Below are 60,948 nucleotides of genomic sequence, written 5' to 3'. Positions count from 1 at the left end.
ATGCCCCACTTAAGTCCCTATTATTATTATCCAAACCCACCACCATGCAAATCGCATATTAGATTCACTAAACACGGGTGATTAAGATATTAATAGCTTCATGCAACAAAAAACAAATCGAATCTATTTCCTTAAAAAACTGTAAAATAAGTCCCATGCAATGCAACGACGCAAAGGTCAAGGTCACATATACTTGAAATAGAAAGTTTAAACCACGCCCCCAATTAGCGCGTGTTAACATTCCTAATTACCCCAAAAAAAAAAAAAAGTTACTGGTGCTTATTATTATTATTATTTTTTTGAGAAAAGGTGCTTATTAAAATTGATTTAATATGAGTTTCACTTAATAAAAAAATTAGATAAATAAAAGGAAAAAAAAACATAAAATTGGTCTCATAACTTATTTTAATATATTTTTTCTCTTTATAAAACTGACCCCACAACTTATAATGTTAAAAAAAAACATAAAGTTGCAAAAAAAGAAAAAAGAAAAAAATGTAACACTTGTTGCTCATTGAATCACAATCTTTAACGGATTTTTCATTACGAAAAAGATTGGCCAAAAATCTGAGAGAGGGAGAAACCAACATGTGGTTACAAAAAAGTACACAACCCTTCACCATGTGAGAGACTGGAAAGATTCTGGACTTATTTGGTAGAAGAATTTGAATAATATTATTTATAAATTTTTAAAATTGGTAGAAGAATTTGAGTAATATTATTTATAATTTTTTGAAATACATATGAATAAAAAAATGTTTGAAAATATGTGTAATGTTTTTTAAAAATTAAAAATGAATTATCAAACCGGACTCAGTCTCTTCCACTAACAAAGGTCGCAAAGTCTTGGATTTGTAGCAGCTTTTTTATAAGGAACTAACCAACCATGTTCTGCCACATCAGCATATGATGCAATGCCATTGTGGGTCCTAGCTGAGCTGGCAGGATCTTGTAGTGAGAGCCACAAAGGAAGGAAGGAAGGAGGGGAAGGGAATTTTGTTAGTAGGTTTGGACATGGACATGGACATGGACATGGACATGGGGGCATTTCTCTTTTCTTTTTCTTTCTAAAAAGGAGTTAAGAGTCCTATCCACTTGGGTCCCACATTGCCCACAACTTCTTTTGTTGGTTCTCCACCTTTTTTGTTGATCAGATCCTCTTTGGTGGAACCATCATCTCTTTGCAGAATCTATCTTTTCCCACGTTTATCTTTCTCCACTCTCCTCTCTCTCTCTCTCTCTCTCTCTAACTGTTAGTTCTTTCTAGTTTTTACCTCGCGCATTCTTATGTTGGGTCAACAATTTTCATGTGTTTCTTGCTGTTTTTATGTGATTTTCAGTTTTAGTTTTGGTTTTTTTTGAGGTGGGTTGGTTGTGCTTTTGTAGCAAACTTTCTGTGTTAGCGTTTGTTTATTTATGGTTTTCAGTAAAAATTGGTGATTTTGTGAAGTGGGTTGGTTTTAAGTACTTGTTAGTTTGTGCTTTATAATGTATTCTTGCTGTTTGTTTATATTATTCAATCAGAAGATTTGGTCAATTGAGGTGGGTTGATATTGGGGACCAGTGAAGAAGTGAATTTTTCAAAAAGTGACTGGTTTTGCTGCTTGGGTACCTGAATTTTTCCCAAAAGTTGTCTTTTTGAAGTAGGTTGTTCTTGGGTAATTGTGGAGTTGTATTTGTTCGATGAAACAGTTAAAATTTTGCTTTGTGGCTAGGCAGGTCTTTTGGTTTATGATTGTGGGTTTTGTATAAAAGAATGGAAATGGGATTTTTTTTGTGAAGTTGGTGAACATATTAGGATTTGTCAGTGGGGATAGTGGTGAAGGAAGAGAAGGATGAGAGGAGGAAAAGATGAACAAAAGGTGTTTAGTCCTATGTTTCCTAGGCTTCATGTAAATGATACGGAGAAAAGAGGGCCAAAAGCACCTCCAAGGAACAAAATGGCTCTCTATGAACAGCTCAGTGTTCCATCTCAAAGGTTCACCCCTGGTTCAGCGTCCATGTTGCCAATTCGGTCCAAAAACAGCAGTAGCTTGGTTCCTTTGACATCCTCGAGCCATGTGAGTAAAAAATTTATGGCTTTATGTTCATTAGTCATTGATTTATAGTTCTCATAGACAATAGTTTTGGTGTTAATAACTGTTTAAATTTACTGTTTCTGTTTGGTATGTAAGCAGTGACATATTGACATGCCTTGTCTGTGCACTATCCTGTCATAGGTAGATACTGTTGAATAAAATTTATACTGTTTGATTGAACAATGACTTTGTCCCCCACCCCATCATCCCCAATTTCTGCTTCTGGTTCTGCAAGGTGGCTTTGGTTGCCTTGTATTAAAATGGGTTTTACTAAACATATGGAAAGGTTTTCGGAATGAATATGAATGCTTTTACTTCTGTGGTATTTTATCTTGTCTGATCATGTGAAGTCATCCGTTGTTGTAGGCTGGTGGCCACCAAAAGAGTATCTTTACTCAGCTCTGCAACTCCTCTTCTTCTCATCGAGCAGAGAATCTCCACTCTTATTCTTCCATTGGGGTTAAGTTGAACAATAAGGTGGCAAGTCATGAACAGAATTCCAAGAAGCCTACAACTTGTCAAAGTTTGAATGCAACAAGGCTATTGTCATCATCTGCTAAATGCAAATCATTTCAATCATGCAAATTTTCCAAATTTAAGAGCTACTCTTCAAAGAAGCTCGGAGATGAGGATGATAGAGTTCCTACCCCTGGCCAAGGAATAATTCCACATCGTAGCAACAGTCAGTGCAGCAGAGATAGGGAAAAATCCCCTTGCTTGAGCTTAAAATCTTCAGTTAAACTTCAAAATGCTTCTGATGGGCAGTCAATTAGAAATGCAACCATTGACCTAAAGTCAACAGAATTTGTGACGCAGCAAGCTGAAGAGGACTCAAGAGTGTCTCAGAGTAATCAGGACCCTGGGGAAAGCTCAGATTCAATCACATCAACTAGATATAAGAATTTGGTGGATATGTCTTTAACACTGTCAAATAAAGTTAAAAATTCTGAATCATTAAAGAGAATACATGCAACTTCTGATCAAGAAAAAAGAAGCAGTTTGGTGGATAAGTTGAACAGATTACAAGATTCTAATACACAGTTGCAACAAGTGTTTGTGGCTGCGCAAGACAGAACAGCCCTCAGAGATGACATCATAAAATGCAGAATAGGCATAGGCAAGGAAAACACTTCAAAGTTGAGCAGTGAATCATGCTCGAGGCCATCAATTGGAGACCATTATCAAAGTCTTAATGGGCTTACAAATGGCACTGAGTGTCGTGAAGAAAAGAAATGTGGATCTATGTCGGCTTTGGATATCTCCCCTGATGATGTTGTTGGAGTGATAGGTGAGAAACTATTCTGGAAAGCGAGAAGAGCTATTATCAAGTAAGTATTTCTTGCCTGGTGATTGCCGTGCACATTTACTTCTGCTTAGCTATTTAAAAAAAAAAAAAAAAAAAAAAAAAAAAAAAAAAAAAAAATAAATAAATAAATAAGAACCCGTTGTAATTTTTTTATAGCGTTTTTAGCATCCATATCTAGATAAGATCTGCCCATAAATATAACTTTATGTGCATTGATTGGTGTAGCTGCACTAAATCATTTTATTATCAAATGAGTTCTTAATTTAAGATCTGTATCCATTCATTTGTGGTCTGGTTTGAAGAATCTGATTTATGGTTGCACATGCTTGTGCAAGTTGTAGAAAGTTTTGATAATTGATTTGTCATTGTCATTCTAATGTATTCTTGGTTATGGTAACAGTTTAAAGTTCTCTCTCTCTCTCTCTCTCTCTCTCTCACAGCACTAACCATTGACCCTTTTTTGTGTGTATGTTTTGGTTGTGGGAAGTAAATCATTGACGAATAGAACTAGTAATGGCAATTGTTCTCATTTTTTCTACTAGGAACCCTACAATTAAGAATTTTGGACGTCTCTCAACATGCAACCATTAGACTCTGTTCATACTGCTCTGATGTCTTTGCTCATGCATTTACTTAAAAGTTAAATTATATAGTATCATTTTTTATAGGTGAATTTGTCAGGCCACCAATATTTTTTTGTCTTTATACACGTAAACACAATTGCTCAATACATCTAAAGTTCACAATGGAAAGATTTTAAGGATATATACTTTTAGTACAATCATTTGATTGATAGACATTTTAAAGGAAATTATGATACGATGACAAGATCAATGAAATAGAAAGGTACAATGATAACACAAAGGGAGAAACAAATGATAAAGACGTAAAATTAGTACTATTAGGAAAACCATCTATTCTTTAATGAAATTTCCCATCTACACTTTAATCGTCTTTCTATTGCTGGGTTCTTTAGAACTGTTGCTATTGAGACAAATTTTTGTTTCTTGTGTGTGTTTGTGTGAGTGTGTTTTCTTGTGTACTCCAGCCCTTGTACCAGGTTACTAATAGAAAACGTATCAGTTGACTAAAGGGCTCAGTTTTCAGGGGATGACTGACTCTGTAGCTAACTTGGAAGGTGTGTCTTCCATGGTTACATTGCATTTCTTCCTCTGTCTTAAAATGGTTACACCGGATATAACATTTTGCAAGTTTGCAAGACTGGATCTATCCCCAGCTTACTTCATTTATATTCTATCACATACATTATTCTTAAAAGGGTCATTACTTACTGTAAAGACTAAAAACCTTTTGGACTGTAATTATAAAACGATTATTAGTGCAAACTGACCAACATTAAATCCTTAAGCCACCGACAAATGGAGAAAAGACCCATTTTTTTTAAATAAGAAAAAAGGAAAATTGATCAATTGGGATCAGGAAAATGTGTTACAGATTTTTTTAAAGAAAAATGTGTTCAAATCCATTTGGAATCATTACACATTTTAGTATTGTAAAGCTTAATATATATAATTTTCTTTTTTTTTTTTGCTTAGCTTTGAATTGATGAGTGTTGAAATTATCAACATTACTTAACCAAAATAGTTGTCTATCAATATCAATATTCACTATTATTTAAGGCTTGGTAGAAATTAATTTTCTGATTGAGCTTGGAAGGGAAGTTTCTATATGTTTTAATGTTTTGCTTGATCGAAAATGTTGTTCTTCAAAATCTTTAATCAGCTTTTTGACAGTTTTTGTTTTTTTTTGGCATGTCCAAATCTATCTTAAATACATTATATTGCTTGATCGAAAATGTTGTTCTTTCAAAATAATCAGCATTTTGACAGTTTCTTTTTGTTTTTTTGGGGGCATGTCCAAACCTATCCTAAATACATTATGTTACAAGCTTAAGACATGGATTGTCGAATGGAATTTGCCAATATAAAAAATGTAACACATATATAGATGTGTGTGTCCAAATCTGGGAATCAACCTCCCCAAAATTTGGGATAAGGCCACCTACTAGCTGCCTTTCTCAGATCCTGTGGAAGCCCTGTGTTCTAGACTTCTAGGTACCATGTCAAATTTTCAGATCATTACAGTCTTTCTTAAACCATAGACGGTATTCAAGAGTTTGGGGAATGGGGATTGAAGGAGGTCAGAAACTTTTTTAGATTGGTCTTTTCAGAGTTTTCAATGTAATATTCAAATCTGATGCCACATTTTTGGGATTTTTGGTTTACAGATTCTTACATCTTTACCAAGTAAGTGCATTTCTATTTTTGGGAATTTGTCAATCAAAAACACCTTATCTGTTTATAAGTGAAGTTCTTTTGCCTTTCTTGTTCTGGATGAACAATGTTTTCTTTATGGGTTTTTCTAGACTAATCTCTTCCTTTTGGTTTTATCGTCATTTACCCATGTCTCTTAACCCACACCGTATGTGTTGAATTTGTTTGGTCTAACTTCTTACATGGACAATTTTTTAATAAATTATATGTTTACTTTCCAAATTTTTTATGATTGGGTTTTTTAGCTTTTGATCCAACTTTTTTATGTTATTATTTTCAAGTCAACAAAGATTGTTCGCGGTGCAAGTGTTTGAGTTGCATAGACTGATAAAGGTAAGCTGGTCGTTGCTTGGTTAAACTGCCAATCTGCTTCTTCCATTAGATTTGTCATGTGTTTCCTGGTTTTTGCAATCCAGTTTATGGAGAAAGCAGTTACATTACTCTTCATATTGGAACAGGTACAAAGATTGATTGCTGGCTCGCCGCATATTTTACTTGAAGATAACTTTTATTTGGGCAAGCCTTCAGTAAAAATATCTCCACTGAAGAAATTGCGGTCTGAATATGTTTCAGAACCAACATTTCCCCCGATTGTTAAAGCAAAAGATAATATTCCAAGATCAATTCCTATCACTGAATATCAAGATGAAAATGTGGTTAGAAAGTTCCCACTCCCTTCTGTCAATTATGACACCAGCAAAGGATTGAATACCGAGGAATCAAATTTTGGGCTTTATTCTGCAAATACTTCTTTAGCTCCTGGGAATACCTATACGAAACCAGCCCCGTGGTATTTCCAACCACCACCAGGAAATCATTGGTTAGTTCCTGAAATGTCTCCATCTGAAGGACTTGTGTACAAGCCCTCTGCAGGGTCATGTCCAACTGCAGGTTTCATGGCACCAGTATACAGCAACTGTGGGGCTATGAACCTGAGTCCAGGAAGCGGAGACTTTTTAAACACTGCTTATGGTGTTCCTGCTACTCCCCAGTGGATTGGAATTTTTCCGAACACAACTCCTTTAGGCCAGACATACTTTCCTCCATATGGCCCGTCAGTGATGCATCAATCTTTATCTGATTCAGCTATTGAGCAAACAAGCCCATTTACAGGAGTTCAGTTAGATGGGCAGGAAAATCAATTATCAGTTGGAGACATCAATCTTACATTACCTCAGCAAAGCTCATGTAACATATCCAGCCCGGTAAATCAAGTAATACAATGTCATGTTGGGAAATTCCCTGCATCAAAAGAGAGTGAATTACAGGGAAGTACAGCAAGCAGTCCCTTTGAGAGGACCAAAGGAGATGCACTTCCTCTTTTTCCCACATCACCAACAATTAAGGCATTGGATCAAAATGTGCCAAGTGGTGAGCATCGGACACAAGTGATTAAGGTTGTACCTCACAATCCAAGATCAGCAACTGAATCAGCAGTACGGATATTTCAGTCAATACAGGAAGAAAGGAAACAATTATGAGACATACTGAGCAGGGAATGAAGATATGCATATTCGCTATAAACGTGTTTGATTATTTTGTATCTATAATCATCCTGTATCTATCATATGTTAATAAATTTGTAAATATATTTTTGAAAGATTGAAAAAGCTTTCAGTTTTTGCTTTGTACTTCCATGAATGTATTGAACAGAATTTTTGTTGGGAGTCATTCTTTGCCATATAGATGAAATTTGATAAAAAGGCACTGAACCTATTGGCAATGGTTGATAGTAACAGATATGCTTAAACAAGAAGAAAGGGCAATTTATATCAAATTATCAATGTAGACCCATTCACTGTTGGTTATTCGAGACCATTGCCATGAGGGCAAGCTCTGGTCATTGAAATCCCAGTTTCCTCCCTCTTTCATTCATTCTTTCCTAAATATTCCAACTCTCCAAATAATTTGGGGTTTCTTTCTTTTTTCAGTTTTCTTTAGTCTTTTGCTAGTTTGGACATGTATTTGAGTACCGGGTACCCCCAAAAAAGATACGGGTTGCTTAAGTATCTCTCCCTGCAGAAAGATTTAAATCATAGCACATAGGGTTTTTCACAAATTGTTGAAATGTTGAGGGAGCGGGAGTTACAAAGATTCTATTCTCGTCAAACAAGCTCTTCCAAGATATGACACATATTGGTTAAAATGTTAAGTTGTTAATTAACTACACTTACAGGCAACAATTTATTTGTACTATTACAACATTTAGAAAATAATATTGGCAACCATGGTAGTTTGTTATTGGTAGATAATCTTTGAGAGATGCAAAGACCACATTCGAAATAAGGGAAGATGTCAGTTTTGTAATTCCAAAATTGGTGCATTTTGAAAGAGATGAAGATAAATACTTAATATATTTTACTAGGAGTTTCACAAATTCATTAATTTTTTCTTTTTAGAAAAGTGATATGAAAGTCAAATAATCAAGTGAAATATCCCCTTAAGATTGAAAAATGGTTAAATCCAATATTGGAGTTTGTCTTTCACAAATAGGATCTGCCTTCATGTGAGAGGAGGGTTGATTTTGTCTGATAGATGTGATAACCTATCCAATATTAATTTGGATTTGAAATTCAATTCTAGGCTAGAACTAGGGAGAATAGGAATTTTTTTTTTTTTTTTTTTTTGTTCATAAAGTGACTCAAATTGTACAGTGGCGTGAAGAAAATGAGGATATTTCTTTAACCATAACTAGTACATGCTTTATCTTTCCGATTAAAGGAGACATAATTGAAGCATTCTAACAAGCCCATGATGTCCTCACTCCTTAGCTAACAAACCTATCTCGGAGAGAGGAGATTTGTGTTTGATCAATGCCTACTATAATGAACACTGAACTACTGGTTGAGCTTTTATCATAATCTAACCTCATTGCACACGGTGACCTAAAAGTTTCCATAGGATGAAGAGGAATAGATTCAGTTCTGATTATGAGAACCGAGTTAACACATTTTTGCACAAGTGACAAAAAGTAGTTGGACAGGGTTCAAGCCTTTGCAATGGTAGCTATAGGAATTAAACTAATTCTAGAACACGTGAGAAGAAAAATAGAGAAGAATACACAAAGAACAATTACACAACACAAGATTTACGTGGTTCAATTCTAGGACTATATATGCCTATAAAGTTCTAGCAATTTCACCTTGTTAGGGAAAATAATACAAATGTTGCTTACAATCATCAAACCCTAATTTAGAAGCATGGACTATCAGTTTTAGTTTCCACTTCATGGACTAAGCCTCACAAAAATCTCATTAATACAGTAATACTTCCAAGTAAGGGAAAATAATACAAATGTTGCTTACAATCATCAAACCCTAATTTAGAAGCACGGACTATCAGTTTTAGTTTCCACTTCATGGACTAAGCCTCACAAAAATCTCATTAATACAGTAATACTTCCAAGTTGGTTGGTTACAAAATTGAATGGATCAATAAAGAAAAGTCTCCATATTTCCCAATAGTTGGAAGATCCCTTATTGGCCTATGAGAATTCGCTTTCCTTTAGCAGGAGATATGCAAATCGAAAAATATATTCCCTATTCAAATTGCCAACTAAAATTGCACATCACTTGGGCTTCTTACACTCATAGGAATAGACTTAATCACCTTATTGGCTTCAAAATAAAGGAATACATAATCTTAATCTATTAAGTTTTCTTTCCACTGCTCTGAGATTAGGTCAATAAGTGAACTAATATTAATACGTTGAGACATTATTTTGTAAGATTAATTGATGGGTAACCATTTATCGTCTCAAACGCTTACATCCTCACTATTTCCAATTCTCCATTAGAGACCAAGGGATAAAATCAACATTATTTTGTAAGATTAATTGATGGGTAACCATTTATCGTCTCAAACGCTTACATCCTCACCATTTCCAATTCTCCATTAGAGACCAAGGGATAAAATCATAAAAACTCTCCTGCTTAAGTTATGCTCCCTTTTATGAGCAATTTTGAAAACTTGTGCATCCATGAAAGAAGAATTTGGGAAGTATTTAGACTTCCAATGTAGTGACCCCACCCCACCTGTGTAAATATTGTCCGCTTTGGGATCTCATACCCCTTACGGTTTTGTTCTCCCCCAAAGCACATAGCAATGGGGGGAAAAGACATTTACACATTGAAGGGAGGTCATTCCTTATAAACACATTCTCATATGCTTCCCTAGGTGATGTGGGATTCCATGGAATGCAAGACCCCTCTTTTTGGGTCACTACAATCCACCCCCCTTAGGGGCACATGCGTCCTTGCATGTGGGGCCCACACTTCCAGTTAGGGCATGACTCTGATACCATTTGTAACGACCCCATCCTACTTGTGTAGATATTGTCTGCTTTGGGGTCTCATATCCCTCACGGTTTTGTTCTCCCCCAAAGCACACTGCAGTGGGGGAAAAAGCCTCTACACATTGAAGGGAGGTCATTCCTTATAAACACATTCTTATGTGCTTCCCTAGGCGATGTGGGATTCCTTGGAATGCAAGACCCCTCTTTTTGGGTCACTACAATCCACCCCCCTTACGGGCACACGCGTCCTCTCATATGGGGCCTATACTTCCGGCTAGGGCATGGTTCTGATACCATCTGTAACGACCCCGCCCCACCTGTGTAGATATTGTCCGCTTTGGGGTCTCATACCCTTTACGGTTTTGCTCTCCCCCATTACTGTGTGCTTTGGGGGAGAACAAAATCGTGAGGGGTATGAGACCCCAAAGCGGACAATATTTACACAGGTGGGGTGGAGCCGTTACAGATGGTATTAGAGCTATGCCCTAACTAGAAGTGTGGGCCCCACACGCGAGGACGCGTGTGATCGTAAGGGGGTGGATTGTAGTGACCCAAAAAGGGGGGGGGGGGGTCTTGCATTTCATGGAATCCCACATCGCCTAGAGAAATACATGAGAATGTGTTTATAAGGAATGACCTCCCTTCAATGTGTAGAGGCCTTGACCTCCCTTCAATGTGTAGAGGCCTTTTCCCCTACTGTTGTGTGCTTTAGGGGAGAGCAAAACCATGAAGGGTATGAGACCCCAAAGCGGACAATATCTACACATGTGGGGCGGGGTCGTTACATCCAACACCATGTATAATAGAGAGTGAGGATTGTGGATCAATCTCAATCCTCGTTTCTTCCATAAGGCTAAATTGAACAATTTAATTTATTTAATCCCCATGTCCCCATCACATTTTGGTCTACATTGTTTGACCCATTTCATCCTATGTGTCATTTCATTTCCTTGTGTTGTGTTAACCCTTCCAAATATCTATTATGTGCATTTATTTATAACTTAGAGCTATTTCATAATTTTTTTTTTTTAAATTTTTTTTGAGAAAGAGCTATTTCATAAATTGAATACTCAATGTCACTACTTTACCATATTATCTTAGGGTACGGTCTCATGGATCATGTTTAGGAAAGAAGTAAATTTCAAATGAATTGACATGAGTGCTTAGAGAATATCATTTAAATCACACCCTTATTTTGTGACTTATAACCGAAACATATATGTTGGCTCCTTGTCTTGTAACATAATCAAGAACATATTACATGGTGTGGGATCGATCAAGTATTTCTTTGAGTTATGGTGTCGTGGGGGATTAACTTGATCTGGTGTGATTAAGTAGTCCTAGCCATAAGCTAGATATTGTGAGTGATGTACTATATTCGTTAAGATAGTGACATAACATCATATACCTTCTAATCAAGTTGCACACTTTATTTTATATATCAGGAGAGGAATGAACTAGAGATTGGAAGGGGTGGTGGACCCATGTGAAAGTCATATTGCTCATATTTTAAGTTGACAACGCAATAGGAGATTAGGTTTATGTGTTAATTGTATATTGGCCCAAAAGGCTCAATTAAATTATATACACCTAACAATGGACGGAGCTATATATTGACTAGGAGGGCAATGGCCCCCCTAATTTTTTTTAATAAAAATATTAGTATATTAATAGATACTAATTTTAGTAATTTTGTTCAATAAAATTACACTCCCCCCACCTCCTTAACAATGCCATCAATTCTTTTAAGAGAAATGTTATAACCACAAACTTTTTTACAACATTTTTACAAACTATAAATGTAGCAAATTTTTAGTGGTTCGCATACTTGCATCGTTTTTTACTTATTAATAACCACTTATCATATTAGCAATTTGTAAAAATTTTATAGTTTTAGCATTTTCAACTTTTAAAAAGGCCATAGAAAATTAATAGATTAAATCTAAAACAAAATAAATAAGCCCAAAAAAATTAGCCTAATACCAAAAATTACCAATAATAAAGTTAAAAAAAAATTAAGCCCAATTAACCTATTTTATCCAAAACAAACAACTTGGTTCTTTAAAAAGTTTTATACAAAAATTCTTAGTGGTAAAATAGTAAAGTCAAAAGCCGAAACCGTTGCATTTGCAAGCAGCAGGGGTTCTCCCCTAACTCCAAGTCCTAGCTCTGTTCCTACACCTAACCCTAACTCCGAATTCCTATATATATATATATATATATATATATATATATATATATATATATACCATGTATAGAGTTCATTGTAAAACACAGAAATGACTTATCCCAAAAAACAAAAAGTATAACACACAATTTAGAAGATAATAAAAATGTAGCCACCAATGGTTTTTTTACAGGTACATTAGTCGTTAGGTAGAGTCACGTCGTTCTTGTTTTCTCTCTTTTCTCTATAACGCTTTCAACTACTATTTCCAAGTCCAATATGCATCTTAGAAAAGGTAGGCATTACGTTGAAACATAATGCATACCATTGACTATCCAATACCAACATTTTATATTGAGGCATTCAACTAATTACCATATGTATTTAGAGAAAAATCTGTTGGGTCAAACTCAAAACTAGCAATTTATTTTCATTTCTTCTTTAGTCTCTTACCATTTTGGACATGTATTTGAGTACCCAGGACCCCCAAAAAAGATATGGGTTTCATAGTTGTTTTTTCCAGCAGAAAGATATAAATCATAGCACAGGCTTTTTTACAAGTTGCTGAAACGCTGAGGGTTTGGGACTTACAAAGGTTCCATTTTTGTTAGAGTACCTAATATTCCGAATAAAATAAGCTCTTCCATAGCCTTCACTCGAAAAATGGCCACTCCCCATTTGTGTGGATGTGTGAATACCGCCTGGTTCTGAGTTATAAATCTTTCCACCAAAATTAATGTGTGCAGCATACTCTCCAAACTCTTTGAAGATGTTGGCAGGCCAATACCCTACTTGCTCGTCTTGATATATGAGCCACCAATTTGTGTCTGGTAACTGAAACATAAATAAAATTGTGTGCACGAAATGTCATTAGTGTCTCTCAAAAAATCATGGTAGCATTTCAGAGGGTTTATATATTTGCATCACCTTCCTAATGGACATGTATGTTTCGTACTGCTTTCCATTGTATTGGGAAACAGGCTCTATGGTGTACCGAAAGCAACTTTGAGATACTTGCACGAACCCACAAGCAGCATTAACGCAACCTGTTTTGTAACCATCTAGCTTACAGATACAACAACAAATACGAACTACATATAAGTTAAAAGAGCCTCATTAAATACATCTGACTAGCAATGGAAGGGTGAAAGTTGTTTGGTTATCGCATCATTCATTGTAAATTTAGGACAAAATATATTTAGTGAAAAAAACGGTAAATTATATATTTAGTCCTTATCCTTTAAATTATTTATCAATTTGGTCATTGACATTTTAAATATGTCAATTTAATTCCTAACAGTAATATTAAAATATTATTTTTTATGTCATTCAAGTTGCGGCATGAGATGCCACTTGGCCTTAATTAAAAAAAAAAAAATACAAATATCTAGTCAAATTTTATTCGTTGGAGCAAAAGGCTAAAGACCAATTAAAACGTTTAGAAGGCTAATGAACAAATTTATAACAAACTAGCTATTGGGACCAAATATATAATTTACCTAAAAACAAAATGAAATTATCACATGAAAGAGAATATATAAATAACGTGCTTCGCGTATCAGCTGGAGCAACCTGGAGGCATAAGTGCATAACATAAACTATGTGTCTACGATCATCCAAAGGATTTGATATGTAAATTACATTTTATTTTATTTTCATTGTGACATCAAGAAATATATATATATATATATATATATATTTGTAATTTATTCTTTGCAAGCTTAAACTTACCATCCATCCTGCTTCCATTGTGCTAGAGTTTACTATTGGACCTGATGATGATATCCAAACTTGAGAAGTACTAAATTCTCCAGTAGATGTGACATTTGGGTGCCATACGTTAGGATAAGCTTCTAATCCATAGTAGTGGCCAGTGGCCAACTCGCGAAGTAATTTGGGCGTACTTTTTCATATATGAAAATTAAAAACATATATTTAAACTAACATAAATTTAAATAAATTGTAGACTAGAAGAGAAAAAAAAAGAAAAGAAAAAAAGAATTCTCTGTGTTAGAAGGATACCTCATTCTCTTTGATCATAGTTAGTTTTTTTAAATTCCGTATTATGGGGACTGTTCTTTCAGGACAATCTCCATTCTTATGCTATGTTTGGAAGTTCTCAGCTTGAAAGAAATTCGCTTTCAGTATACTTAGGGGTTGCATCTATTTTAATCACAAACGAAATTGCTAGCTCATTAGAACAATAAATTATTTATTTATTAATTATTATTATTTAAAAAAAAAATGAAAATTTCAGGGCAATGAACTTTTGACCCAGTATATTTACTATTTTATTTTTACTGAACTCCACAAAAGAACCATTAATCATTGTACAAAATTAATTAAATCAGAAAAAAAAATAATGTAAAGAAAGAAAATAAAAACCTCTATGGTATGATTCTTGAGAGCTGGATGATCCAAAGAAGGTTGTTGATAAATATCGACACAGTCAATAATATCACCATCTTCACTCTGCAATGATTTGGCTAAACCAATGTAAAATTTAAAAATTCAAACTATAAGACCTCATCCTTTAGGCCATAAGGAACCAATTATATACATTACAAAGAGATGGAAAAACGAAAAAATAAAAATAAAAGAACATTTGGAATAAAAGCATAGCCATAGAAAGCAAGTATGCAGGACTAGTTATAACCTCAATGGTTTTGACTGTTCCTTTGCGCGGAACCAGTTCTCTATTTTTCATGGAAGACATCCTTCTTCCATCAACAATTTTTTTGCTCAGCATACAAAGTAAAGCTATGAAGAAAAATGTGCTGCATCCTAGTTTAGTTTGAATGTCATTAGCCATCGAAAAAAATATTTTTTGAGGGAAGCTAAATTGAGTGATTGTATATGGGAGGAATTCCAAGAACAATATTTATAGGTGTGTGAATATTGTAAGCTTACCTTTTCTGGACAGAAACAAAAAACTAAAATTAAGTTTGAATAATAATGATTACTTAAAAAAATATTTACTACAAAATATTTGGAAATTGCATAAAGTTACTACAAAGAAAAAGAGTTATTACAATGAAAATAATTTGGACATGTAATATATGACTCCATATTTTTTCGTGAGTACTGATAGACATATCTGATAAATTATCAAGTGTCTAAGTTTTCGAAAAAATTCATATTTTTACATTATATCAGAAAAGATCCTAAACTCGATCTATGTCTTCCACAATATCTCTCATTTAAAATTTTAAAAATCTAACTTGTCGGATGAATATCATGGTATAGACTGTGAACTCTGATACACTTGTGATACGATGTAAGACCAGCACTTGTATGATTTTTTCTTAAAATAATGATTTGTTAATGTGATTAGAAAGCTTCTCGGCTCAACATAAAATGACAAAAGAAAAATAAGTATAGTAAATGTAAGGACACGATTTGTAACGACCCATAATAATGTTGGGTTCGCACGTAAAAAGGCCCAAACAATATCATTTATAGAGCGTGGGTTTGAAAGGCTAGTCCTTGGTCACCGGACGGTGGCTTTTCGTGGTGTTCATACAAAATTAAATCGTGTTCGCTCTAGGAGTCTTTCTCCTGGAGGCGGGCTGGGAGGTTCTGGTTTTTGGCCATTTTTCCCAGCCCCTTTTTTGGTGCATTAACCTTCACATTATATAGCCCTTCTTGGTTGATCTTAACCCTCCACTTGTTGATCAGGCAGGTGCCTACTTCTGTACCCGTCCCATCAGCTGTCCCTCCTTACTTTCTATTAGTTGCGATGATCGAAGTCACCCTGTCCAGGCGTCTTTTCTCATTAGCATGGTTAGGACGCTGGCGGGTGCATTTAATGCGGAGGGGACGTATTTACCCTGAACCAGTTTTGCACCGTACCCCCACGTGGGTCCCATTCTACTCGCATCTCCTTCAGGGAGCTTTTTGGGGGCAGCCATCATCGAGACGTTGCTCTTCCCCTTGAAGTCCTGGAGTGCCGAGGACAGGGTCATCCTCGGCTGTTCCACCCGACACTTCGGCCCTTCCCCATTCGTCCTCGGCAAATACCCTCCTCGACACGGGCCCCGGGCCCTAATAGAGCGTGGGCCGGATCATAAGTTCCCTGGCTCCACAATAGCCTCTCAAAATCCTGCTATCCGACTTCTCGGACGGATAGAAGGGTTTTGATGACATCAGATACCTGTTAATGCCTGTCAATCCTTGTCACCTATCAGTTCCCGAGATTTTCCGTCTGCCCGAGACACGTTCCTGGAGCCCTTGGAAGGTGAAACGTGGCCTCATTAAATACGGGCGGCTCTGTGTTTCCCACGTTCTACGGCATGATGAAGATCAAACGGTGGTGATTCCTTGGTCTTTATGGGCGGGAAAATTTGTGTAGTTACCCTAGGAAGTATAAATGATTTTTTGGAACGAATCCGTCTCTTCAGTTTTGCACTTAAGAGTTCTGGCACGTATACCCTGGGTTCATCTGAACTTTCGTCTAAACTCAAGTCTATCTCCAGCACAAAAAGCCTGTCCGAAGCCTCTTTCCTCTTCTATGTAAGTTCCCTGCCTCCATTAACTCGTGCTTTTTCTTTTCTGGGTTTATTTTTCTCTGGTTCCCTTTCTTCTCCCGTCGCTGGTTGAGTTTGTTTAGTAAATCATAGAGATGGCTAAATCGAGACTGAGGAAATTAGTCGATACTGAAGAGGTGATGAAAACGTTCATCGCCAATTACAGGATTCCTCCCAACGTAAGTCTGAGGCATTGTAAGATGGGGGAGTGGTACTATAAGAGGGAAACGGGCGAGGTAGTAATTCCCGTCCTCGCCTTTGTAGAGGGGGGTATGAGAATCCCTATGGGGCCAGTAACGAGGGGTTACCTCAGGCACTTCCGATTAGCCCCCACCTAGTACACCAGCAACATGTTTAGGATTCTGGGTTGCGTGGATGCTTTAAACGAAAAGATGGGGCTAAGACTGACCCACCATGACGTGAATTGGTGCTATAATCTCCAAAATTTGAAGGGGAAATCCTACTATATGAAGACGAGAGACGAAAGGGTTCGACTAATTCAATGCCTCCCTGATTCCAACAAGGGATTAAACAAAGATTTCCTTATCGTTTCCGATGAATGGCATGATGGCAATCTGTGCCCCATAGTAGAAGGAGAACCAGGTGGGGTATAGGGAATGGAAGGGTGCCGACCCTTTGGGCCATTCTAATCTGATGTGGTTCGGTAACTAACCATGCATATGTGTTTTTCTTTTGTAGATCCACACGCTTATCAACGGCATTTTCACTTAGTTAACCGGGTGGACTTGGAGACTGTTCTACAAGCGGCAGTTTTCGTAAATGACGAAGATGGTCAAGTCCGAGCCGCTCACAAAATATTAGGGTACACTCCCATTCAGAAGTCATTCGCCGACCCTAGGCACTTGATCAGCGCCAGCCGTCCTCGGCTTCCAAAAATTACCGTGGTCGAGTCAGGATTTTTAATCTCCGAAGTATCATCTGTCCCAGAGAGCATCCCACTGGTGGACCTCTCCTCATCTCATCAAGTAGCGGAGGACGAAGGCGAGTTAGATCAGCCCGAGGAAGGGTTTGGGGTATTTGACCTAGCCAACCAATCCGATGCTCATTTTGGTGATATAGGTGACCCAGCCTTGTCCGAGGCGGAATTGTCATCAGTAGGCACATCTTCTCAAGTCGAGATGGGACTCAAGAGAAAGCCCCCGACCAGCTTATTCGAACTCCTCGAGGGTCAACCAGGGAAGGGTGCGCAGGGAACGCCGCAATCTAATGCTCTGTCCCCATCACCTCAGCCCCAGACTATCCAGACTAGGTCATCCTCCACAAACTCACAGCCACAATCCCCCCGCCCCAAACTTCCTGCTCCTTCCTAACCAGCTCTGCCTCCTCGGCCGGAAAGCACTGATTTAAAGAGAAAGAGGAGCCCCAAGGGCAAGGAAACCATGGATGGGGGAAAATCCCAACCTTTTAAGGAGAGGGAGGAAGCCCTGCGTGCGAAACAATTGAAGATTGGGCACCAAAGCAAGGATAAAGAGACTGAAGCCCAATCTTCCCAAGGCAAGGGAAAGGGGATCGAGGCCCAATCCTTGCCAAGTGCCTGGCTTCCTGCCCCAATGCTTCACGGGGGGCCACTGTTGGAAACTGCGTCCATGAGGGACCTTGGAGATGGCGAGGGTGGTTACGTGGCAGACGCACTAGGGAGAACCATTCTACTTCCCACCGATGTGGATGGGCTGAAGAAAATAAGGATGCAGGAGGTTTTCCTCAGTACGAAGAGGTATTTGGGCATGGTAAGGCTCTTGAAACCTAAAACTTTATTAACTCTCACTCCCGGTCCGTCATTCACGATGTATTTATCTCCTTTGACAGGTTCTCCATGCCACCTATAGGATGGAGGAAGAGGTGAACAAGTAGAGTAAGGCGGTTGAGAATGAACGCTCCAAGCGCTTAGAGGCCACGCGGACTCTCAAAGCTTCCGAGGACGACCTCGCCAAGGCCAAGACTGCCCTAACAGAGGCTATCCGAGATAGGGATAGCGCCTCGGCAGGTTTAGCTAGTGCCCAAAAACAGGCTGAGGACCAAACAAAACGTCTGCTAGAAGCTGAGGATCAGTTGCAAATAGCCAAGGAGCTGATCAATGATTTAAATAAAAGACTGATCACGGCAGAGAATGACAAAGGTGTGGCGGAGTATGCCCGCGACGAAGCCATGAGGGCCAAGCAGGAGGCCAAGTTTGCCAGAAACGAGGCTGAGGCTGCCAAGGAAACGACCAAGGATGAGGGTTACAACGTGAGGGTAGCTGACACCCAAGCCTCCCTCAAAGCCCAAATTCCTGGAGTATGCAGGCTTTACTGCTCCTAGGTTTGGGAAGAGGCCTTGAAGCGAGTTGGGGTGGATGCTTCGTCCGATTTGTGGAAAGCGGAGAACATATTCTACCCTATAGCCATCCGTGAGGCCACCTCCACCAGCTCCAAGGCTGTGAGCGACCAACACGAGGAAGGGGTCACTCAGTCGGAAACCGTACAGGTCGGTGCCTCTCCTGGCAAGCCGCTCAAAGAGGGAGAGCTTCAGGATGTGATAGAAGCATCTCAGCGTACGGATCCCGAGGTACCCAAAGAGGTTGCTGAGCCCGTGGTTGGCACTCAGATGCCTAATGCCGAAGAGCCAGCCATACTTGCCCAGCCCCTACAGGCAATTCCCCTTGCTATGGTCCCCAAGAGCACCAACACCGATCCTGCTCAGTCTTCCCCAGAAGGGACTGTCCTCCAGGGCATCGAAACTGATCCTGTTCCACCTTCCCAGGATGTGGCCGATGCAAAATTGAAGAAGTAGAAACCCCGGCTAGGCTTCGTATTTGTTTTTAGTTTAATGATTAGCTAGTTTTTTTTTTTTTTTTTTTTTTGACAAGACTTTGTATTCTGTTGGTAATTTGAACCTGTTGACCATATATATGAAATTCTTTTCTTCCTTTTTCCTTTTGGTTACTTGTCAGTTGCCCTCGTCGATACTTACTACTGTTTATGATTTCTTAGCTAATTATCGTAACATGTATGCATGGTTGCACATATAACATGTTTAGGACCCTGTTTCAGAATAGTAGCACGCCCGCACCCACAGGGTATTGAACTCGTGTCTGGACCTATTTCAGCAGGTACATAGGCACCACTTGAAATGTCATATGTGCCATTAGGACCAACTTGGTGGACCATGCAATACCTTGGTTCTATCTAAAACTTGATTTTTAAGTAGTTAGTTTCCCCACAGGTTTGAGTCTGAGGATCATGCAATACCTTGGTTCTGTCCAAAACTTGATTTCTTAAGTAGTTGGTTTCCCCATAGGTTTGAGTCCGAGGACCATGCAATACCTTGGTTCTGTCCAAAACTTAATTTTTTAAGTAGTTCGTTTCCCCATAGGTTTGAGTCCGAGGACCATGCAATACCTTGGTTCTGTCCAAAACTTAATTTTTAAGTAGTTGGTTTCCCCACAAGTTTGAGTCCGAGGATCATACAATACCTTGGTTTTGTCCAAAACTTGATTTCTTAAGTAGTTGGTTTCCCCATAGGTTTGAGTTCGAGGACCATGCAATACCTTGGTTTTGAGGACCATGCAATACCTTGGTGCTGTCCAAAACTTGATTTTTAAGTAGTTGGTTTCCCCATAGGTTTGAGTCCGAGGATCATGCAATACCTTGGTTCTGTCCAAAACTTGATTTCTTAAGTAGTTGGTTTCCCCATAGGTTTGAGTCCGAGGACCATGCAATACCTTGGTTCTATCCAAAACTTGATTTTTTAAGTAGTTGGTTTCCCCATAGGTTTGATTTCGAGGACCATGCAATACCTTGGTTCTGTCCAAAACTTGATTTTTTAAGTAGTTGGTTTCCCCATAGGTTTGAGTTCGAGGACCATGCAATACCTTGATTCTGTCCAAAACTTGATTTTTAAGTAGTTGGTTTCCCCATAGGTTTGAGTCCGAGGACCATGCAATACCTTGGTTCTGTCCAAAACTTGATTTTTTAAGTAGTTGGTTTCCCCATAGGTTTGAGTCCGAGGACCATGCAATACCTTGGTTCTATCCAAAACTTGATTTTTAAGTAGTTGGTTTCCCCATAGGTTTGAGTCCGAGGACCATGCAATACCTTGGTCCTATCCAAAACTTGATTTTTTAAGTAGTTTGGGGAATTAACCCCTCGGCTATGGCGTGAGACCTTGGTTTAGGGGGGTTAGCTCCTCTGTCGAGCCCCTAGAACCATCCAGGCTGCTGACGCTACGAAGCGCAGCCCCTAATGAAGAAACGTAGCCCCTAGTGAAACTTTACGCTAGAACACTACATCCGGTTGTTGGAAATGATGTGAGGGATTGTCCCAACCCACTACCTGTGCCAAGACACAAGCCTTCCCCACAGACGGCGCCAATTGTAAGGAAACGATTTGTAACGACCCATAATAATGTTGGGTTCGCACGTAAAAAGGGCCAAACAATATCATTTATAGAGCGTGGATTTGAAAGGCTAGACCTTGGTCACCGGACGGTGGTTTTTCGTGGTGTTCATACAAAATTAAATCGTGTTCGCTCTAGGAGTCTTTTTCCTGGAGGCGGGCTGGGAGGCTCTGGTTTTTGGCCATTTTTCCCAGCCCCTTTTTTGGTGCATCACATTATATAGCCCTTCTTGGTTGATCTTAGCCCTCCACTTGTTGATCAGGCAGGTGCCTACTTCTGTACCCGTCTCATCAGCTGTCCCTCCTTACTTTCTGTTAGTTGCGATGATCGAAGTCACCCTGTCCAAGCGTCTTTTCTCATTAATATGGTTAGGACGCTGGCAGGTGCATTTAATGCGGAGGTGACGTATTTACCCTGAACCAGTTTCGCACCGTACCCCCACGTGAGTCCCATTCTACTCGCATCTCCTTCAGGGGGCTTTTTGGGGGCAGCCATCATCGAGACGTTGCTCTTCCCCTTGAAGTCCTGGAGTGCCGAGGACAGGGTCATCCTCGGCTGTTCCACCCGACACTTCGGCCTTTCCCCATTCGTCCTTGACAAATACCCTCCTCGGCACGGGCCCCGGGCCCTAATAGAGCGTGGGCCGGATCATAAGTTCCTTGGCCCCACAATAAAAAATCATTATTTATGATAATAATAAAATTACACTTAACTTGACTAGTTTTGACAAGTGCTCTAATGAATTTGACCATTATTTTTATTTATAATTCAATTATTACACAAAAATTAAATAATGAGTCATTAAAACTCTAGTTCTCCTTATAAAGGAAACCAAATAATATATACCACAAAACTACAAAACTCCATTATTGGTCATTAACTAGATAATAGGTATCTTTCTCAAAAAAAAAAAAAAAAAAAAAAAAAAACTAGGTATTAGGCATTGGTTAATTGTTAACTTGTTAACTACACTTACATGCAGCCATTAATTTGTACTATTACAGAACTTAAAAATGACCTTTGAGGGATGCAAAGACCCCGTTTGAAATAAGGCACAGTGTTAATTTTGTAATTCCAAAATTGATGCATTTTTTTTTTTTTTTTTTTTTTGAGAATCTGGCTTCAAATTTTTATAAACTAAAATCAGCCAAAATCGGCTAAAAGAACATCAGCAACTTGTGGTGGAACATCCTCCATCCACACAGAAACACCATCAATAGTTTTTGCATGTTTTGCTAAAAAATGAGCAACTGAGTTTCCTGACCTACGAATGTGAAAAAAAGAAACGCAATTACAAGAAACTAAATAATGCTTAATAGAAGAAATTAAGTGACCAAAAGAAGATAGAGACTCCTCTTTACTTCTTAAGGCTGAAATAACCACCTCCGAGTCTCCCTCGACAATAAAAGAGGGTAGATTGAGGTCCATAGCAAGGCTAATAGCCCGGACAGCTGCAAGAGCTTCGACTTCGTCAGAGGATGATGGGAGCTTGATCTTTTCCGCTAATGATGCAAGCACCTGGCCTTGTGAGTCCCGGACAACCACTCCTAACCCAGCCTCCTCTGTCTCTTTGAAGACTGCACCATCAAAATTAATCTTCAGGAGCGACGGAGGGGGTGGCTCCCACTTTGGCTGAGGCTGTTGAGGAGCTGGAACCGATACTGGAGCAACTGGCTGCACTGCGTTGAAATCTTGAAGCATTTGCTCTGCTGCTGGTATGATCTGGGCTAACGGGAATGGCTTATTGCTGGTTCGAAGTTGGTTCCGGCGAGACCAGATCGTCCACGTGATCGTCGCAAACAGTTCTGGTTTTTTGTCATTCTCCAGCACGAATCTTGCAAGCTCAAAAAAATTTGAAAACTTCTTAGACCTGCAAAATAGCCACATAACGTTAGTTTCCCAAATTGCTGAAAGCTCAGAACAGTCCCACAGAGCATGGAAACCGTCCTCAGCTTCCCGCTTACAATGGCAGCACACGTCTTCCTCAAGGACCCTTCTCCGGACCAGATTTTTCTTGACTGGCAGAGCTTCCTTGCAAGCCTTCCACAGGAAATTTTTGACTTTGTTTGGAACTGAAAGCTTCCATATCCGACTCCAAATACTTGGGACCACATCTTGTGAGGAATGATATGGCATTGGGCCAGCTTTGTCTTTGATGAGGAACCTGTAACCAAACTTCACAGAGTAGACACCGTTGGGAACATGAGGCCAAATGAGCTTATCTTCAACTTTGGTTGGGCTGAGTGGGATTTTAAGGATCAAATCAGCTTCCATGGGAGCAAAATAGCCGAACAATGCATCCCTATCCCAGCTCCTAGATGTGGGGCTAATGAGACAATCCACCGTTGCATCTTGCAAACCATCTATGACTGGGGATAATATTCGTGGATGCTCTAAGCTAGGTAGCCACGGATAATCCCAGACCTTAATGGTTTCCCCGGAACCCACTCTCCATCGAGCCCCTCTCCATAGCACTTCCCTACCCTTTAAGATACTACTCCAAGCATAATAGCCACTAGAATTATCGGGAGCTTCCATGAATGAGCAAGTAGGAAAAAATTTACTTTTGAAAACTTTATGCAAAAGTGTATCCTTATTGTGAAGGAGTCGCCATGCTTGTTTGGCTAATAACGCATCATTAAAAAGAGCCAAATCTTTAAACCCCATACCCCCTGTAGCCTTGGGTTGAATAAGAGTTTCCCATTTAACCCAATGAATCTTACGCCTGTCTCCTCGCTGACCCCACCAAAATTTTCTGATTAAGCTTTCCAATTCATTGCAAAGGCCTAGGGGGAGTTTGAAGCAACTCATGGTGTAAGTGGGTATTGCTTGCACTACTGCTTTAATCAATATCTCTCTCCCGGCCTGTGAAAGCAATTTTTCCTCCCACCCCTGTAATTTCCTCCATACCTTCTCCTTAATAAAGTTGAAACTAGCTTTTTTCCTTCTCCCCACAAAGGATGGTAGGCCGAGATATTTCTCATACTGCTTGATCTCCGACACCCCTAATGCTTGCTTTATGTGCTCTCTTGTGTCTTCAGAAGTAAGCTTACTAAAGAAGATTGTAGTCTTATTCCGGTTAATTTGTTGACCGGAACCCCTCCCATACACATCTAGAACCTCCAGAATATTATTACATTCCTGCTCAGTGGCTCTGCAAAAGAGGAGACTATCATCTGCAAATAGAAGATGAGTTAATCTCGGGCTATTTCTGCATAAAGCATAACCCTTGATGTCTCCACAATTAGCCGCTTGGGAGATCAAACCATTCAATCCTTCAGTGCACAATAGGAACAAAAAGGGAGATAGTGGGTCACCCTGTCTGATACCTCGGGTAGGCACTATCATGCCTTTAGGCTCGCCATTGATCAGGATGGAATAGGATATAGTAGTAATGCAGGTCATCATCAGTCTAACCCATCTTTCATCAAACCCCATTCTTCTCATCACTGCTTCTAAATAGACCCACTCCACCCTATCGTAAGCTTTACTCATGTCAAGCTTTATGGCCATGTAATTGTCTTTCCCTGTGTGTCTCTGCATGCTATGTAAAGACTCAAAAGCCACCAAAATGTTATCAGAAATAAGCCGGCTCTTAGTGAAAGCACTCTGATTTTCAGTGATAATATTTGGTAGAATTTTTTTGAGCCTATTTGCTAGAACCTTTGAAAAAATTTTATACAATACATTACAAAGGCTAATGGGCCGAAATTCAGATACAAATTCCGGATTTTTAACCTTAGGAATGAGAGTAATAAAAGTGTGGTTAAGGTTAGCAGGCAAAGATGCAGTATTAAGAAAATAAAGCACAGAGGATGTGACCTCCTCACCCAATAAGTCCCAATAGTTTTGATAAAAGATAGGAGGCATACCATCCGGGCCGGGAGCTTTTAAGGGTGCCATTTGCTTAATTGCTTCCTGTACTTCCAGAGCTTCAAAGTCAGCCACTAGACTTGCATTCATCTCATCATTTATAATGGGATGTATGTGTTGGGTGATATTCTCCAAATTTGTGGGACTTGCTGACGTAAACATGTTTTGGTAATAAGCCACAATTGTGTCTGCTACTTCCTCTTGGTTACTACACCACGTGCCATCAGCTTTCTTGAGGGAGGAGATGGAGTTTTTACGAAGTCTTTGTGTGGCTCTTGCATGGAAATATCTCGAGTTCTTATCTCCATATTTAGCCCATTGTACCTTGGACCTTTGCATCCACATCCGAGCCTCCTTATCCATGAGTATGTTGAGTTCAAGCATAAGCTCTCTAACCCGAAAATTCTGCCCAGTTCTCATTGCTTCTCTCTCGGCCTGCACAATTTCCTTCTTCTTTTTTTCCAACTCTTTTCTCACATTGCCAAAGCTTTTCAAACTCCATTTCTTCAATTCAACCCCACATTTCTCTATCTTTTTGATCACTCTAGTACCCGGTTCGGCTGAATCACTCACAGCCCAAACTGCTTGAATAGTATCCGTGCAACCTTTCTCTGATAGCCACATCTCCTCGAACCGAAAAGGTTTGGATGCACTCGGAGAGATCAATGTTTTTGGCACAATCCAGATTGGACAATGATCCGAATAAAAAGATGGTAAGTGGTGGACTATGGTCCCAGCAAATCTCAACATCCATTCACTATTAGCCATCCCCCGATCTAACCGTTCCCATACCGAATGACCATCATTGAAGTGCTTCTTCCAAGTAAATTGAGATCCAGTAAATCCGAGATCCATAAAACCACATTCATCAATGGCATCTCTGAACAATTGCATCTGTGCTTGACTTCTAACACTGCCCCCCAATTTCTCAGATTGTCGAGTTATTTCATTGAAGTCACCAAAACAGAGCCAAGGAAGTTGCATTCGAGAGTTGAGTTCTCGAAGTAGGTTCCAAGACTCCATTCTTCTGTGTGTCATTGGCTCACCATAAAATCCAGTAATCCTCCAAGCTTCATCTTTCCCTTTATTCACAACTGCATCAATGTGATTCTTTGATGACATTTCAACATGTAAATCCACAGAATCCTTCCACAGCAGAGCCAAACCGCCAGCTCTATTTATTCTTTCCACAAAATGCAAATTTTCGAAATTTAAATTTCTTTTGATTTCTTTTAGCCTTGCTTCATCTGCCCATGTTTCGGCTAAGAACACGACAGAGGGATCTTTTGCGCGGATTATTTCACCAAGCTCTCGAACTGTACATGGGTTCCCAAGCCCACGACAGTTCCACGCTAGGAAACTCATTGGTGCTGGCGGGACTGCTCAGCAGCCTCCGCCAATAAATTGTGTTCTTCATTGGAAATCTGCAGCTTCTTACTAGCTTGATTAGTCTCATCATCCCCCTCCAGTATAATAGGCCTTTTCCCTAAGATTGGTACATGCATGTGTTCTTCAGAAGTTTGTTTTAGACGTGCCAAACGTTTCTAGGTTCTCAAGCCTAATTGGCTGCCCTCAGAGTCACGTGGCTCATTGCTGGAATCATGTGTAACATTATGGGTTACATGAGAGGACTTGTCGTGTGCATGTTCCTGGACAGAATAATTAGACAAGCTAGGGGACAACTCAGCCATAAAACCCGAGTTAGCAGTACAGGTACCATTATTATCATATTTATTTAGTTCCATATCAATCTCCTGGATTTGGGCTTCAAAATCAACCATATCAGTGTGAACATTTAAAGGCACCACATTAGGAAGAGATTCAGGGCAATCCAGAATTTTACCTGCATGGGAGGTTTGAGTGAATGTAGCCGTAATACCCGGGCTTACTGAATTTAGATTACCTTCAGAAGATGCGATGTCAACCCTGTTTGTGCCAGCTTCTTGCGGCGGCGCCGCCCCTTGTATCCTCTCTTCAGTTTCCCGTCCAGTCCTAACATTTGTATCTTCCCCACCAAAATCACCTCCTGTGCCCGGTACAAACATAAAAGACTTCTTCCCCACTGAAAAGGGATCGGCTCGAAGCCATGAACCATATTCCTGCTGATCCAGAGACAGCGAACCCTTGCTTGAAAGCCATACTTTACATTCCTTTGCATCGTGGGACACCATCCCACACCAATAACAGAAATTTGGCATCTTCTCATACTTGAAACTCACCCACACTTCTTTCCCATTGCCAATAAGAACTTTACGTCCCCTGCTCAGGGGTCTCGTAGCATTAATGCCTACCCTGATTCTTAAAAAATTACCACCAATTATCTCATCGGATTGTGAGGCTCTTGAAACTTCCCCAATACTTCTCCCAATCCCATAGGCTGTCCTCTCATTGAGTTTGTTCACTGGAAGACCGTGGAGTTGAACCCAGAATTTGACTGTATGAAATCTGATTTTCTGGACAGAGCAGGACCCGTCATAGCGAGATAGGATGATTAGATGTTTATCATAAGTCCACGGTTCAGCAGCTAAAACCCTTTCAGCCTCTTCCTCATTGTCAAACACAAAGAGCAATACATGATTTCCCACGTCTCGGATTTCAAAGCCGTTTTTTGTTTTCCACAACGGCTTGAGAGTTCTTCCAACCGCTTCGATGCTCAACACCCTTCTTGTCATAAACTTCCCTGCTAGTATTACCTCTTTGGCATCGTTGTTTTCGTCATCCAGCGTAACTTTACTGTCTTCTTCCTCCAAAAGGGAGAAGCGTTTCCAGTCGTTCAGAATTTCCTCCATGACAAAAATACCAGACAGTTAAAACAGAGCGAAGGAAAGAAAAGATTGCTGTTTCCCACCCCAAGAAAGAAAGAGACCACTAGCCCTACTATCAACGGTGTTGATAGAGGGAAAGAATTATCACTCCTAACGGAGGATAAAGAGTTCTACAGTCTCGCCGCTCTAAGCTAGGTTAGAGAGACGAGAGCAGAGAAAAATATGTTTATAGTGGGTTCAAATTAGAACCAATAAAATTGATGCATTTTGAAAGGGTGAAGATAAATAATTAGTATATTTTACTATAGTAGGTTAACAAATTCTTTTTCTTTTCTTTCTTTCTTTTTTATTTTTTATTTTAAAGAAAAGTGATGTGAAAGTTGAATTGTCATGTGGAAAATATCCCCGTAAAAAGAGTGAAAAGTGGTTAAATTTATTTTTAGAGTTTGTCTTCCACAAATAGGATCCACCCTCATGAAAGATGGTGGTTGACTTTGTCTGATGGATGTGATAACTTATCTATTATTAAGTTTGACTTGTAATTCAATGCTAGGCTAGAACCAGAAAGTATAACGCGTGAAGATTTTATTCATAAAGTGACTCAAATTGTAATGAACACTGGGCTGTAGGAAGCTTAAGTATCTCTTTCCTAAGGATTGCTTTGTGCATTTACTTATGCTTAGCTATGTGAAAAAGAAAAAAAAAAAAAAAAAATGGAACCCACCATCATGCACCCATGGTGTGGTTGTCACTTCATTAGCATAAGTGCTTGTGAGATGTGAGAAACAAAAGCCGGAATTTAAGTCTCTAGGAGGAAGTTTCACACACATATACACTTAGATTAAACTAAAGTAGAATTTTTATCTTGTATATTATAAAAAAAAAGAAAAAAAAATACACATATACACTTCTTATGCATTAATTGGTGTTCCTGCACTAAATTTTTTATTATCAAATGAATTCTTAATTTAAGATATGTATCCATTTATTTGTGGTTTGGTTTGAAGAATCCGATTTATGGTTGCACATGCATGCACAAGTTGTGGAAAGTTTTTGATAATTTTTTTTTTTTTTCTTAATTGTGAAGTGACCATCACACAAATGGTACAAGATAGTGAAAGATTTTAATATATATAGAGAAGACACAAATATATATATATATATATATAGAGAGAGAGAGAGAGAGAAGACATACGTAACACGCATAGTAGAGGGTGTAAGAAGATTATTATGGAAATTGGTTAAGAAAGTAAATAGCTAATGAAATATAGAAAATTACTTGAAAGCATGGAATAGAACAGGAAATTAGATACAAAAAACTGACTGATATTATTAGATTGAAGAGGGTTTTTACATATGTCATGAGGATTCTACATAAGGGAGATATTTCAGGGGCTGAGTTATGCCTTTCCATAGATACAAAGTGGCTATTTATAGGCCCCGAAACTCAAACAAACTTAACTACAATTTACAATCAGTTTTGTCTGATCATGCAGCAGATGGTAAAGACCTAGCTTGTGATTGACAAGTGTCTGCAAAGGTAGGGGTCTGGTTGAGTTAAAGCTTCTGCTGGGATGAGGTTGCTTTAGAGTGCAATAAGTGTGTCTGACATGCAAGGATAAGGCTGAAGGTTGTTGACCAATGAAAATGCTTCAAGATTGTTTTCGTACCTTTTTTAATTTTTTTTTATTTTTAAAGTGTTCGACACATTTAGTCTCACCCATCTCTTCCTTGGAACCATTCTTCGTCGACCTCAGCATCTGGGTCATGGTTATCATAATAGGGGTTATGGTAGCCAAGTATAGGATTGGCCATTGCCCAAAGGTTAGCTTCATCTGGCCACTATTGTCTGTAAGCTTCTGGAGTGCTTGGTCTTGTTTCAGATAAGGTTCTCATATTAAGAGATTTTGTCCTTCTAAGTGCATTCTGACAACATGCCCAAATGGTGTCCATATGTAAATGGAGGGAATCATCTGGGTTAGTGAGCCAATGAATTTTTTATGGGTGAAAGATTCCTTCTGCTTGGATGTCATTTTTTGAATTGAGCTTAACAATCATGGAATCTGTAGTGACTTTGTGACCAAATTTTGGATGATATGTGATAGAATACTTCTTCCAGTCTCCATTATGAGCATCTTGTTTTCAAAATTTAAAACTAGAATTTTTGAAAATATCTATTGTCATTGGGGAAAACGAGTCTGTAAAATCTTGGTTCAAAATGAAGACACAAGTAATATTCATTGAGTAAGTACCACATGTAAAGATAATGTATGACAGTCCAGTTGGTTATCCAAAAGGCAAAAGGGATTTTCTATGGTTGATCTGGGTTAGGATAGATGGCAAGAAAATGATTGTAATTTTGCTTGAGGTAATCATTGTGGACTTCGATTATCCTTTTGGATCTAGGTTCAAGTGTTTGAGTTTTTATTTGGTCTTTTATTTCTAGGAGAAGGCTATCTATCATATTACGTATATCATTAGGGGTTTAGGAGGATGGATTTGAGGATAAGGATGGATCTGTAAGTGGATATACACACAAGGGTGGTGGAAAGAATTTGGTATTAATAGCTGGGGGTTTTCTAGAAAGGTAATCAATGATCATGTTATCTTTTCCTTTGATGTTCTTGAATTTGAAAGACCATTGTGAAAACCAGTTTGACCATCTGAACAACTGAGAGTGAGGGAGCATCTTCCTTTTGAACTGAAGCATTTTTGGAAAAGGAGGACATATCCATCTCTACTAGGAATTCATGCTCGAGAAGATGAAACTGGAAATTTTCAATTCCATGTTTTATTGCAAGTATTTCATTGAACGTAGAGTGGTAATGGAGTTTTAAGGGTTTGAATGCACCACTTTTATATTCACAGATGTTTCGTTTTCAATCAGTTTCTTCAAAAAGGGCCATCATCTAGTAATCATCACTTGCATCCGTTTGTAGAATTTGTTTACCTGGTCTTGGAATTCGTAGAGAGGGAAGCTTTTTCACTAACCTTTTCAATTGCTGAATTGCTTCTATGTGAAGAGAATTCCATTCTAGAGGGGCTTTCTTCAGGAGTTGGGCTAGACAGTTCTTGTATCTAGAGATCTTTAGGATGAAATCAGACATGTAATTAACAATTTCAAGAAACTGTTGTATCTATTTGGCACTTGTGAGCTTATCTGGAAATTTGCCAAGAGTGGCAGCAATGTGTAGTTGCAAAGTGTATTTTCCATTTGAGATGTTTACTCCCAAAAATTCTATAGAAGTCTGCCCAATGACCATCTTGTTTTCTGAAAGCATAATCCCTTGAGATTTCACTAAATTGTAAAATTTAGTGAGTAATCTTTCATGGGATTTTGCATCTTTTGAGAATAGAAGTATATCATCCGTATAGATCAATGCATTAGCTAGGAGAGGTTGAAATAGGTCTATCATTGCTTCTTGGAACTGAGATGGAGCATTTTTGAGTCCAAAGGGCATAACCATCCATTGGTAATGATGATCTGGGATGTAAAATGTTGTTTGTACCTTTCTTCAGGGTGGATTCCTAGTTGCCAAAATCCTGCTTCAAGATCAAATTTTGAAAACACTTTCTCATTTGAAAAATGCTGGAAGGGAGCACTTTTGTTTGGCAAAGGGAACTTGTCATCTACCAGAAAGTGGTTAAGATCTTGGTAATTAATCACCAGTCTAAGTTTTCCACAGATTGTTAACAAATTATGATTTTTAAGGATGTTCCCTGAAATTCCAAATAAAACAAGCTAAAGTTTTTCAAATTATGATTTTTATTTTGCGAAAATTTTATTTTTTGTATTTTGTTTGTTGCAATTAAGTTGTTAAGTTCAACAGCTTTTGTATATTAGAAGCTTTATTCTGTTCTGAAAAAACACATTTTTCTGTTGGTGAAGCAAATGGACGAGTTGCAGGTCATTGTGGGGTTTGTTTAGGCTACAAAGAGACTGAAGACTATGTGCAAATGACCTGGAGAGAAATGGAGAGAGCATTGCATTCGGTTGTCTATGCTGATACTGGTATCTAAATGTCCACTTCCCTCTGTAGTGATGTCTATGGAATAATTTATCTGTGGCTTGTCTATGTCTCTCATTTCAGTTAGTAGGCTAGTAATACTCTGTTCAAGTTATAGAGGTTCTTGCTTTTTGATAGTGTAGCTATGTAGATATATGTAAAACTGGTGACCAAGCCTCTAAAGAAGTCCATGTGGCTATCTTTCTGAACTTGGTGAATGTATTGCTGACTTGGGGAAGTGGGTTTTTAAAATGTAAATATTTATATACTGTTATTCCTATTTCTTTGCACTGAAAGTTTGCTCACCATTTGCATCCTTTAGAATTAGCTAGGTGATTCATTAGTTAATAAAGCGGTTGTAAAGAACTTACTCCACCATAATGGGTGCTAGACATAGTAATACTTCATTAGTCGTGGTGGGGTGCCACTTGGATATATCATCCTTGTTTACTGTTTGGCTTATGTCTTTATTAATGGCTGAGTTATCTGAGTGGTCGGGCTTCACTTGTAACTGTAATTCTTAACACTTTCCATGACACATATGGCTCTAGCCTCTATCTAATTGTGTCATGCCCATGGGTCATGATTAGTTGATTACTACTTTGTTATTGCCAAGTCCCTTAAGTCTCTTTTCTGGCATTTGCCAAATCCTAGGATAATTTTCTAGTTAACTTATTATAATGTGATTTGACCGAATAATTTTATAGTCAACTTCTTCTTCTAATGTTATCCTTTTTTTTTTTCCTCTAAATTCCATGTCACTTTCAATTTGGTTCTGACTTCTATCTCACTCTTGGATTGATAATCTCTGATTACAAAATGAGGGAGAGTTTCTATTTTTTTTTAATTGAAAAAAAAAATAAGACTTTGTTATTATTATTTTTGTTGTATTGTTTTGTCACGTGGCAGGATTAAAAAGTACTAAGTTAACTAACTTTTCATATAGTTACTTTGGCAGTTTGGCTGTCTGTTTTTGGAGGGAGAAAATTATTTGGTTTGTGTTCTTTTGGTTAATTGTTTTGTTGTGATCATATATAGGGCAGTGAAAGAAAGGAGAATTTTGATAATGGAATAAGACTTATTTAACTTTTTATTATTATCCCTTATTAAACCTCAGCAACCAAATAGTGGGTTTATTTGGTTTGGGTTTATTAAATTAAAGCTTTTGCAGTAACTGTTTATTTTTTTAATGAAATTTATACTTCCCCTTTTTTTTTTTTTTTAATAGCTATATCTTGTTTTTCACCGAAAGGCTGAGAACCAATGCTTTTGCTGTGTGTATATATATATATATATATATATATATATATATATTAGTTAAAATATCCATCCTCAACTACACTATAGGAAAAACTACACTATAGGCTTGTTTACTGCCGCAATCTTGTGGGCCAAAATTTGGACTTTGTAGTTGGCTTATTCTTTCATACTAGTGGGCCTTGGCCTGCCAAGATCCATAGTCCACTGGGCCTTAAGATTTAGACCCTCCATCCTCATCTATTAGTTCTTTTGTAGTTGGAGCTATTGAGATGGTGTTATTGAGTTGTGCTTTATTCAGTGTGTAAAATTAATGTTGAATAAGTGGACTTTTTTTTTTGTTGAACATGGTTAACTTAAAGAGCATGCATTTTACAGAAAAGAAGAAAAGAGATGACAATCACAGTAGTGAGCCTCTCCGAAGGAAGTTTATAGAGTTATCAAAAAGATAAATAATTAGTACCCGCTTTTTTGAAGGTGATAGCGAAAATATATTCATGGTTAGGATGAATTGTAGGTTTGGTAATTTTATAGCAAAAAGATGTGTGAAATATTTTCCAACTACAAAGAATAATGGTCCATAAACAATGTAGTGGCCCATTGCATCTAATTGTTCACGTTGTAGGATTGTAGCCTTCTAGCTTCTAGGATAGTTGGATGCTTACATGTATCACCATCTTAATAATCTCAAGAGAAATTAATTTTGACTAGTTAAAGCTGGCTACCCAAATTCCTTAGTGCCTTTCATACAGTTCACTTCTTTCATATTATTTTCAGAAGATTTGCCTTTCTACACAAAGTCTCATATATGTTGAAGTCTTATATTTGATTGGAAACTTTGTCTTATATTTGTATACTTAAGCATGTAATATCAGATTGGTCTTGGCATAGTTATATGATATTACACTAACAATCAAACTGTAATAGAACTTGAATTGCTCCAACAAAATCAATTGGTCTTGAAAATCTATATTTGCTTTCTACAACTTATACATTAGGAGTTGTGATTTTAATTCATTGGTGTAGCTACTTTTAATGCATTGTTAGAAATGTTTCTTATAACATAGTTAATGTTTTTACTTTACAATTTTAATGTAGTATTGTTTTTATATTTGTGCAGATTTCTTATTGGTGGCTTTTAGGAGATTTACTTTTGGCATTACTTGAAGACATATGAAGACATCTTCCATTAGTTCTAAAATAGGGTTTAGGTAGAGTTACTGTATGTATTGCAAACAATTATTGTATAGAAGGAGTTTGAATTGGATACTTGTTTTATTTTTTACTTGTGGAATGTATGGATCTTTTTTTATAAATGTGTTGTTGAAATAAATGTGTTATTCAAATGTGAGGTTTTAATAATGTAATGACAGGTTACAGGTTAATATCAAAGCCAAGAAAAAAATAAAAACAGAAAATAAGTTTTAGTGACGAAAATTTTTGTCATTATATGTGCCTGGATTTTCTTAAAAATAGTTTTAGTGACGAATTTTTTCGTCACTATATGTACCCAAACATAGTTTTAGTGACGAAATTATTCGTCACTAAATATGATTTAGTAAACTAAAGTGTTTTTAGTGACAAAATATTTTTGTCACTGAATAGTGTTTTTAGTGAGGAAAACATTTAGTGACGAAACGTTTTCGTCACTAAAAGTTTTAAAAAAAAAAAAAAAATCAAACTGGACTTTTAGTGACGAAATTTTTCGTCACCAGGACTTTTAGTGACGGGGCTACAATGATGAAACCCATTTCGTCACTGAAAATACATTTTGTTGTAGTGGTTCAGCATGCTTGCTGGCATAAAAAGCTTCACATAGCCACGGGGAGGATGTGGGTTCAATAAGGCCTTCTGTAAGAAGGGTGGATAACTCTTGTTTGGATAAAGCGAAATGTTTTGGGTTCATTCCTTTAAGACTGGCTTTTGTGGAATTCACATGTTCATTCTTTTTAAAAGAGAGGTGTATGAAAAAATCTGGATTTTTCCATAAGGGATTTGGATTTTTAAGGAGGAATTTGGAGTGACTATTTGCACATCAGTCATTAATGATCTGGGTTCTTAAAGAGTCATAAGGGTCAGATGTGAATAGGTGAGGAACTTGAGTCTAGGTAAGGAGGTGTTGTTTGTGTGAGAGTCCTTTTAAGGACCACTTGAGGCTAGGTATTTGATGTAGGATATCAATACCTATAAGGAGGTCTCTGCTAGTGAGAGGGGATCCAAGGACTTGGTGTTTTATGGTGAGTGTTAGGAAAATTTTGATAAGGGTAGGCTTGCTTTTTTGAGTGATTGGAAATATTTCTTCATTTGTTGCTCAGAACATCTTGTAATGGGGCAACTAGAACTTTGTAGGTAAGAGTTTGGGATGGAGAATTGTTGCTGCAGCTCCAGTGTCAAAAAGGGCTATAACAAAAGTGGGTCTAAAGTAGGTAACTAGGAGGATATGTACTTGGGCTATGGGAGTGGGCCTGGTTAGGGAAGCTATAATGGGCTGGGATGTATAGATGGTTTGGATTTCTAGGTCTGAAGCATCCAAATTGGACGAGTCTAAATCTTCTTCCATTGTGGAATATATTATGACCATTAGGGTTTGAGGAGAGTATTCATCATCCAGTAAATATAATGACTCTAAATCAAAAAAAGGAGTATCTTCTACATGAATATGGGCTTATTCAAGAAGCTTTGCTGCTTTTTCCTCATTTGGGCAGTTTTTTGCAAAATGGCCTGATTTTCTACACACAAAACAGACCTTTGAATTCCTTCCTTTATATTGCTTTCTTCTGAGAAACTTTCATTTCTTCTTCCTGAAAATTTTCTTTTTTGATTCTACATGGTATCTCTTTTTTAAAGGATATGTCTTGGAGTGACTTTTTTTTTATTTTTTATTTTTTGGTAAAAAAATCACAGCTTTTCTCATAACATTTAATTTGCAAGTCTTTCCTTTTTGTAGCTATCCTTGAGCAAGCTGTGAACCTTTTCAATTTTTGAAAGGAATTTTCTATGGTTGCAAAGCTTTTCTAGAGCAATGAGCATGTGTTGATAGATCTCTCCTAAGGAGGCTTGGTGATCATGCGAAGAGTTTCATCTCTCGATGGCTCTGGGAGAGTTTTGAGGAAGGTGTGCTTGATGTTTACATCATCCATGCCATTAATAGAATAAAATCATCTTGACATTTTGTCAAAGTGCTTTTCCAGATCTTTCCTTTCAAATGAGCAACATTTCATGGCCAAGAATTCTTCTCGTGCAACTTCTGTATAATGTGTCACTGCGCTAAGGAATTCATTATGAAGGATTGGGAAAAATTCTTCTAGGGTTTGGGATTGGGCTGCCTGTCTTTGCCGAAATTGTCCTAGATTGATCCACCATTCTCTTATTCTTCTTTCGAGTCTTGTGATGAACTCAGCAATGACTTGTGTAATAGTAGAATTTGGAGTTTGGAGTTTTGCCGTACACCATGAATACATGTCAACGAACTTTTTATGCCATTTAGAAGGGGGAACATCATCAATGGTAAACAGGTGTTTCGAATCAGTGTTTAATGAATAAGTAAGACGAGTTTGGTTGTTAGGAACAAAAGGTGGAGGAAGAAAAATAGGTGATGGTGGTGGTGGGGGGGGGGGTGAAAGACATCATCTTCTTCTACAGTTGGCTGGTTTCCTAGTTGGTGCATGAACACTTCTTCTAGCCCAAGATTAGATAAGTCTAAGTTAGTGTCAGCAATTACTGAGAGCACAGAAATGGATCTTGAGTCTTCAAGATTAAGGGTTTTTAGGAATGATGAAATTGGATTTAGAGGATCAAGATCTATGGCCAACATGTTCATATCTGGAGGTTTTGAGGATGCACCAATGGTTGGATCTAGAATTTGATCCATTGGATCTTTTGTCTTTTATGCTAGGAGAGGGTTTGTTTTGTAGGTGGTTTTGGGATTTTGATTTGGGTTGTTGCGAGTAAGTTATCGCTGGGAGGATTCCACTTGTCTTGAGAGAATTGTAAGTAGGATGTATTGTGGCTAAGGGTTGAAGATTTTGTCCTATACGGTTGGACAAAAACGGGGAGATTATGGGTATAGACAAGTCTTTGTATAGTGATTGTCTAAGTTGGTTAGGGGGTGGGGGTGGGGGGGGGGGGGGGTGTAGACAAACATTGGAAAGGGTTGTATAGCTATCTTCTGAGATCTTTCTTTGGATTGGAGTTGGGTGAAAAGTTGCTTTTTTTTTTTTTTTTTGACCAATAAAGGGGAAGGAAACAGACATATCTTTGACTTTAGTTGCAACTATTTCAAGTTCTTGCTCAACCATTTTGTTCTTCTTCTTCAAGTCATTGACAAGAGAATCTAGGGATGACAAAGATGGTGTCACTGCTTCAGCCAGCCTTTGTTGGTTATCAAGGATCTTTGACAGGGCTTGGTTTTGCGCAACAAATTTTTTTTCTTGTCAATTTAAAGTTGCTTCTATTGACGAAAATTGTTTTTGGGTTCCATTTGGATTGGTTCCAATAGGGGTTTTTATTTTCCAAACATATTTTGTATTGGCTTAGGGGTGCTCAAAACTTTCTAAAGGGGGAAATCTTGTGAAAAAGGAGGGTGAGGCTCTATCAAACATGTAACAAGGTAAAGGTCTTTGTGTCTAGGTTTTTCTAGAAGGAAAATGTTGGCATTTAGGTAGTTGGGGAAGGATGTTCTGGTAGTATGGGATTAATGGAGGTTTAGGTTCTTGGTCAATATCATGTTTGGATTTGGCTTCTTTACATGGAGAACATTGGGGGTTTTGATTTCTAGTTCTAGGATAAAGGACATAATAATCAAATTTTCTAGAGGGTTCTCCAAGGAGGTCTACTTCTAGCTCACTTGCTTCATATCTTTCTTTCAAGATTTGTTGGGTGGATTTTTTCTTCCTTCTTCTTTGATGGTCATCATCATTGGTTTCTTCTTTTTTGCATTCAACACAATCACAGATATCCCACCATATGTGGCTGGAGGATGATCTTCCTTCATAGTAAGGCTTTCCATCTTCACAGAATCCTTTAATTGTAAGGCCTTTTTCAAAGGCAAATGATACTGGTTAAAGCATCGCCATTTGGGTTTGAAAAACCGTTACTTCTTTCTTTTCTGATGTGGCTGTCACAAACCTTGTCTCCACTTCACCTCTTTCTTTTCTGATGAAGAAAGGATTATTGGACTGGATTAGCTTGACTGTTTGGTGAAGCGCCTCATATTTCATAATCCATGATTTTGGAAAAAGAGAAGTCATTTGGTCCCTTGTAAGTTGTCTTGGGACAAACATACACGTAGGGGTCATCCTCGAATCAACTTGGATTAACAAGGCATCATTGGTTTGGGCCATGTTTGGGACCGCCATATCAAAGGCATGATTTTGAAGCCTGTAAGCAAGCTGATAGTGAAGTGTAGCTACGTATGTGTCTTGTACCTGAGAAGCTCCTGTGATCTGGACTTGAACCTTGAGAGCATCATAAAGATGAGGATCTTTGAGAGGCATGTTCAAATTTGGAAAAAGTGTGACAAAGACAGTTCCTGCATTAAGAGTTGTCTGAACTATTCCTATAAATGCATGTTGGTACTCCAGAAACCTGGAGTCAAGAAGTGAAATTCTAGAGACTACTGAGAGTCCTTTTCTTCCATGAAAGGTCAATGCTAATCTTACAACACCAAAATGAAGATGAGTATACCCTTGTTTTTACCATTGAATAACAAATTCTCTTGGGAGAGCAAGTGTGATGAAATTTTCACTATCACTTGCGGGAATATTGAACTGGTCAAACTTAGAGGCTTGGACATATTCTTTAATAGTAAAGGATTGATAAGGGCCAATATATTTTTTTAAGGTTTTTTTATTATTTATTATTTTTTTATTTTTTTTTAAGTGAAGATTGGGGCTTATTAAACACAGTGTAAGGATTTACAATGGGGAAGTCATTAATAGGAATCTTACTATCTTTAGGTACATGAGAGATTTCATACAAGTAGTCTAGTCTATTTGAAGTAGATCTACGAAGGGTAAGATCAGAGAAAATTTTGGAGGTATCAATATTTGTAAAAGACAAGCTAGTCATATTGCTTTCCTTAAGAAAGAATTGTTTACCCAATATCAGATAGGACAAGAACACCAACTCTAGGCTTAAATGTCCACAAGTTGACTGTGGTAAGCTGGATTCTTTGGAACTTTTGAAAAACAAACGCCTTAGTTTTCTACTTGATTATCTAATCTAGTGTTCTAATGTGACTAATATAGAGGATCCACATGTTATGGCAATAGTAAATCACAGAACATACAAATTAGGATAATAACCAAAGTATAATAATCAAAGGAGATGAAAACGGTATATGGCTTTGACCACCTCGCACCCTTGTCATTGTCATTCTAATGTACTTGGTTATAATAACACTTTAAAGTTCTCTCTCTCTCTCAGCACTAACCGTTGACCTTTCTTGTGTGTGTGTTTTTTTTTTTGGAAGTAAATCATTGACGTATAGAACTAGTAATGGCAATAGTTCTAATTATTTCTACTAGAAACCCTAGAATTAAGAATTTTAGACGTCTCTCAACCTGAAATCATTAGACTGAGTGTGCATTTGGATTTGGATGAAAATTATAAATTATTTTACTATTCAGCTTATTTTTGCTACTATTCATAGGTCCCGCTGCACTTTTTGGTATTATTCATGGGCTCTATTGTACTATTTCAACTAACTTTTATCTTTATCTACAGTACTTTCAACAATAAATTTTAAGTTTCAATAAAATAAGTGATATCCAATTAGACCCTGAGTTTACTCATGCATTTACCTAAAAATGATTTTATATAGTATCATTTTTTATAGGTGAATTTGGTCAGGCCACCAATATTTTTTTTCTTTACACAAACACAATGGCTTGATACATCTAAAGTTCACAATGGAAAGATTTTAAGGTTATATATACTTTAGTTCTCAGCAAAAAAAGAAAAAGGATTTATATTTTAGTATAATGATTTGATTGACAGACATTTTTGTAATGTTGAATTTAATCAACCATCTTGTTGGCTTTATTCCATGCCAAATTTTCTTGTAATTTAGTAATTAGTAACCCTGTGTTTAGGTGGGAATCATGTAAGGGCAATGTGTGAGATTGTGTGAAGAAATGCTCAAGATTGTGCAGTGAAACAGGGACTCGCGGCTGGATCTCACGGGTGGCTCGTGGCTTGCAAGCCGCCAAAAGTTGCACACGAGTGAAGCATGCAGAGAAGCTAAACCGTCATGCCAGCTATAGTACTATAGGACAAAAAGTTCATATTGGCCATTCAATTAGCTCGCGGCTTGGACTCGCGACTAAATCAAGTCGCGAGGCCAAGTTGCCAGTCCATTCTGGTATGGAAAAATTGACTTTTCGCATTCCTTTCTCACTCCAGTATAAATACCCCTTATACCCACGAAATATTAAGAGCTTCTAGAGAGAATTTTGAAAGAGAAATCCTAGAGAAAAACAAGATTGACTCATCCACAATCTTTACATAGTGACTCTTCAAATTCCTCAACTCTCATCCTCTCCATTGTTACATCCTTGAGAGGTTCTTTAACCAAATCCTTTTCTCACCTTACCCATATTTATGAGAAGGCTATTTGGTGTTTTGAGAAGCAGTTCGGAAGGAACCAATTCATATTGGTTGATGCTATTGGTTATAGCAGAATCTGGTAAGCTAAAGAAGAAATAGGTTTAGTGTAACCTCGTTGGAGTAGGAGCTTGGAGGGCTTAGGTACACTGGACAAATTAGGCTTGGAGGGTCTTCTGCTGTTCATATATCCCAACTACATTCTTTAGTGGATTATTTACCGCTTGGAGGGCGGCAGAGAGGTTTACGCCAAAGGCTTTGGTTTCCTCTTCGATAACACATCGTTGTGTTGTCCTTGTGTTTGTACAATGATAACGCAAATGGAGAAACAAACAATCGATAAAGACATACGATTAGTACTATTTGGAAAACCATCTATTCTTTGATGAAATTTCCCATCTACACTTTAATCCTCTTTCTATTGCTGGGTTCTTCAGAAACTGCTGCTATTGTGACCAATCTTTGTTTCTTGTGTGTGTGTGTGTAAGCTGGTTGTTGCTTGGTCAAACTACTTGTAATACCTGGAAAAAAAAAGATTTAAAAGGAAGGGTATTTAAGTAAATCTTTTGTGGGGTTAATTTTATAATTTATAATTATAAGGGAGGTTTTTAGAAAAATAGGGTTGAAACCCTAGCTATATAAGCTTATTTCTAGTGTTGAAGAGAGAAACCGTGAATTGAGAAGGAAGGATGAGGTTATCAGACAGATGGAGAGAATCATTGAAGAGAAATTAAATGGCATTGCATTTTTGCTCCAGCAAAAAAGGATCACTACATGTTAAGGAGCCCACGGGGGGTAGCGTACATGCTCCAAGTTCAACAGTTCTTGGCAGGTTGGCAAACTTAAAAGGAATTTGAAACACAAAATTTGATAAAAGATGTGTTGGAAGCGAGGGAAAACATAGCTGAGAAAAAGATTCATGAACTGAATATAAAACCTAGAAAATCTTCCAAAAAAAAAAAATTTGGTGATGAACAGAAGACTAGAGTTCGTAAAGTTGAACATCTTCTGAAAGTGGCGGAGGAAGAGATGCTAATGGCAAAATTGGAGGCTGCTTCAATATTTGAAGAGTTAGTGAAGGTCCATAGATGGTGGGTTCCATGTTGGCTTGCAGTCCATTTACGCTATTTCCAGTCCTATATAGTGACTCACTGGAATGATCATGGAAGGCCAGCCTTGGATTTGTTAATCCAAAAGGCATAGGAAAATAAAGGTCAAGTTGAAAGTGGGCTGAGCCTTACATTGAAACAATGATGACTAAATGGCTACCAAGTATGATGGAACAACGGTTGACATTTGTAACCTCTCTTGAACCACATATTCATTCACTTAATGCCAAAACGTTTGAGGCCCACCATGCATCTAAGAGTTTTGTAGTACCACATGTTATAAAGGTACAAAAGATGGCAGATCCTTACATTTAGGGAGCTAGGTAGTTCACACAGCCATACTTCAATTTGGTGATATTTGAGGATTTTAGAAGAAATGTTAGAGAGAAGTTCATTTTGGTATGGCTTTTGGAGGTAAGTAACTTTATCCTAATTGGTTTTATTTTGCGTATTTTAATTACTATTTTTTTTTTTTTTTTTTTTGCAGTTGTTACAATTTTATTTCTATTGTATTACTGATTTCAAGTAAAGAATTATCACAAATATATCTGGTTACTGAATATATGATGTATTTTATTTAATTATTTTTTTTAGCTATATTGATTTAAAGTAAAGAATTATAGAAATATCACAAATAGATTGGAATATTGAATAAGATATATTTCTATTAGAAACTATGATTTCATATATATGATTATGAACAATCTGACTATGAATTTATTCTGATACCCAACCAATGGGGGTTATTCATTGGTACTCTGATGTCCAGTCACAGGGATATAGCATGACCATAGTCATAAGATTGTTAAGAATATGAATTACATTTGAATATTTGAACTATTTTGAGCCCTTAAAACTACGTATGTGATTTTGGAAATGTTTGAATATTTGAACTATTTTGAGTCATTAAAACTGCTTATGTATTTTTTTGGAACATATTGTAAGTTATAGCTTTGATATATGGAAAACTGACTACTTTCTAAACCATCTATGATATATTTGTCAGATTAAAGTATGTGATCTATTTGCAACTTATTATTTTAAGACTATGAAACTTCTTTAGTTATTTTGGAAAACCCATAGTATATTATAACTTTTGAAGACTCATATTACATCTTATTACTTTACAGATCTATTGCTTGATAGAACTTATTAAGACTTTGGTTACTTATTGAGTTGTCCACTCACTCCCTTTTTCCCTCCAATTTCAGATTGTAAAGAATAGCAAGTTTTGGGAGTTTTAATGTTGTGTTGTGAGCAGGAAAGAAGTTTAGTGATTTTGGGATTGGATGGTCTTCTAATAGTTTTATATTTATTGGCCAATTGGCATTATGTACATAAGGTTTGGATTTTTTTCCTTTTAAATTATTGGAGATTTATTCATAAAGAAATTGTTGAGGTATTTTTGATTTAATTGATTTAATTTTTGAGGATAAATTTTAGTGGCTAAGAAGGCCTTGCACACTTGTAAAGGAATTACTTTATAAGCATGCGGCGGTTGTCACGTGCCTATCTTTATAGTTGGGTTCGGGGTGTGACACTACCAATCTGCTTCTTCCACTAGATTTGCAATCCAGTTTATAGGGAAAGCAGTTACATTACTCTTCATATTGAAACAGGTACAAAGATTAATTGCTAGCTAGCCGCATATATATTACTTGAAGATAACATTTATTTGGGATTAGTCAAGAGCATATTACATGGTGTGGGATCAATCGAGTATTTCTTTGAGTTATGGACTTATAAGGGATTAACTTGATCCGATGTGATTAAGTAGTTCGGCCATAGACAAGATATTGTGAGTGATGTACTATGTTTGTTAAGATAAAGACATAACATCATATGCCTTCTAATTAGGTTACCCGCTTTATTTTCTTTATCAAGAGAAGAATGAACTAGAGATCAGAAGGGTTGGTGGAACCATGTGAAAGTGATGTTGCTTCCGTCATAAGTTGACAACTCAATAAGATGTGAAATTGAGTGTGTCTGTAGTGTTAAAGATATAAGGTTTATGTGTTAATTATATATTTGCCCAAAAACCCAATCTATATATTACTAAAAGCTGAAGCATAGCATTTAATGTTGCTACGCTCACATTAAGCCACGTCAGCAGCCATGTCACTCCCATCCTATTTTCTGAATTTTTAATTCAATTTTAAAAACGCTCACATTAAGCTACATCAGCAGCCATGTCACTCCCAGCCTATTTTCTGAATTTTTAATTCAATTTTAAAATAATTTTACCAATTTTAAAATGCTAATAAAACTAAAATTAGTTTCAGCCCTATTTCTACTTTAAGGTCCACTTCTTGTACATTTAAATCCATTATAAAGCCCAAGCCCACACCAAAGCCTTTTCATCTAACTCCCTTTGTCAAACCTAATTGTTTTTCACGGTTACAACTTATGCTCCCTTCAATTATGCGGATTCAAATTCCAGTCTACCACGTTTTGTTTCATCATTTCAGGTTTAGTTCCTTCCCCTTCCCCACCTTTTGATTCTCACGGTTTCAGCTTCTTTTCTATCGTTTCACTCATGGTTTCATCTTCCTACTCTACGGTTTTAGCTTTTGTTTTGGCTTCTAACGGCAGCCTTTCTATCTTTCTTCCTCTCCTCACTTCTATATAAATACTGATGTAACCTGGGTGGTTCAATTGAGGTATCCCTACATCTTTGTTCTCTATTCTTTTGCTTGATGGTTTTTTTTTTGCCTTTCTACGTTTGTTTCTGCCTATTTCTTGCTGTGGTGTGGATGGTTGTTACGTTACATTTACTTTCTAAATCATTTTTGTTAGGGTGTTGAATTTGTTACTGCTGTGTTATTTAATTGGAGCACTGCTTCTTTTGGGTACATTCATTCGGAGCTCTTTTGGGGATTTTCTAGGTTGGGAAAACCCAGAAATAGTGTGACAATCATGTAGCTATATTAAATCTGTCACCTTTTAGTTAATGAGACAAAAGCTCATCAAATGGCTGTCCTATGTATGGGTCAAATGGGGGAGTTTTTGTGTAGTGGCTTTGCTGATAAGAGTATTGATATATGGAAAAGAGATTAGGAGCTTGTAATGTTGACATTGTGGGTCCAATGAAAGAATTGGGAAGAGAGTTCAAGGAATCTTGAAGTTTTTGTACAGCTAAGTTCATCTCTCCAATTAATAAATCTATCTTGGGTGATTTGGTGAGAGTTTTCATTGTAACGACCAATTCTTTTAGGACCTCTGAAGAATTGGTGCTCAATACCATGCATACATCACTGAGATGTTTCTTTAGATAGTCTGGTGCCTGTGGCAAAGCAAAAATATTGGAGTTAATTTTACAAGAAATTTAAGAAAACAAAGTATGATACATAAAACCAAAGTGTTTTACCTGAATTTCTGAGTTTATGCAACTGTTGGGAGCCTTAATGCAATAAGCACACTTACGCATTGATGTGCCAATCTTGAGGTATTGTTTCCATAGATGTCAAAAGTTTAATCTGCCATGTGCAAGTTCCCATCTTGCAAGATTGGCCTGTACAATTGAATTAGAAAATTTATCAAACTAAGTACTCAATGGTTATCTTATTGCTAGCGAATTGACCTAATGAAAGAATTGGGAAACCATGTTGAGTTCAAGCGTAAAAGCAGGGTTGTCAATGTAATAGTGTATGAAAATTGGGAAATGTCTTGATTTTATTGGATGAAAATTAAAGTTCAAAACTAACCTATCTAGCTAGCTTTTTTTTTTTTTTTTTTTTTTTTTTTGGGCTTACCAAGTAATATTTGTACAATCATTTGATGGTTTTATGGCTATTTAATAAAATGATTTGATATATTCTTTTGTTTTGTTTAGTTGAGGATTACATGGTTTGGTAGATTGGAGTCTCACATATTCCCCAAATTTCAGGTGCTTTTTTAGATAGTATGTTACTCTACTATTTTCTCTGTTTGGTTAATGGGAAATTGTGAAAAAGGAAAAGGAGAATATTGGGCTTTTGGGGTTTTTAAGGTTATAAATCTATCTTGGATGATTTGGTGAGAGCTTTCATTGTAATGACCAATTCTTTTAGGACCTCTGAAGAATTGGTGCTCAATACCGTGCATACATCACTAAGATGTTTCTTTAGATAGTCTGGTGCCTGTGGCCAAGCAAAAATATTGGAATTAATGTTACAAGAAATTTAAGTAAACAAAGTATGATACATAACCAAAAAAGTATTTTACCTGAATTTTTAAGTTTATGTAACTATTGAGAGCCTCAATGCAATAAGCACACTTACGCATTGATGTGCCAATCTTGAGATATTGTTTCCATGGATGTTGAAAGTTGAATCTACCATGTGCAGGTTCCCATCTTGCAAGATTGGCCTGTACAATTGAATTAGAAAATTTAACAAACTGAGTACTCAATAGTTATCTTATTGCTAGCAAATTGACCCACTAGGATAGTTAGCAGCCTACCATGACTTCTTCAGTTGCCTTAGAATTAAGCACACATTTGTAGCCTTGCATTCTCTTACTAGGATCTTCCTCATTGCCAAGCTTAGTTTTATCATCTTTGAAGTATTCGCCAACACATCCTGAATTTCAAGTTGACAAAGTGTTTTATGTATAATTTGGTTATGCTTGAATAAGGAAAATTAATTATATATTGAGTGTTCAATCAATGATCTTTGTTCATGCATACCGTCCAGGGAGTCAGCAAGTTTTTCCAGGTTATGAACAATCAAATTGTGAAGCCCACTGCCAGCCCAAATGGGACAGAAGACCATGGTTATAAAAATGCATAAAGAGGTCCCAATGGCAATTGTTGACAATCTATGGTATGTCATCTCAAAAAATTTGTCCACTCGGTAGCCAGAAACTATAACTAAGCTGCCATAAATATTTGGAGTCAGAAACATTTGCATCACCTTTGTGATTGTGGGATTAGAGTTTTCATTTTGTTGTTTGTCTCCACTTCTATCAAGTGTTCTGTGTTAGTGTAGATTGGTACCCACGGTAATTAGATTAAAGTTTTTACTTTGTTGTCTATCAGCCCTATGTGGCCATATGTCTCCATCAAAGTCCCTCAAACGATGCCTTGAGCAGTAAACTGTCCGTCTTAGTCATTTTTAGTCTTGAGATATATCCCAAATTATTTATTGAGTTGTTTGGAAAATTCTTTAGATCTTTTGTGGTATTTTTTCCTAATGGGCACGTCCTAAACTATTGTAGGTGCGATATTTTCCTCAAATTGAGAAGTTTTAATTAACTGTAGCCTTTTTTTAAATCTATGCCTCTTATGTAATGTCACAACTATTTAAGCACGATGAGCTAAGGAAAAAGAAATCAACATTGAGATCAGTCTCTAGGACATTTTTCAACAACCATGCCGATGCCTTAGAACATGGTTAATTAATTATTTCCTGAATGTAGCCTTATATGCCTCATTAAGTTCAATAATTTAGTTGATTCTTAAAAAAAGTTTAGTAGTCTAGTCTTCTTGTGAGGTCCACTCTCTGAAATAATTGCTACCAAAGGCCAAACTTCAAAACATGGTTATTTACATAATACATTTCGAATTACAAAAAAACAAAACTGGTATTGCTTTGGGCTTTTTTTTTTTTTTTTTTTTTTTCTATTGATCTCATTCAAAAGGAAGGTGTTAACTGCAATTACAGCAATTGGAAAATCAACTGTGGAGCAATAAGTTATTTAATGAATTTTTGACCCAAATTCACATGCTTGATTAAAATTTCAGACTATTTAATTACACCATATACAAAGGGGGATCAAAATAGGTAGTGGAAGGTTTTAACACAAAGTGAAAGAGTAAAAACAAAGGTAGATTAAAAGCAAAAACCGAGGGAGATTAAAAAAAATGAGTTTGGTCTAAAAATCTATTTTAGTTTAAGTTTTTTGGTTGGGTCTTACCTTGTGATATTTTAATTTTTAATGGAACTACATAAAGACAGGAATCTCCAAATAGTCTTAGAAAAATGGTCTTCATGATACTTTTGTGAACTTACTTACCAAGCAGGAAGACACTATAGATAGATGACATAAAATATTATATATTTTTTAGTGTTTGAGTGTGTATTTGTATGTGAATATTTGTGTTCATTTATCAAAATAAATTTTTTTTTTTTAAAAAAAAAGTTCTTGGTGTTCAATGATGTGGACACTTGTCACCGTTTTGATTACTATTTTACCCACCAATTGCTCACAAGTTACCTGTTAATTTACATGTTTTTAAGCTAGATTGTTTCTTCAAGTATTTCTAACTTTTAATTATAAATAAAATGAAAAGGCTATGCTAAAATATTTTTTATATTTTTATTTGGTTATGTAGGTTGTTCATATTTTCTACCAGTTAATTACAGAATATTTATTAAATTGCAAGTTCAACAGCTACAAAATGAAAAGGCTATGCTAAAATATTTTTTATATTTTGTTTTAGTTGTGCAGGTTGTTCATATTTTCTACAAACTGATTACAGGTTATCTATTAAATTGCAAGTTCAATAGCTGGATTGTTTCGTAAAGTACGTCCAACTCTCAATTAATGAAAATGCTATTATAAAATTGAGATTATATTATCTTTTGGTGTGCTAAAATAATTTTTATATTATCTTTTGGTTTCTACCAAATTATAACAAATTATCTATTAAATTGCAAGTTCACAAAAGCTAGAATATATCTCCAGGTCTCTCTAAAATGAAATGCTTTGCTAAAATAGTCCTCATATTATTGGTAGGGTGTTCATATTATCCACCAGTTATTTGAAATGATCTTTTACTATAATGACGGTTAGTAAATGATGGTTTGTAAGTACTATGGAGTCACATTAGCAGCTAGGGTGTCTATCTTTTAATATGAAATTTTACTGAATTACATTCCCACGATACAAAAGAATATTGAACCCAGACAAGTTGAAAAAATGGGGGAATTTTAAAAATAAAAAAATTTCCAAATTCTTTAGAGCCACATGATATTCAAATTTTGAGATAACCGTCAGATGAGATTGTAAAATAATTCAATAAAAATTCCAAATTCTTTAGAACCACATGATATTCAGATTTTGAGATAACCGTTAGATGAGATTGTAATATGTTTAGAGATTAGATATTTTCTATTGAAAAAAATGACTGGTGCAAAAATATCAAATAATTTTTATTTATGTTTTGCAGCCACAATGCTTAATATTTTATTTATATTTTCGTTTTTAATGCAACTGCATAAAGGTAGGAATCTCCAAATAGTCTTAGAAAAATGCTCTTCATGCTACATGTGTGAACTTACATAACCTACCAGGAAGACACTATAAATAGATGATAGCAAAATGAATGCACCCCAAAAAAAGAAGGATAAAATATTTTTTATATTATCTTTTGGTTGTGTAGGTTGTTTATATTTTCTACCAGTTGATTACGGATTTTCTATTAAATTGCAAGTTCAAAAGCTGGATTGTTTTGTCAAATATGTCTAACTCTCAATTATAAATATAATGAAAAGGCTATGGTAAAATATTTTAATATTATCTTTTGTTATGCTAAAATCATTTTTATATTATTTTTTGGTTGTGTAGGCTGTTCATATTGTCTACCAAATTATTGCGAATTATCTATCAAATTGCAAGTTCAAAAGCTGAAAGTTTTCTTTAGGTATGTCTAAATGTCAGTTGTAAATAAAATGAAATGTTTTTCTAAAATTGTCCTCATATTATTTTTGGTAGTGCAGGTTGTTCATATTATCCACCAGTTATTTGAAATTATTTTTCACCATAATGACAATTAGTAACTGATGGTTTGTAGGTACTATGGAGTTTTTTTATTATGCACGATTGAGAAGAAGGATGATTCTTGCGTCCAGAAGAAATCGCAATTATCCAACCAATATTCATGCTCCTGCAACTCAACGTATTTCTATTGACTTACAATTGAATAGGGGTACTATGTTGGATAGGCAAATGAATATGAGTTATTGGGCAGCTAATAGAAGTCATTTAGTAGATGCTAACTTCAACAATGTTGATGCTTTGAGAGGAGAGGTTTATGTAGAAAGAGGATTTGCTTCATTTATGATTATGTCACCTTCACATCATATTGTTGGTAGGTTTTTCATAAAGTTACATTTTTTTTATTATATATTATTAAGGTCTTCAATTTAATATATATATTTATATATATATATGTGTGTGTGTGTGTGTGTGTGTGTGTGTGTGTTATGGATTTACTTATATTTGAGGAGCACTAGACAGAGAAGACATGATTATAATAGTGAGACTGCGAACAAAAATTCTAATATCTATATACGCACTACTTTAAATGAAAATGGTGTTGTCACCACAAATGTATCTGAAGACTAAATTCCTCCTGGTAATAGTCACTTTAGTAATAACGTATCAAACATAGAACGTCATACTGACATGCTGCATTTATATTCTTTAAAATATTGTTAGCATGCCAAATTATTATTATTTTATAATTTATAACAATGCATATATAGAAATTTAATTATTAGATTTTGCTAATGATTGTTTATTTAATAATATGTTTTGGGTGGATGAAATTACAACAAATTTTTTTCCTAATTGGTCAAATTAATCATTGTTAAGTTTTATTAATTTTCTTAGTTACATTTTTCAGTGTTTTGGATTGTAGGCAGAAAAAATAAGGTTTAAGAAAGTTTGTTTAAAATTAAAAGAATAATTTCCAAAATTTTATATTCTTTTTAACGATTCACAAAATGTTATAAATAACATTTATTAAAAAATGAAAATTTTCGTTAACTTGCCTTCATTTAACTTGTTTTCATTTTGGTACAACTAAATTTATATTTATGATTGTTCCTATAATAAATAAAATAAGATTACGAAATGCATTAGTCTTTATTAAATTATTTTAAATTGTAAAAAAAATAATAATAATAAAACCACCATAAAATAATTATCACACGCAACGCGCGGGTCCTTGACTAGTTAAAGTATAAAGCCCATGTATACCTAATCCTAACTCTAAATTCCTATATATACCATACATAGAGTTCATTGTAAAACACACAATTGACCTATTCCAAAAAACAAAAGTATAACTTACAATTGGGAAGATAGTGAAGATGAAACCACCAAGGGCTTTTTTAGTTGCACATAAGTCGTTAGGTTGAATCATATAGTCCTTGCATTCTCTCTCTTCTTTATAATGCTTTCAACTGCCGTTTCCAAGTCCTATATGTATCTTAGAAAAGACAGACTTTACATTGAGACATTGTGAATATTGGTTTAACTAATGACTTCTGAACCATTTGACTATCCAATACCAACTTTTATATTAAGACATTCAATCAATTACCATATATGTTTAGGGAAATATATGTTGAGTCGAACTCAAAACCAGCAATTTATTCATTTTTTCTTCAGCCTCTTGCTAGTTTGGACATGTATTTGGGCCAAAATGGCCAAATACCACCAATTTCTGAAATTTTTTGTAAAAAAAAACACTGTTTCAGAACTATATAGTGAAATACCACTTTTTATGGTACTCGAGTTTCTTAAACTCGAGTTCCTAGAAGTTTTGCCATCGTGGCACTACTGAGGTGAAAATTGGGCAATTAAAAAAAATTATGTGGTACTCGAGCATGGTAAACTCGAGTACCATGCAACACAATACTCGTGTATAGTAGGCTCGAGTACCATTATATAATAAAATGCTTTTTTTTTTTTTCTAAGGTACTCGAGCTCACTAAGCCCGAGTACCTTGTAATTTTTTTTTTTGGGGATTATCGACAAATAAACATAAACATAAAAATAAGTTTCTTTTTTTACGTTTTTATTTATTTAAATAGAAGCATTGCAAAATATAGAGATTTTAATTTCAAAATATGAATTTAATTTCTACATTAAGTAAAACTGTTCACTGTTTTCTTACAAAAATTTTTCACTGTTTTCTACATAAACTATTTCTAGCATTTTGCATAAAATTATTTTTTGTTCAACATTATTTAAAAAATTGTTCACTCTCTTTTCTGCGTAAATTATTTTCTATTCACTATTTAAAAAATCGTTCACTGTTTTCTCATAAAACACTTAGTGAAATCGTTTTTTCTAAATCTAAACGCCAAATCTGAATGCTTTTTCATGTGTGAATTTCACAATAATCGAATTTATTTTTCTGCATTGATAAAATCTATTTCTACATTAATAAAATTTGCACTCTGCCGATCATGTTTACTGTATATTCGAATCTGCTTACTACATTCATAAAATCTGTTTTTTGTATTGAGTAGAACTATTCACTGTTTTCTCATAAAAATTGTTCAATGTTTTTTGCGTAAACTATTTCTAGCATTTTGCATAAAATTATTTTCTATTTAGCATTATTTAAAAAATTGTTCACTCTCTTTTCTGTGTAAATTATTTTCTATTCACTATTTAAAAAATCATTCACTATTTTCTCAAAGATGATATCCTGCCCAAGGAGAAGTCAGAGGCTGAAAAAATACGAAGAAACCCTCCTCACTTCTAGTTGTCCGAGGACCACAAATTGTATAAGCGCTCCTATTCTGGGCCATATTTACTGTGTATTCACCCTGAAGCATTAGAATTACTGCTTGAGGAGCTGTATGAAGGGATCTGTGGGAGTCACATAGGAGGAAGGTCCCTGTCGCATCAAGCCATTACCCAGGGATATTAGTGGTCGGGGATGCAGAAGGAAGCCCTAGAATACATTAAGAAATGTGACCAGTGCCAAAGGTTTGCCCCAAATATTCATCAGCCAGGAGGGGTCCTCAACCCTTTGTCCAGTCCGTGGCCGTTCGCCCAGTGGGGCCTGGATATTGTAGGCCCTTTCCCCAAGGTAGCAGGAAATAAGAGATATCTGTTGGTCGGCACAGATTACTTCACCAAATGGGTCAAAGCCGAGCCATTGGCCAACATCAGAGATGTGGATGTTAAGAAATTCATCTGGAGAAACATTATTACACAATTCGGGGTCCCACGTACCCTTATTTCAGATAATGGACTCTAATTTGACAGCAAAGCCTTCAAAAGATATTGTTGCGAACTGGGGATCACTAACAAGTACTCAACTCTAGCTTATCCTCAAGGAAATGGACAGGCTGAGGCCATCAACAAGGTCATAGTCAATGGGCTTAAGAAGAGATTGGATGACGCCAAGGGAAGATGGGCAGAAGAGCTGCCACACGTCTTATGGACTTACCGAACTACACCACAGCGGTCAACAGGGGAGACACCTTTTGCCATGACCTATGGGGCCGAGGCTATTATCCCTCTAGAGGCAAACTTCCCAACGCTGAGGATGAGTTCCTTCACCCCAAGCAGTAATGATGAATTACTAGGGAAGAGCCTGGATCAGATCGATGAATGAAGAGAAAAGGCAGTGATCCAGTCAGCCTACTACCACCAGAAGCTCAAGTAAGGATATGATGCCAATGTGAAGCTGAGACCACTAGCACCAAGGGACTTAGTATTGAGGAAAGTTTTGGGTGCTGCAAAGGAAAGCTGGGACCCAATTAGGAAGGACTGTACCGAATTACTTCAATAGCAGAGATAGGTGCATACTACTTAGAGGACTTAGATGAAAAGGCTGTACCTCGTCCATAGAATGTAAATAACCTGAGAAAGTATTATTATTAACATAAGCATTTCTCTAATTCAAATTTTAAGTCCATTATGATTATATGTCTTGTATCTTGGCAACCATCTAAGTACTAGACAGAACCAAGATTCTACATGGTCCTCAGACTCAAATATATGGGGAAACTAGTTACTCCAAGAAAAATCTAAGTATTAGACAGAACCAAGCTGTTGCATGGTCTTCGAACTCAAACCTATGGGGAACCTAGTACTCCAAGAAAAATATAATTACTAGACAGAACCAAGGTCTTGTATGGTCCTCGAACTCAAACCTATTGGGAAACTAGTTACTTCAAGAAAAATCTAAGTACTAGACAGAACCAAGGTTTTACAAGGTCCTCAGACTCAAACCTATGGGGAAACTAGTTACTCCAAGAAAAATCTAAGTACTAGACTGAACCAAGGTCTTGCATGGTCCTCGGACTCAAACCTATGGGGAAACCAGTTACTCCAAGAAAAATCTAAGTACTAGACAAAACCAAGGTCTTGTGTGGTCCTCGAACTCAAACCTATGGGGAAACTAGTTACTTCAAGAAAAATTTAAGTACTAGACAGAACTAAGGTCTTGCATAGTCCTCGGACTCAAACCTAGGGGGAAACTAGTTGCTCCAAGAAAAATCTAAGTACTAGACAGAACTAAGGTCCTGTATGGTCCTCGGACTCAAACCTATGGGGAAACTAGTTACTCCAAGAAAAATCTAAGTACTATACAGAACCAAGGTCTTGCATGGTCTTCGGACTCAAACCTATGGGGAAACTAATTACTTTCAGCAAGAGCTTAGGTGGTAGGTGGAACCTAAATGTTGGGCGGATCCTCGGACCACAACCTTTGAAGAAATTAGCAAGATCAAGCATTCATGCAAGTTGCGAATATAGCCTAAGTATAAACTCGGTACCTCGGATCACCTACTTGGTTCCCGCCCCCTAAAAATATGAGCAAATGCAAACTAAGTGTCCCTTTAATGCCGGTGAGTTAGAATTTAAAGGTCTAATTTCAAATGTGATATGTACATAACCATTTTTAGCCATTAGGATAACCAACTCATGAGACACAAGACTCACACTAATAACAATAAACACATAATGTAAAAAAAAGGGGGAATTTCATACATTTAATCTAAAAGTCTGATTACAATGATTTTCATACATTCCATACATTTCATAAAAAAGGGGGAATTACAGAAAAGGGGAACTTCATACATTTCATAAAAAAAACAAAAGCTAGCCGAGATGGCCTACTTCTTCAGCTTTATCTTAACCCCTTCCTTGGAAAGCTGAGTAGAAACGACCTCAGGACCCTTGGAGCCCTCACTCGGGGGAACGGTCTGGAGGGGTTGAACGGAGAGAGTTGGCTTCTCAGCATGAGTGGCCTGAGCATCAGCTGTAGACTCTGCAGTCTTTTGGGGCGCTTCAGGGTTTAGGTTTTCATGTTGATAGTTTTTAGACCTCTTAAACAATTGATTTAACCTAGGTAATTAGCCAAGTTGTTACTTGGTCCGATTAAACAAGTCTAGGTTATCACACTAACAAAGATCAAATCATGTAAAGCAGTGGAAAATAAATAACACAAGATATGATCATCCAGGAAACCAAACCGGTAAAAACCTTGGGAGGATTTGACCTAGCTATCCTCAAGGTTGAATCCACTATCTTGAAAGAATCGAAGTTCATACAATAAGACTTATAAGCCCCCACGCTCAACTTCTTATTGCTACCAACAAGTAGAACTTGCTGACACGACCACGTGTAAACTCCGAATCCACGGACTCCTTCTTTCTTGGATTCACCACCAGATACAAGCACACCCGCTTGTGTTTTCTTTAAGTTTCAATGGCAGCAACTGAATTGATCATTAAGGTGTAGATAAATCTTCTCCTTGAAAAACGTAAGTTTGTGTAAAGAAAAACTCCTCTAGATCTCACAAGAGATTTACACAAACCGCAATTATGAGCAACCCTAAAACGTAGCTAGGGTTTTCCTTTTGTACTTAGGACAAATAAGAAACCCTAAAAACGTTTTAAAACACTTAGAGCTGAGTTGGAAAAATCTGCAGAAAATCATTCTGCCTGAACTTCGATCGATCGAGCTTGTCTTTCGATCGATCAAGCTAGTCCGAAAGGCACAATGCTTTCCTACTTTAACTCGATTCCAAATTTACATAAATGCACAACTTTGAGCTAGACTTAAACACTTCTAAACACATTTTTTTTATCATGGTTTGCCAACAATACAAATTAGAGTTCTAAATACATAAATCCTAAGTCTTTAGAACCTAACACATGTGTTTCTGTCGGCCCAGGAAGCTCACCCTCCTCGGCTAGCTCATTAGGAACGGTTAGGGCCAGAGCAGCTTCAAGCCGAGCAGTCTTAGCCTCCCCAGGAGCAACCTCAGCCTCGGAGCTAGCAGGGGCAGTTTCCCGGATGGCCGGAGGGTAGTATACATTCTCCACCTTCCACAGGTCAGATGAAGCCTCAACCTCAGCTTGTTTAAGGGCTTCATTCCAAACCTGGGAACAGTAGAGCTTGCATACTCCAGGTACTTAAGCCTTGAGAGTGGCCTGAGTCTCAGCCACTCCCAAGTCATAAAACCTCCTCCTCAGTTTTCTCTTTGGAGCTCTCAGCCTCCGTCCTGGAGAATTCCGCCTCTGCCTTAGCCCTCAAGGCTTCATCCCGGGCCCACTCCACGTCATTCTTGGCCCCCTCTGCCTCAGCCAGTTTCTTCTTCAGATCAATGATTTGCTCCTTGGCAATCTTCAGCTGATCCTCAGTATCGAGTAGGCACTTCGTCTGGCTTTCGACCTGCCTTTGAGCGCTAGCAAGGCTTGACTCAACGCTATCTCGGGCCCTTGTCATCTCCTTCAACTCCTCCCTTGCTTTTAAGAGATCGGCCTTGGAGTTTTTAAGGGTCCGAGTAGCATCCAAGCGCTTGTCACGCTCGAGCTCCAAGGTCCTGCTCTGCTCGTTAGTTGCCTCTTCTAGCCTATAAGTGGCCTGGACAGCTTGCCAATTGAAACAAGCACACGGTAAGTTGGAAACCAAGGAACGAAAATCAACGGAGTCATAAGTGTTAGAAATTTTACCATGCCCAAATACCTCTTAATGCTGAGAAAGACCTTCTGCCTTCTCAAATTCCCCAACTCGGCCATATCGGCGGGAAGTAGCAGGGGCCTCTCCAATGCATCGGCCACATAGGTGCCTTCACCCCCTCGGAAGCTCCTAAGGGAGGCGTTATCCATCAATGGCTCCCCGTAGAGCATTGGGGCACGAAGCTAGGCCTGGGGCTCGGACTGGGGGGTGACCTCTTTTTCTTGGCCATGGTGCCCGATTTTTAACTGTTTTAAAGCTCGTACGGCTTCATCTTCTTCCTGAGAGGAGCAAGATTTCCCCCCATCCATGGGCTCCTTGCCCTTGGAAGCCCTCTTCCTTTTTGGATCGGGGGGCTTGGGTCGAGGAGGCAAAGTCGACTAGGAAGGATGAGGAAGTCTGGACCGAGGAGTTGATGGCTGCGACTGGGTGGAAGATGACCTGGTCTGATTAGGCTGAGGCTGGGGTGGAGGAGGAGGAAGTTTGGATTGTGACTTCCCCGGTGCGTCCTTCCCCGGTTGGCCCTCAATTAGGTCGAGCAAACTGGTTGGAGGTTTCCTGTTAAAACCCATTTCGGCCTGAGAAGAAGTCTTCACTGGTAGGAGATCCGCTTCGGTCAAATTGGGGTCGCCCAAGTCACCAGTGGGATCCTTGGATAGACTAACTTGGTCAAATACACCAAATTCATCCTTGGACGGACCCACATCACCCTCGGCCTCCGCTGCTTGATTGGATGAAGAAGGGCCTGCCAACGGGACGCCTTCGGAGATAGGAGATCCTTCAAGAAGCAAGAACCCGTGTTCCGCTACTGTGATTCTATGAAGCCGAGGATCTTTAGCTCTGATCACGTACTTTGGAGCCGCGATAGATTTCTGGATGGGATCGTACCTGGGAATCTTGTGAGCGGCCCTGACTTGGTTGTCAGCTTTGTTCACAAAGACCTCCACCTTAAAGATGGCTTCCAAATCTTCCCAGTTGACTAAGTGAAAGTGTCGTTCAAAGACGTGCGGATCTGCCAAAAAAGAAAGCCTATTCATATTAGCCACTGAACAATGCAAACTATGACAACACAAAAAATTAACCCTCTCCCACTTTGAATACCCCACCTGGTTCCCCCTCCTCTGTCGAACAAGGAAGGCCGTCATGCCATTCCCCAGACACGATGAGAAAGTCCTTATTTAATCCGTTGGTGGACTCGAGGAGGCACTGAATAAGCCGAATCTTATCGGCCCTCGTCTTCATATAATAGGATTTACCCCTTAGGTGTTAAAGGTTATAGCACCAGTTTACATCGTGATAGGTTAACCTCAACCCCATTTTCTCGTTTAAGGCGTTCACATAACCCAGGATCTTAAACACGTTGGTGGCGCACTGGGTGGGAGCTAATCGGAAATGCCTAAGGTAGTCCCTCATCACCGGCCCCATAGGGATTCTCACACCACCTTCTATAAAGGCGATTATGGGGATCGCTACTTCACCCTCTTGCCTCCTAAAATGCCGCGCCCCTTCTTCACAATATCTCAAACCTACATTACGGGGTATCCTATAATCGGCGATGAATTTTTCCATCGCCTCTTTGGACTCAACCAACTTTTTTAACTTACCCATCCCTAGAAACGGCTAAAAGACTCAGGGAAGGATGAAAGAAAGAGAGGAGTTAGAGAGAAAAGAAAACTTACAGAAATGAGGAAAAGCTCCTCACACAGGCTTTTTATGCTGAAAAGAGACATGAGTTTGGCTGGAGATTTGACTGAACTCAGGATATGTGTGCAAGAACTCTTGAGTGCAAAAGTAAAGAGAGAAATCGGTTCAAATGGGTATTTATATCTCCAATTAAAAATAACCGTGCTAGTTTTCTCACCCATAAAGTTAGAGAAATCCCCATCGTTAGATTACCATCACACCGTTGAACGTGGGGAGCACAGAGCCGCCAAAATTTAATAAGGGCGCGCCCCGTATACCGAAGCACCAAGAGCGTGCCTTGGACAAGCGAAAAGGCTCTGGCACTGATGGAGGACAAGACTTGGCAAGCCATGATAAAGGCTCGAGGACACCAAAATCCTCCTCTCTGTCCGAGGAGCCGGACAGCAGGATTTTGAGGGGTTATTGTGGGGTCAAAGAATTTGACAACCCCGGCCCACTTTATACTAAGCCCAAGGCCCACGCTGAGGAGGAAGAAATGGCCGAGGATGAATTAAGAAAGCCCAAATGGCCCAGAAACATCGCCGAGGACAATCCTGTTCTCGGCCAACCCAGATCCTAGAAGGGAAGAATGACACGCCATCGACGACAACCTCCCAGAGCGTCCCAAGAAAAAGGACAAGTATCGTAGGGCAGCCGTGGGAGTATGGTGTAGGAACAGTTCAAGGAGAAACTATCACCTCCGCATTAAATGCCCACAACTAACGTCCTGGCCGCATTAATGAGGAAATGACCCCTGAACAGTGCGGTCTTGGTTGCTGCAACTCACAGAAGGTTTGGGAAGTTGGCTGATGGGACAAGCACTCGAGTAGTGACCTGCATGATCAACAGATGGAAGACCAAGATCGATTGTAAGGGGATATATAACGCGAGAAATCCTCCAAAAAAGCGGGATCAGGAGGGAGAAGGAGAATACGACAGCAATTTGCATGATCTGAGAAACCTTTGTAACCAAGCACTGAAGAAAGAATAAGAACAATAATTTCCTCGGAAGAAAGGCCCGAGGACAGAATTTTATACTCTAGCCTACGTCCTTGTTATTCAACCTACTCATAACTATGTCTAGTTGCTGTAACCCTCACTAAGGCCTAATTCTTAAACCTATTCTCTATAATTTTATTGTATTGGGCTAGTTGGGCTTGAGTCCACACATCTAACAATAGAAGTGCTCAAACTCAGTCCCTACAATATATATATATATATATATATATATATAGAGTTGGGTTCAAGTTACACCAGGTGTAACTCTAAGTAATATTACACCACTCATTATTTTTTAATTAGATACGAATTTTGAGAAATCAACCGTTGGATTACATTATCTTTGTATATTCTCCATATTTGCAAATTTTCAAAGTAGTTAAAGATCAATAGCCATGTCATCGATCAATTGTTTAAATTCAAGTTTTTGTAGTTTACAAAATTGCATAAAATATGAGTTTTTGGATTAAATACTCGAATAGTAAATAGCATCTGATTAGCATAAAAATTGGCATGCATATTAAAAACATATAAAACATGTAATTCAGCGGTGAGATTTTCAAAATGTGAATTTAATAACAAGTTATTAAGTGGTGTGACATTATTTAGAGTTACACTAAGTGTAACTTGAATCCAACTCATACATATATATTTATATAGTTCCATATAAAAATTTAATAATAATAAATTTCTATTAATAACAACCATAATTTTCAAATTTCATATTTAGACCAAAAATCAAAGAGAGATAACAATTATATTATGTTAAGCATTTTCGTGCACTGCATAGATTATAAACTAGCCTATATATATATATATATATATATATATATATAAAATCAAAACTTTTGAAGCTTCCACAATTTTCCACGTCAGCACAATTTAAAAAAAAAAAAAAAAAACGTAATAAAACTTTTCTAAAACACGATGCAACCCGATGCTCTGCCTTTCCCTTTCACAATGCTCTCTACCTTCTCTTCCTCCAAAACGCAGATCCACAGCCAAACCCAATATAGCTTTCTCCTTCCTCTAAAACGCAGATTCATAGCCAAACCCAATATAGCTCTCTGCCGTTCCCCCACCACTCATCTGTCCTGATCGACCTTTCTGCTTCCTTTCATTCCCATCTCCCTTTATACCACAAGCCCAATACAAACCAAAACCACCCACATCTTCTAAGAGGGGAAAAAAAAACTGAAATTTCAGCATTTTGGCTGAAATACACTTTCCGGGCCAAAATAAAAAGCTAGCCTTATTTGCTGATTTGCTTGATTCCGTGTACTTGATCTAAGTTGATCATGGGGAATGAGTAGGTCTGATTGTTATGAGGTACTCTACACTATTGTGATTTGGTGAGAAGGTTAGAGTTCTGGCTAAAGACTCCAAAATAAAGGAAGGTGAGAAAAGATGAGGAGAGAGTTTGAAAAGGTTCTGTGATAATGAAAAAGTAAAAATAAGAAAGGAAGAAGGGTAGTGACTGAGGATATATGGGGCGGTGAGTCACGTGCTTGGGAATGATGAATTTTTGAAAAGTTTCCAGGAAAGTTGCATGTTTTACAAATACCCTTTTATGCTTGCTTATTCACAATAATAGCATATTTAATTTTGAACGTTCCTTCATTAGAATTTTATATATAATCATTTTTTAAACTTTTTTTTTGAAGAAATGAATTTAAAAACTTTAGCTTAATAATAATAAAAAATAGTAATTTTATTATATATATATATTTAAATATATACTTGGTGCGTAACCTAGTGCGTTATCCTGAAATAGTGCACCGACACACACCGATACCAAAATATTCCATTCCAGTAGCTAATTCTGAACAACCTTTAAAACGGAATTTAAAACTTTGGTGGAAATAGTGTGACTGTATAATATAATCGAAGCCT

The 60,948-nt window shown here is 37.4% G+C and overlaps 3 protein-coding genes across 4 annotated transcripts; 1 reads left to right on the top strand and 2 right to left on the bottom strand.

Moving 5' to 3' along the window:
- The first annotated feature begins 1,041 nt into the window (after nucleotides 1-1,041).
- Nucleotides 1,042-7,349, top strand: LOC115992126 (ELF3-like protein 2). The gene is made up of 4 exons (XM_031116197.1): nucleotides 1,042-2,060; nucleotides 2,445-3,406; nucleotides 5,960-6,011; nucleotides 6,137-7,349. Exons 1-4 carry the CDS (start codon nucleotides 1,836-1,838, stop codon nucleotides 7,157-7,159), a joined length of 2,262 nt encoding a protein of 753 aa, XP_030972057.1. The 5' UTR covers nucleotides 1,042-1,835; the 3' UTR covers nucleotides 7,160-7,349.
- A 5,208-nt stretch (nucleotides 7,350-12,557) lies between these two features.
- On the bottom strand, nucleotides 12,558-14,290 carry LOC115988858. 2 transcript variants are annotated; one of them, XM_031112483.1, is made up of 4 exons: nucleotides 14,162-14,290; nucleotides 13,871-14,042; nucleotides 13,067-13,204; nucleotides 12,558-12,973 (listed from the first exon to the last, which is right to left on the bottom strand). In XM_031112483.1, exons 1-4 carry the CDS (start codon nucleotides 14,164-14,166, stop codon nucleotides 12,677-12,679), a joined length of 612 nt encoding a protein of 203 aa, XP_030968343.1. In that variant the 5' UTR covers nucleotides 14,167-14,290; the 3' UTR covers nucleotides 12,558-12,676. The 2 variants fall into 2 exon arrangements, with proteins under 2 accessions (XP_030968343.1, XP_030968344.1); XM_031112484.1 differs by having other exon boundaries at nucleotides 13,067-13,185; nucleotides 13,871-14,290.
- A 12,187-nt stretch (nucleotides 14,291-26,477) lies between these two features.
- Nucleotides 26,478-27,722, bottom strand: LOC115990093. Its single transcript, XM_031113957.1, has one exon. It carries the CDS (start codon nucleotides 27,720-27,722, stop codon nucleotides 26,478-26,480), a length of 1,245 nt encoding a protein of 414 aa, XP_030969817.1.
- Between the last annotated feature and the right edge of the window lie 33,226 nt (nucleotides 27,723-60,948).

Source organism: Quercus lobata, chromosome 5 (genome assembly GCF_001633185.2).
Source record: "Quercus lobata isolate SW786 chromosome 5, ValleyOak3.0 Primary Assembly, whole genome shotgun sequence".
In the NCBI taxonomy this organism is placed as follows: Eukaryota; Viridiplantae; Streptophyta; class Magnoliopsida; order Fagales; family Fagaceae; genus Quercus; species Quercus lobata.
The sequence above is the reverse complement of the archived record's forward strand: the minus strand, read 5'-3'. Positions and strand labels throughout refer to the sequence as shown.

Coding starts and splice junctions, on each gene's coding strand:
- LOC115992126 (XM_031116197.1), top strand. CDS start 1,836: ATGAGAGGAGGAAAAGATGAACAAAAGGTGTTTAGTCCTATGTTTCCT. Junction 2,061..2,444: donor CTTTGACATCCTCGAGCCAT/GTGAGTAAAAAA, acceptor CCGTTGTTGTAG/GCTGGTGGCCACCAAAAGAG. Junction 3,407..5,959: donor GCGAGAAGAGCTATTATCAA/GTAAGTATTTCT, acceptor ATTATTTTCAAG/TCAACAAAGATTGTTCGCGG.
- LOC115988858 (XM_031112483.1), bottom strand. Junction 13,205..13,870: donor CAATGGAAGCAGGATGGATG/GTAAGTTTAAGC, acceptor TGTATCTGTAAG/CTAGATGGTTACAAAACAGG. Junction 12,974..13,066: donor CATACATGTCCATTAGGAAG/GTGATGCAAATA, acceptor TTTATGTTTCAG/TTACCAGACACAAATTGGTG.
- LOC115990093 (XM_031113957.1), bottom strand. CDS start 27,722: ATGGAGGAAATTCTGAACGACTGGAAACGCTTCTCCCTTTTGGAGGAA.